The 72,089-nt window shown below is 39.0% G+C and overlaps 1 protein-coding gene across 1 annotated transcript; it reads right to left on the bottom strand.

Moving 5' to 3' along the window:
- Positions 1–31,525: 31,525 nt before the first annotated feature.
- Positions 31,526–61,703, bottom strand: MACC1 (MET transcriptional regulator MACC1). The gene is made up of 5 exons (XM_069860313.1): positions 61,427–61,703; positions 43,090–43,204; positions 39,655–41,684; positions 38,522–38,710; positions 31,526–33,118 (listed from the first exon to the last, which is right to left on the bottom strand). The coding sequence occupies exons 1-5, from the start codon at positions 61,427–61,429 to the stop codon at positions 32,903–32,905; spliced, it is 2,553 nt and encodes an 850-aa protein (XP_069716414.1). The 5' UTR covers positions 61,430–61,703; the 3' UTR covers positions 31,526–32,902.
- Between the last annotated feature and the right edge of the window lie 10,386 nt (positions 61,704–72,089).

Here is a 72,089-nt window from a genome sequence, read left to right as displayed (position 1 = left end):
AAGTATTTTATAATGTCTGCATCAGCTTAATTATTGATTAGCAGCATTTCAGAAATGTAGATTTTTTTTAACAAATTCAACAGTATTAATCCAAATGCAAATGCCCAATTCTATAAGCATAACCTGTAAGGGCTGATTAATAAAACCCATCTCAGTGAATCATCATCCTTTTGAAGTCATCTCTATTGCCTGCCGGCTATAAATTATATCAGGTTATACATTTAATAGAAGTCTGCCAGTATTTTTTGTGGCATTGTCACATTGTAAAATTAAATTCATCTTACCTACCTTGTTGACTGAGGACCTTATAATGAAATTTGTGAGAGATGGCCCTTCTCTCATGTTATAGCTCGCAAAGCAAATGGTCAGTTCCTGGCATTCTTAAATCCATGTACAAGCTACAGCAACAGATGGCTCCCCTCATCCTGTCTTTGTATTACTGAAGTTAAGCCATCATTTATGCCCTCTTTTCACTTCAACCTACTGACAAGGAACAAGGGTTACTTGCAATAAACATAATAATTTCATTGATCAATATTAACACTTGCTACTTTGCCTGAAGTTTATTTGTCTCTCACTTTCCATTATATAAATTTTGAATAATTTATATGGAGTCATAGTAAATTATTAAGTCTATAATCTTCTTGCAGAGATTTTGCCATTTAAGTTAGCTACGCTGGAAGTATATAAGGTGCTAAGACTTAGGTAGTAATTATCTTTTTCTAGTAGGGTCTGATCCAGCTTCCACTGAAGTAAACGAAGTATATTGTTTTTGAATATAAGTAGTATTATGTTAAGGGGATAATTAGATTTGCTAAAACATTATGGGTTTGGCAGTCAAATGTTAGAACCATTTTGTAATAAGAATTTTCATCATTGTTAGTCAAAGAAAAAAATTTTAGGTCAGAACACCAAACTGAGAGTTTTGTTCACTTAATTTTTGTTACACTTCGTAAGGCAGTGGGATTTATTCTGAAACAGAGCCGTATGCACCTGAAAACACTGCTATACAAACTTTTATAATTATGCTTTGTCATTAGATATTTCCGTTTAGTTATGTAGCACTGCCACCATGTTACGAAGCTATAAACAATGAATATAACATTCTAGTATCCATACTGCATAGATTTGCTGTAAGTATGGAGCATCCCTAAAGTAATAACAGGAAAACATTGTATTTCTTATTTTTCCCAATGCTGAATTCAACTGCTCTGCATCTACACAGCATTTGACAAATAAGAAGAAAAATCCTTATCGTGTTGAGGATGTCTTAGTTGTGATGTTCTCATTTTAGATCATCCAGAATGCGTGTGGCATATTTAGTCCTGAAATGTTTCTTTGAAGAACTGAAGTCCTGTTTCAATTACCTGATGCAAAATCCCACCCCTCCAAAAAAGCAAAATGAAGTGAACTTCTCAGATGCAAATAATGAGAATAAATCAATAACACCACTGTAAAATATACTGGCTTCAGGAGGCAGCTGCAAGAATAAATAGGTCTATTTGTTTTGAAATCCTTCCTGAACATCATGACTCATCTTCCAGATCTATTTTGGGCTCTGTCGCATGTGTGTGTGGCAGAGGTCGCACAAGCAAATTGTCCAAGCAGCAGAAGCAGTGTGAGTTGTCAAAAGGAATAGTTTATTACATGGATTTGCTGGATAGAAGATGTCTTTTCATGCTCTGCCTGTTCATAAAAGGATATAAGCAATAATCTGCCTCGACTGCAATAACTTAAAACTTCTTATTCAGAATCAGAGAGAGACTGAAATTCCTTCTCTAAATAATGTTAGACCTAATCCTTTACTTCCAGGGAAATTGCGTAAAACCTATTAAGATGGCTTTTTATTTTATCTGGAAAGAAAGTTTAGGAGAGGTCAGAGATGCAATACCACAGAAAGGGTCATTTGGCATGGGAACAGCCTGCCCAAGGAGGTGGTTGGGTCGCCTTTCCTGGAGGTGTTTAAGGGACAGGTGGATGAGGTGCTGAGGGACATGGCTTAGTGACTGATAGGAATGGTTGGACTCGATGATCCCGTGGGTCTCTTGCAACCTGGTGATTCTATGATATATTTAGAATATAAATATATTTTTAGTTCTACATAGTACCTTTTGCTCTAGTAATGCCCCCACAGGACTAAAAAGGTCACTAGCCTATTTCTACCCATTCATCTTCTAATTAGGGAAATTCAGTATGTATGCACTTGATAAGCGTGATCATAAGTGCTTTTTATAGCTTGGATGTCAATTCTGAGGGCAGTAAAGAGTGCAAAACACTAATGCTCACATGCTGGAACATCTGCATGGAGGTGTTGAGGGGAGCTGGGGCTCATTCAGGGCACACGATGACTCAGATCTGGCTGGCAGTGAGTGCTGCTCAGCTGGGTGAGGAAACCTCTCTGGTGGGAGCATTACCCGCTTGGAGGGAAGCAGATGTGCTGGGAAAGGAGAGGGAGGAGATGCCCATGATACATTCACAAAGAAAATGTCAATTTATGCAGTTTTGAAGCTTTTGATTCAGTACTTTTGAGAGCTGGGAATAGTGGTATATTTAATACAAGCATCTGGAAGAAATTATGGTAGCTCTTAGAGTCAGATAGTGAGAAGAATAAGAATCCACTAATTTCAATATAGTGCTGTTGCTGTGCCCTTATCACCTCAGAGCAATTCTTGCTTTTAGGTTTGATAGTTTTGGAATTCCAGGAACAGCATTTAGTTACAAATGAATGTGAAGAAAATAAAGCCTGTTATCTGCACTATTTAATACAAATTCTGGAGCACTTTATCATAGAATCATAGAACCACCAGGTTGGAAGAGACCTACCGGATCATCGAGTCCAACCATTCCTGTGTCTGACTTAGGCTCTCACTTTCAAAGAAAACTTGTTTTTTTATTGCTGTTGATTGCCTGTTTCATTTTGAGATTCTGTTTTTTTTCCCGAAGCTCCTAAGCCCTTCACAGTATGAACTACTAAACTTTCTAACCAAAGTAGTATGAGGATAGAAGTTTCTTGAAACTCTGAGGTTTTGGAATCCATATAGGGGACTTTGTTAGGCTCTGACCAAAAAAAATTTCCTCTAGATTTAATTTTTTCACTGTTTTCTAGGAATAATGTACAATGGGAAGCAAGTCACCTTATGGCCAGGATCAGCAGACCAAGTACTCCATCTGCTCTCCGACATGTTAAGCTTTATCACTGTTGATTACAGTGACATGTTAGGCTTCATCGCTGTTGGTTACAGGTCTTCCTATAATGGACATCCTGGTCCTATCACAGCAAAGTTTTGAAAAAACAGGGATGATTGACAGTCATCAGTAAAATAAAAAGGATAATCTGTATAAAAGCTTAAATATACAAGAGTTTAAGCGATGTATAACCAGTATAAGAGTCTTGATCACCTGGGCTTCTGGACACCTTGCAGCCAGCATTTAATGTAGACAAAACAGTAATCATCAAACAGTAAAATGAAGTCCCTTATATTTCTTATTCTATTACTGCATATCACCAATATGCTTTATGGCGGATGGCTTTAAAATCTTTCAAAACCTTTTCAGAATAACTGCTAAAGCAAGTGAAGAAACAGTGTTCATATTTTTCAAATCTGCTATCCAGAGAAGAGGTCCTTCCAGTTCATGATGGAAAACTGACATTTGCAAAAGATTTATGCTTTACAGAAGTTCCCATCTCTGCTACATGCAAGTGAATATATCATTGTTGTGTCTTCCAGTTTCTGAATTTGTCTCATAGGCTACTGTTACAAGAGACTGTAGTCTCTACAGTACTTCTGACAAGAAACTCAAGAAGTCTGAACTGACATCAAAACCTCATAAATCCTAATTAGAATAACATGTATTGTTGTCACAGTAGAGGCACTAAATCATACCTGTGTTCATTCATCTGGAGAAAAGGGACCTCTGCTGCATATCTGAATGCATTCTAACAAGTGAAATGTGCAAAGTATCCAAGTGGTTATTAATTAATCTCAGTTTTGTGGGAGTAGTACCAACGGTTGTATACTAAAGGAGCAAGAACATTTATTTAACAGTAAGCCAGCTGGGTAACACCTATCACAGGTGGAAGGGGTAACTTACCTTGCAGTTGCTATGATTCTCCAAGATGTAGTCTTCACAGCAAAATGACTGACTGGTATTGTTATATCTTGATTTAATAATTAATCTCATAATTATTTTTTAAAAATCAGGGAATATACTTTTTCTAATTACAAAAATATAAACATTACTGTGCCTAAATTTCATAATTGTGAGGCTCGAGATGTACAGACCAACCTGAAGAATCATCTTTGACGTCTATGGCACAGGTATGAAAAACTCTATTGTGGTAAGTCTGTAGGACTTTTTGATTTGGCACTTAGTGAGTTTTCAAATCCAGACCACAGTGCCTGCCTACCTCATGGCAAAGCTCTGGAATTTCAATTAGTGACAATCGTAGACAAATTGTAACAGAAGACAAGGTGCAATAGAAGCACAAACTCTTGTTATTTGTTATTGTGATCTCCTACAGAAATTTAGGAGCTTTAGTGCAAAGGAATTTGCTGAATGCTGTAGGAACACGAAAAAGTAGGGATTTTTGTAGGAGTATTGGCTGTCCATTAATAAGCTCATTTTCCTTCTCCAAAGATTTTTTTTAGTATTATTATTTCCTCACAGTGTGCATTGGTATAAATTGCATGCAAGGGGACTTGATTGGAATTTACAAAGAACTATAGCCTTTTATTCTGTTTTATGCATTTGTAAAAACTAGAATGGATTCTGTAACTGAAGTAATATAGCAGTCACTTTTCACACATTTTGATTTAGGGGACTCTAATGTCTGATGAGAACTTATTATGTGATTGAGCATTAATATTCTTTCCTACTCATAGTTATTCATTACGTGATCATTACTGCCCTCTTTCAACTCTTTGGATTTTCAGTCTCAGACAGTGTTTGGAGAGACCTTTAACAATGTTAAAGTTTTGCAAAAATCAAAATAATTGCTTCTTCAGCACTTCTGGGTACTAGTGAGACACCCTGTCCCTCGCACCATTATCCCACATAAGGGGTGGCAGTGATAACCTGCAGTGGAACAGCTGTAGCTATGTCTCATGCCACTACCCAAGACTGGTGGCAAGTGAAGTTTCTAAGTTTACCACAGACCTTTAAGGGTTCCTCTACACCACTCTTGTCCCTTTGACGCGTGACTTTTATCCAGACTTAAAGCTGTTTCTTGAAATGGATTTGTGCTAAAAATAAGGACCATTGAACCCAAAGGTACCTAAACTCTATCGGTTTGATTGGCAAGGAACATGCCTTTCTGCAGTGCCTACTTTGTGATTTTAAGCTGAAGTCTCCTGATACTTGCTGTTTAAGTAAATTACCTGTCTCTTGAAGACTGGTGATTGTCAGACTGCCTGCCTTCATTTAAGTGAAATCTTTAGGCCTGTAACTGCATAGGAAAGTTTGAAAACTTACTCTGAGTTCACTTTACATTTTCAGTAACAAAGACAGAAGCATTCCTATTAAAAAAAAAATAATTTAGGCTTTTCCTTTCCTTTCCTTTCCTTTCCTTTCCTTTCCTTTCCTTTCCTTCCTTTCCTTTCCTTTCCTTTCCTTTCCTTTCCTTTCCTTTCCTTTCCTTTCCTTTCCTTTCCTTTCCTTTCCTTTCCTTTCCTTTTCCTTTCCTTTTCCTTTCCTTTCCTTTCCTTTCCTTTCCTTTCCTTTCCTTTCCTTTCCTTTCCTTTCCTTTCCTTTCCTTTCCTTTCCTTTCCTTTCCTTTCCTTTCCTTTCCTTTCCTTTCCTTTCCTTTCCTTTCCTTTCCTTTCCTTTCCTTTCCTTTCCTTTCCTTTCCTTTCCTTTCCTTTCCTTTCCTTTCCTTTCCTTTTTCCTGTAATAATTTTCTACACCTTCGTTCTTACCAGTCGCTAAACTTTGAAATCCACAAGTAGCTGGCATCTTTTTCCTGGTGGGGGAAAGGGGAATATAGAGTCCTGGCTTGCTTTAAAGAAATCAGACAAGGAAGAGTCCAAGTTTACAATGAAACTCCTCTGTCACAGTTAGAAGTCAACGTGTAATTATTGTTAGAGAATGCTCATGTGTTTGACTCTGCAAGCTGACATTTAGTGTGCTTGATTGGTAGAGAAAAGACCTCATTTAAAATGTACGCTCACTGCAGATACATGGATGTATGGTGCCATCACTGAATTTAAAAAAATAAATAAATTACTTTTAAAAACACCAAAACAGATACAAGTTTCCCTTCTCATACGAGTTCCTTACTCCATCGACAACAAAGCTGCAATATTTCTTCTGTCATGTACTTCTAGCCTTCTAACCACTGAATTTCTAGAATACAGTTCAGATTTTCTTGGAACACAACCTTACATTTGAGTTGATAATGTTCCTTTTATTTAAAATCAAAGCTTCAGCTCCTCTGCAGAGCTGTCCCAGCCCCAATCATCAAGTCATGGCAAAGCTTACCTTGTATTGGCAAGTCCACACTGCTGAAGGGGAACAAGGGAACTATTTTGTTTCAACCACTGTTGTTCTAAGCTTCCTCCAAATTTCTGTGCCTTCGTGCAGGCACCAGGAACAGCAGGTTTCTCAGCCTCACCAGTAGCTGGCTGCCACTTTGCAATACCAAGAGGGTGTAAAACTATGTTCAGCAAGTACAAACAGCATCATTTGAGTATTCAGTTACGGGTAGCCAGTAGCTGGACTTTAGCCTAGCCATGGCAATGCAGAAAAGACAATGAGACTTAATGCTTCATAGTTCGCTTTTTCATCTTACTAGACTGTATTTGGGTTTTTTTCAAATAATCGTTAAGGAAGTATATGATGTAATACAATGTAATCTAAGAATTTCTTCCTCATAAAATTTCAGTCTTCACTGGCTGCGTGTTCACCGCTCTTTTAAACTCAGTAGCCTGTTTGTTGAAGGAGCAGAAGTACATGCAAAGTCATTTTGTAGCATAACTCTGACAATGTTTGTCGTGTAATAGAGAATCACTTAGAACAATCAGTTAGAAATGGGTTTTCCACATGCCTCCTGTCTTGGAGTACAAGAGGGTGTAGCATTCACACAGGATGTGTCAGCAGTCTTTGTAGATCAGATCTATGCTCTTATTCCATTAAACATTAAAAATCAAAACATATTGGAGGCTTTTCACCGTTCCATTTTCTACTTATTCATGCCTTAATGTTTTGTAACTTTTTTTTCTTGTATTTCCTGTGTGGTTTTCTCCTGCTCCTTGTCACCTTCCTCTTTTTCAGCCTCCTTTTTCTGTGTATTTCAACCTTTTATAATCTAATAAGACTTCTCCATAAAGTGGGGTTAAGCTGGGATTGTTTGCTCACAGCTGAGAAATAGAAACTGGCCAGGAAATAATTAAAATGGTAATAGATGTAATCCTGGAGACAGGAATTCCAGAGTGTTCTTGCAAGGGTGCTAAAAGATCACATCTAAGGAAATGCTAAGAAGATATTGAAATGTTAACTTTCAAGAAAGGTTGACCATGGAAAAAGAGAAATTTTGTGAATGGAATAGTAAATTGAAAGATTCTGTTGGCAGAAATATAAGGGGAGGAGTGAAGAGGAAGAATGACATCATGCTTCATGAAAAAAAACCTCAAGTGTTTCTTGGGATGGAAGTTGCAACTGTCAGTCTTGTACCCCTGCCAGTGCTCACAGGCAGGGCTGCTGGCTACACTTGGAGCATCTCACCAACAACCCTTCTTCATGCTCTGTCACCTGCTCTCTTTTTCCTTGCCCAGTGTAGATGATGATTAGTAGTGTATTCTGGATAAATAAAAAGTAAATTGTGCTCATCATGCCAGAAAAGCAGGTTGACCACAAATTCAAGGGAAAATTATGTGGGAGAAAAAGAAAGAAGGAGCTGGTGCTACAGAAGGAACTGAGATATGAAGGAGCATGGAGGACAGGGGTATTAACTTCCCTCATTGTCAATGAACAGTGAGCAATAGGCTGATTTTAGACATCTGTTTTTCTCTCTCAGGTTCATCAAAGTCACTTCTACAGCTAGAAATGGACTAATGCGTATGATTCTACATCTACCTTTAAAATATGTTGCTAATCCTGCAACACATACAACAAAGTCTTGTTTCACCTTTTGAATAAAAAAGCAGGTGGCTTTAGTGAGCAGAGAAAATGCTCCAAATTCAGTCTCAACTGATCCTTGTGCTCAACTGATCCCTGTGCTATAAACCAAATGGAATATTTTTAGTGTATTATAAATATGTATGGCTTATTTTCTCCTTTATTTTCAAAAGAAGTCTTAGTGTGCTCTGCACGAACAGATGTGAGGACTATAGGAAAATGAAGTGGTTTCCCAAAAGAAGTCATAAATACTAAAATTTGCAGCAAGCAGCCACTAGTCTTAATGTTTGCAAAAAAACATGGGTACCAAAAGGTGTTATTTTCTTTCGCAAGTTAGATGCATGTTATTTAAAGACTTGGTGCTGAATCTACATAAAACTTCATTGTGAGATACAGAGGAGCAAAGGTGGCTAAAATACGATGTGTTCATAGGGACTGGAAAAGAGAATAGCCTGCAGAAGACCCTGCAGCCATGGCAGTGTTGCCTTTGTAGATCATGAGAGAGACTGCCACTGGGGAGATCATTATGCAGTGGCTGGTATCCAAAAGCTTTGCATCACCTTATAAAGAAAGAGTAAAACACAGCTACGGCATGGACAAATCTCTAGGACCTCAGCATGACCTACGTTGCTTCAGAAATAGGTAATCTCTGTTTCCCAGCCCCTTAAGAAATTAATTATAGAATTCTTCTGAATATTAACATGCAAGGGAAATTTCAGTCTTGGCTGCTACCTCGTTTTGCATTTAAACTGAGTCTTCAGAAAGCCAAGCTTAGGGCAGAGGGAGGGCAGGGGAGGCTAACAGCCCACAGTTCACAGCACTCTAGCTTGGCATGAATAAAGCAGGTATCTTGCACAGAAATGCTTCAGAAGTTTTATGGTTACAGTGACTGTGGTTGTACTGGGTTTGAGAACATAATTTCAATTCCCTTGGTTTTAGGTAATCTAACTATGCTAACACAGAAACAATAACTGGAGGACAGCTTGACGTAGGTGGTCCCAGGGTGGCAATTGCTTTTATGTTGCTTTGCACCTCCCACCAAGGAGGTGGCTGGTCCTCCCCACTCCTCACAACCCACTGCTGCCCGGGGCCACCCTGGGATGGGCTAAACTGGTACCAGCCCAGAGATCCCCATAAAAAGGAACATTTTCACATGAATGAGTGCTCTAGGACAGGTTTCTAATTAGTGGAATTTGTTTCTAACAGATGTTGTCTAACACTCTGAATGGTCTGTAAAAACTCTGCTTAAGGCAGAGGCCATTGCACAAGAATGTGGGTCCAGTGCCAAGTCCTGTGGCATTTATACAGGAACCCTGTCACAGTTTTCTACTAGCCCAGGATGATATCATCAAGTAATACATTTGCTTATTTTTGACTTCTCATAAACAATACAAGAAGTCATTCTTCTGTAGGACTTTTGGGTTCCTCCTTCGACTTCCAGACTTTTTTCTTCCATGAGTTAGAGCTGGAGGACATTGGTTGTTTATTTAACAGTGAGGCAGCATCTTCTGTATCACTTGACTCGTGATTCTTTTCCTGCAGTCTGCTATACTATTAACATAATATGCAGTCTATCTGACTCTCTTTGAACTAATGTTTGTTGGTAATGTGTAGGAACAGCTCTTGTGCAGTGAAGCAGGGGTGAAGCAGGAAGGTTGTGGTATGAATACACAGCTTGTTATCCAAAACTTATCTCATTTTTGTAGTGATGCAGAATGGCCAGGCTTGCACTTCACTTATAGAAAAAAAAAAGTGTACCATTGCATGCTTGTGTTTTCAATTTTTTTAATAGAGAAGGTTAATGTTTACTTTGAGAGAAGAGGGCTAACAGTGTGAGTCACAAGTCTTGTGGCTCTGAAGCAGCTGGCTGATGTGATGGCAAAGCAAGGGCTTCCTTCCCAAGCTCCATGGTTGCCTGGGCCCCTGCTCATGCCCAGACACCTGAGAGTCTCACAGTAATTCTTCAGAACCAGGGAGTGAGATTAAATTGATTTCTGTAACTCTGAAATTCAAAACTGTAGCTACAGAAGTTAATCACAATAAATTACATAAAAGTTCACAGAAACTTCCTAGGTGAATTATTAACATATATGGAGATGTTGCATTAAAAAGCCAAGAACTGACTATTTAGACCTCCTTGATTGGTAAAACTTAACAAAACATTGTTTAGAAGGTGAGGTAACTAAAGCAAGTCAGAACACACAGAATACAGTGATGGTATATGAAAGGTTGACATCAGGTAGTGAGGCTGTTTCAGAAACATCTCAGCCAGAACAGTTTTATAGCCTCCTGTAAAATATGCCTTTACTTTGCTCAGCAGCAAAGTCTTCATATATCAATTGGTCCAGAAGGAAAATGCGAACGTTATTGTTTTGTCTAAAGAAAAAAGGCCTGTTCCAAAATATTTTGCAGCCAAAATGAATGGGATTAAAATAACTTGTCAAAATCAATATGTACTTAATAGCAATGTGATGTTCACTTGTTTTCCTTTGAGTCTATATGCTGGCAAACATTTATAGGATGTGGAGTCCTCGTGAATTTCCATGGTTTTGGAGCCCATTGATAAATTCAGTAAAATAAAAATACATGTGATTAATGACCAGTACTTGAAATAATACTTCAGAAGTATGGGTAAAGGTCAAATTCCTATATGACCCTGTTCCATCCTGTTTCCTATGGAAAATGTTATATGTTGCTGAAGTGCCAGTGTGGTGTATGTGGATCCACTTATGTCGTTACATATATCTTTCAAACTTTTCACTGTCTAAGTAAGTAGGTAACTGTGTTTTATGAGTAAGCTATACCAATTCCAACCAACAGATATTAAGTTCAATAGCCTCTTTCACATTACAGCTTATGCTGTAATTTATATTAATTTATTTCAATTTCAAATCTCAAGATTAATTAATTGTTTTAACAGCTGCAAAATGCCTAGCTATTTTCAGATATGCATTTGGGAGGGGAAAAACAAGTTTCTGAGCACAGTTTTCTCTAAGTCTCAAGGACTTGTATAAACAGAATTATTTATCTTTAATTTGAACTGTAAGAGCAGTGATACACACTTGCTGTTAATCATTTTGGGGTTTCATTATAGTATTTGGAATCACTATGAAGCACTGAGGAGGAGAAAGTTTAGTTTCTCTTCCTCATATGCCATTAACAAGCTGGTGGTGATGAAAATAAGTCATAAGGAGTGCTTTGGGGAGAATTTATTACGTCTTATTGCCATGATAAAATAATGAAATAGTGAGAGGAAAATGAAAGAGCAGCAAAAGAAAATGGAGATTCCATGTCGTTTATGTTCCATGCTAATAAAGGGCAGCTTGCTTTTGTGTTGATGATGAACTAAGGAGCACAATTGTGTGGATAAATACAGATTAATTCAAACAGAATGGCAGCTACATAGGGGCTGTCCCTTTAAAACATTTTTTAATGGGAATTATAAAATTGTAAGATTTTTTTTTCATGTACAATGGTGACTTTTTGAGATGCAGTGCAAGATAAGCTGTTGAATGTTAGTATGAGTGAACCACTTTTAACGTATCCAGTTTATGGCTAAACTGAACAAAGTTACTGTATTGTTCACTAGCTATAGGAAAAATGATATTAACATCAATACAAGCTGCATTTACATTTTTAGACATGTTTTTAGAAGTTATTGCTAATTGCTATATCAAACGTGTAATAACCCAACTCTGCCAAATTCTTACTGTAAGGCTTCATTGATAACTTTCCCTGAAGTCTTTCTAAAAAGGTTGCATGGATGGGCTTTTTGGTGAGATCTCTTATTAATTTTGGGTTTGTTTTTTTCCTTTAGATCTGTACCAAAATTATCAACTTAATTATGAAAGATAACAATCTTTTTCTCCAGGAATGCAATAGAGCCTTATATGTACTTAGACTTCTGAGAAGCGTTTGTTATCCTTTGAGTCATGTCCTGGTTATTGATAGAAGGACTCCATCCTACAGGGTCACCTTGTTGTTTATTGGGTTTCCTATGATTCCTGAAGAGCTGTATTTTTCCAGCTTTGCTGAAAAAAAAAGACAAGGAAACAAAATGAGAAAATAAAATGAGAAAATAAAATTACCTCTTTCTTCACCTAGCACACTTACAGCCACTTGAGATAAGTTTGCTGTCTTTTATCTTGTCAATGTATATTGCTGCTTACTCCACCACAGAAATTTGTTAGGATTTTTACACCCGAGTGGAAGAAATAATTATTATCTGTCTTTTCATATTACCGTCTTTTCTTTCAAGATGATTATGTGCTATTGTTCAAGCTTAAGTACCACATCATTGATTTTTAAGCCCAAAGAAGCTCCTGATTTCCCACGGATTCAATGATGTTAGGATGCCTGGGAGAACTGTAGTTGATTTTGATTTATTTTATTTTTCAGTGTTTAAGTGTTCAAATTTTGCTTAGTTAGCACTGTATTGATTTTAGCTGCTAAGTGACCTATGATTACAGGGTTATGTTCTAACATTTGAATGTAGATGGAAAAGGGGGAATGACTTTCTCTCTATCACGTTTCTTTTTTGCTCTAATGTCTAGAAAGCCATGAAAATTTGAGATAAGGTATGTCAGTGGGATTTCAAGGGACATAATATTGGCTCCAAAGCATTTGGCTTATTTCTGAGCAGGAGATGTAACATGGCAAATTGTACATCAAACGCTTGAAAGAAAAGATATAATTTAAAGTAAGTCTTTGTGGTTTACTCTGTTTATAAAATGATAAATAGAACAAAGTAGAGCATGAGCAGAGAACAACCTCTATATGCAGTTAAAGAGCTGTCATTAATGTGTTGCAGAATCCACTTAAATAATACATTGCTTTATGCAATATACTATGGAAAGATTTACGGAAATAAAATCTACTGTAGACAGCAAACCTGAAGGATGTAATGAATTTGGCATTTTGCAAAAGAAAATGCAGGAGAATTATTATTATTACTATAAGAAGAAGAAGATGTAATTTGCCTCAAGACATCAACTGGTTTGCAGCATGCTGCAAATGCTGCAGTTAGGCTTTTCTTTAAAAAATCTTATCCAAGCTCTTGAGTATCACACAACAGTGGGCAGGTACATCACTCAGATCTGAATCTTGTGCTATCGAGCTGCTCGTGTTCTCATCCCTGCTTTTACTCCTGTTACTGCTAAAATGCTATTTCTGCCTTATAGAATTACATGCCAGTTCTAAAAAATGTACTGATCAGCAACAGGATGAAATGAAAACCTCCTTAAGATTACTCTCCCACTTCTGAAATACTGGATTATGAGATCTAACCAGAGTTCCAATTGCTTTGGTTGTAAGGATACTCAGGTTACACGTGGGTCATGAAGGCATGGAATAACCAATACGATCCAGATTTTTTGGGCTGAGTAATGACATCTCTGGCTTTGAATCCAAGGATTCTTGCTTCTCACCTGAATGTCCAAACTGCAAGACAAATATCTTTCTGTGATAAATTGGTTGTTTTGACAAAAAAAGTTTTCTGCAACATGAGAAACCTTCCCTAACAAAAGTTGCACTGAGGTTATAGAATCATACAGTCATAGAATTGTTTGGTTGGAAAAGACCATTGAGATCATACAGTCCGACCATACCTCTTCATTAAAAAAACATATACCTGAGCACCTCGTATACTGTCTTTTAAATACCTCCAGGGATGATGACTCAACCACTTCCCTGGGCAGCCTGTTCCAGTGCCTGGGAACACTTTTGGTGAAGAAATTTTTGCTGATGTCTAATCTGAACCTTATTATTACCATCATTGAGCTCAAGGCAATCAACACACACACTAACATAGAGGGTTACCCCACCACCTCTCCTTCTTTGACTATCCCACCTGAAGAGTTTATAGCCAGCCATGGCAACACTCCAGTTACGCGAGTCATTCCACCACGTTTCCATGATGGCAATCATATCGTATTTTTCTTGCCGGGCAATGACTTCTAGTTCCTCCTGTTTGTTGCCTGTGCTGTTTGCATTGGTGTAGATGCACTTCAGCTGGTCTATTGATCCCGCCACTCTCGTGAGGGGAGTAGTCTTAATTCCTAAGAGACTACTCGCTATCATTTCTAACCTATCAATAACCTGTTCATCTTTGTTGCCGCTTGGAGAACTATCCCCCACTTCTGAGGTGGCAGTCCAAAAGACCTTGCTACCACACCATCCCTCAAACACTGGAATGCCATTTCCAGGCTTATTTCTAACAAGCCTAGTTTTGTCCCTCTCTCCCTACATATCTGGTTTAAAGCTGTTTTGATGAACCTAGTTAACTTCTTGGTAAGTATCCTTTTTCCCCTTGGAGACAGGCTTACCCCATCATTTGCCAGCAAGACTGGTGTTGTATAGGCCAACCCATGGTCAAAAACCCCAAAGTTTGGCTCCTCACACCAGGTTCAGAGCCAGATATTTATTTCCTGGGTCTTCCTATTCCTTCCTTCATCATTCACTGTAACCATCATGGAATCATCATAGAATGGTTTCAGTTGGAAGGAACCTTAAATATCATCTTATTCCAATCCCCTGCCATGGGCAGGGACACCTCCCACTAGATCAGGCTGCCCAAGGCCCCATCCAATCTGGCCTTGAACACCTCCAGGGATGGGGCAGCCACAGCTTCCCTGGGTAACCTGTTCCAGTGTCTCACCACCCTTATCGTGAAGAAATTCTTCCTTATCTCCAGTCTAAATCTGCCCCTCTACATTCCCCCTAGTCCTATCACTACATGCCTTTATAAAAAGTCCCTCTTCTTCAGGCACTGGAAGGTCGCTATAAGGTTTCATCGCAGCCTTCTCTTCTCCAGGCTGAACAACCCCAACTCTCTCAGCCTGTCCTCGTACGGGAGGTGCTCCAGCCCTCTGGTCAACTCTTCATCCCTCCTCTGGACCCATTCCAGCAGCTCCATATCCTTCTTATGTTGAGGATTCCAGAACTGGACACAGTACTCCTGATTACAAACCCACGTATTTTTCTCCTGCAAGTTCACCCAAGTGTTCTGACTACTCCTGCCACAGGAATATATGGCATTACAATAAAACAGAGCAGTTATCAGTAGCAGACACCTCAACTTTTCCATTACGTTCCTTTTTAACACAGTTGAGTATTTTGCTGGTAGGAACACTGATGCAAGTAGAAAGTGATGAGACTGACAGTACCCTTTAAATGAATGTGTTGTTTTGGTTTTTTTAATTGAGGTGTAACCGAAAAATAGATCAGGGAAAAAGAAAATCTAGTACTTAATGCTTTCTGCTGCTACTGTGATGCTTAGGATAATTGCAGTACTCACACTGCATTCTTTTTAAGTGATCAAGCAGAAGTAAAGTTTTCTAAAATAATTGTTATTTGTGGTAGTCACATCTTCCCTAAAACCAGTAGCTTCAATATCTACTTATCCAATTAGAATCACATCGAATCATACTACACAAAATCCCTTTTTTCCTATTTTTTGACAACCAGTCTACAAAATTTTATGTAGAGAGAAGGCTGAAAAGCCCAATGGAACATACTAGTTTGACAGCCAGTGATTTTTATCAGGAAAAATGTTTTCTATGGAAGGCCCAAATATTTTATTTGTGATTTTTTTTTAACCCAATATAAATGTACCAGCAAGAATCTTGTATACAAGTACATTTCAGTGTTACGAATTAATTTTATATTAAATAAAATATTTAGAAACATGAGAATTTAAGGTTGATGTACAGTACCACATAAAGACTTGATCACTGCAGTGAATATTACAGATATGATGGCAAAGGGTCAGTTTAGCAAAACATTTTAAGGATGAGCATAAAATATTTGGTTTCAGTGGAAATAAAGCTGAATTGCACTCTGAATCCTCTTAACACATTTTGCAGAGAGGAAAGTAAAAACTGCCATTTAGCCTACCTCATAGAATCTTGTCAAGAGCAAAGGTAAATAGTTTGCCTCCTGCATCTTTCTACCATTACTACTCGACTTCTCCAGAATAAAAGAAAGAGCTGCTGAAGGGGAAAAAAATCCACAACATCCTAACTGTCAAGCACTAGATAATTGGTCTGTATGTCTGGTAACTGCTGAAATAATGAAACAGACCATCTCCTTACAACACTATAATAGCAGAATAGGGAAACAAAGGCTACCCCAGGCTTCAGTCTGGCAAGGAAATGGGAGAGACAAGTTCAGTGCACTTCTCTGCTCCAGAGTCCCTATTTGGCCTCATGTAAATCAGTATTTCAGCTGTAAAATAAGGAAAATCTAAAGAATGAAAATATGTATTATGTATTAGATGCTCAAGAATGAGGATACTAGTGATCAAAGAGGTTTCAAAAAGACGGTCAATATGATACCTTCTAGAAACTTAATACTGGGTGATAAAATAACCTACCCCAAAAAATTCTCAAAACTCTCCATTGATTAGATGTGTAAGGGAAGGAATATTTTAAAACTGGAAAGAACAATAGTTAGATTTTCAGTGTAGCTTAACCCATCTAAAAGCAGTAAATAGCTTCATGTAACCATTATAATGTTATCAGGATGACCCAAACCACTGATATTCTGAAACACAGTACTTCACATTTGTCTCAAACTCATAATTCAAAATCACCTAGTTCAAGTCATTAGTTCATCTTGAAGATATATTTCAATTTAGAATGGATCATGGTATTTTGATGAATCCATTGCATTCAAATAAACTCTTTATAAACTCTTCAGAAGTGTGGGGAAGTGGTAGTTCGTGTAAGAAATTTCTACAGCATAAGCAGTGGGGATAGGTTTCAGCTTAGACAGTCATTCTGGTACAGTTAAAGATTGGAAAAATGAGTACAGAACACAAGGGCTCAGCATTAAGCTTGTGCAGTTAAATCAATACTGTAATACAGACCTTTGAGCTGAGACAGCATCACGCTTACTGATCACCTCTACTTAATGCAAACTTCAATGCATTGTGTAAATGTTTCCTTTACCATTCTAAGAAAGGATTTAAAAATAGAAATGATGTGCAATGCTTACCTTGGGGTTAGCTTTTGAAAAGGGAAAATGTTACAGACATTAGAGCAAAAGCTTATCTTTTCCTTTTAAAAGCATTAGGTGAGAGAGATCTTGCACTAGCTATGCATACTGTGTTCTGACACTGCACTAGTAAAATTCTCAGTTTTCCAATCTCCTAGCAAGTTTAAAAGCACAAAAGTAGGATCAGAACCTCATACATGATGCAGAATGCAATAGGCTGCCTTCTGGCTTTGGAATCCCAGAAATTTTTCCAATAGAATGACCAGGTAGACTCCAAATACACGCAATCTATATTCTTTTCACTTCTCCATTTAGTATTGGAGTGCAAATCCGTTCCTGCTTTCTCTGCCCTGTCATGCCAAGTCTTTCGGTTATACACTTGGGAAACCCAGCAGGTCTGATGGGGTTCCCCCCAGCATCCTACAAGACTTTGGTGGTGTCAGGCACGTCACGTACTGTACAGGGAGGTCATTTGTGTCCCTCTCCTCCTGTCTCTTCTTGGGACATATCTTCCACGCTCCCAGCGTCTATTTTCAGAGATGGCACCAAAGCTAATAGAGTAAGCACCGAAAGTCAGTGCACTGGTTAGCATGTTTGAGAGACCCTGTTAGCCTGAACATACTGGAGTAATGCATTCAGTTCTGCATCCTCAGTCCAGGAAGGACATGGATCTATTAAAATGAGTCCAAAGGAGGGCCTCAGAGATGATCAGAGAGTTGGAGCACCTCCCACGTGAGGAGAGACTGAGAGAGTTGGGCTTGTTCAGCCTAGAAAAGAGAAAGCTCGAGGGAGACCTTACAGCAGCAGTATGACAGGTAAAGGTTTTAAGCTGAAAGAGGGTAGATTTAGACTAGATGTTATGAAGACAGTTTTTACTGTGAGGGTGGTGAGGCACTGGCACAGGTTGCCCAGAGAAGTCATGGATGCCCCCTCCCCGGAGGCGTTCAAGGCCAGGTTAGATGAGGCTTTGAGCAACCTGAGTGGGAGATGTCCCTGCCCATGACAGGGGCTGGAAATAGATGGCCTTTCAGTTCCCTGACAACCCAAACCATTCTATGATTCTATGAAAAGAAAAAATTCGTATGAGATTTGTTCCTTACTCATTGAGAGTCAACGTAGTTTCTTTGAAATCAGAACAGCTGATCCATAGCTTGCAGCAGTATTACAACTACCTTAAACTCTGGTTTTTGCTAAACACTTGGTCTACGTGTGATGAAATATGTAGTTAAACAGTAATATGAAAAGGGACAAGTATTTGACCTGAACAGTCTGAAATAAAAAGCTTAAGATAGTTAACAGTAGTATTCTAAAGTTCTGTGGCTATTTTGAAGCTTCAAATAGTTTTTTGTTTCCCCTTTCTACACAAGTTCATGGTAGTTTTAGTCAGACTGATCTCCTTGTTTGTATGAAAGAAAGAAAAAAAAGGAAAACAAACTTGTCCATAAGGAGAAGTATGGCCCGCGGTTCTTTTTGAAAAAGTAAACATAACCCAGAACTGAGCAGTCTGAATTGTTTTGACTGAATGTGGATCTCCTACCACAATTCTGACTACTACTTATAGAATTACGTGGTATTTGTCTTCTTAATTATGCATTTCTCATCATGTGTGAAAATTCTAGTACTGCAAGAGAGGATTCCTGCTCTGTCCTCCACATAGAACAAAGCAGAATTCTTACTGGAAACAGAGGAGCTATGGGGACACATTTACCATGCAAACCTAAAGGGCTGAAGTGGGGCTGAGCTGCTACTGAGAACTCAGAAGGATATGGCTGGAAGGTTTAACCACAGGTGATGCAGGTGTGGTTTTAGGTGTCTCAAAACTTGTGCAGGTGTCTCTGACCTTACAATACAAACATTATGAACTTGTAGATTTTACATGCATTGTTCAATTAACACTGGTAAGTCAGCACTCTAAGAGGCAGAATCTGCCTCAGTCATTTGACTTGGGTTTCTTGTGGTTTTCATTAAAAGAAAGAAAAAGATACTTGCCCACAACAGTCAAATTCATTGCAGATATGAACAGTGAAAAACTCTAGTAAGGTCATTTGGCTTAGTTACAACATAAAATAACATATCTTCCAGTGCTTAGAAAATTTCTGATCTGTGTCTAAACAAGTTTACATCCCAATTTAAGATGGAGAATATACAAACAATATGTTCTCTCTCACTTTCCATTTTAATGAAGCTGGAAAGTCTTACCATGGCCATATGGTGCGTGCTGTTAGGCATCCCTCAGATGACTTGAGAACAAACAGCTGTTACTGCTATGATCTGTTATGGTGTAAAACTAAACTATCATTTAAAGACCATAAAGGGGTAGGTGATACGCCTTCTTAAAGCAGGATGTTAAAATTACACCAAACTGGACATCTCTGAGAATTCTGTTGTATTTCTTAAGGTTTTGATCTCTCTGCAAAAACACTTTGAAGAGAGAGAGAGAAGCTTTTCTTTCTTTTATTCAGTGCCTGGCGAATACCATCACAAAGAGTTAATTAGGCTGGACATTAGGAAAAACTTTTTCATGGAAAGGGTCATTGGGCACTGGCAGAGGCTGTCCAGGGAGGGGGTTGAGTCCCCTTCCCTGGAGGGGTTTAAGGCACGGGTGGATGAGGTGCTAAGGGACATGGGTTAGTGATTGATGGGAATGGTTGGACTCGATGATCTGGTGGGTCTCTTCCAACCTGGTTATTCTATGATTCTATGATTCTATGATAATTAAACATCTAAAGACAGTGACCATCCAAAGTATAACCCAGCTATGTGCAAAAGGCTCAGTCTGATGCCTCAATGTCAAGAGCACAATAAATAGTGCCAATATTTTCTGTTCACACTCCACACTGGACTCAGCTTTGTCCTTCATGAGAACAATACTCTATGCACTTCAGGCAGCTGAGTAAACACCAGAGCTTTTCACTACCATTTTAACATATTTTCAGCTAATTTTGCAATATAAAAGTAAGAGGAGTGAAAAAGATCACAGCACTTTAAGTTTATTATCAGTTAATATTTTGGCAAAAAGAAAGAGCTCATGGTTGAACATACAGAGTGTTACTGAAAAACAATTATTGTGCTTTGCCCTCAGGTGAATTACTTTAAAATCTTATTCACTTAACCCTGGTCTTGACATTCTGCTGCTGCTGTCAAATGGTCATTTTGTAGTTGGTTACTTCAGGCTGTCTCATAGATACATGCCTCCCAAAAGAAACTAAGCCTATGAAAGCAGCTTAGCAAAACCAGCAATCCATTTGTAATGTCTCTCCAAATTACTGCTAGCTTTTGCAATAAAAATTCCAAAGGCAGTCTCCATAGCTTCCAGAGTGCTGCAGAGTCTGATTCTGGTTTGGATGCCAGAGGGATTGGCCAGCTTTTTTCAGTCAGGGATGTAAAACTGAAGCACACTTGCAACAAGACTAAAAATGGATTGTAAAAGTGGGAGGGGCTTATGTGTATATTTGTATGTATTTATTACCACTTTAAAAACTTTGGATCCAAGCCTCATTTAGTGAATATTGAAATCAGTGATGTGGGGCTGATATACACAGATGCTGTGGATCTGGACAGTGGTCGCTAGTCATGCGAGTTTGATGAGCAAACTTTTATATCTAAGTCTAAGAAGCAGAAAATTTTGAAGGTACACTCTGGTATCGAATAAGTCAATTATAATGTTGTCCTACGAGGACTGTAGCTCCTTTCTAAACCTTCCCCATTCAGTATGTCCATTTTGTGTCCTGAGATGATGAGTTGCCCAGTGTAGCATCGCTTCTATTTAGTCCAGGGAGCTGCTGCTTCAAACCCTGCAACAGCAGCAAGGTGATCAGCTATATGCAGCCAAGACAAGGTTTTCCAGTTGAGTGCATATGATTACATGCCACAATACCTGTACTAACATGTTTTGTGCTGCCCATAAAAGAAAGACTTAATCATCCTAAACCTTCTTCTTTTTTGCTTTTTCCCTTGCCATTTTCTCTGAGAAAATGACACCGTGCTTATTTTAATTCAGAATGGCCAGATGTCTCCTGGCCAAGAAAGAGGTTCCAGGTGGGATATCACAAGACAGCTGAGCTGTGCTTTGACCCTGAAGGCAGCCAGTTTAACTCACTGAATCAGTAGAAAACTAATTTAGGAAAATGAAGGGCTGTTTTTCTTTCAGGCATTTATCGGAGAACAGCACAGAAGAGAGAAGGGCCATACACCTGTGAGCACTGACCCTTTAAGAAGCAGGAAATCTCCTTGATTTTTAAAGAGTAAATTTAAATATAACCAAATACAAAAGGCATTGAAGAGGAGACTGTTAAACATGCCCCACTGATCCAGGTGTGCTCTCTGATGAGATCTGTCTAGTGATCATCTTTCTAACAGTAGGAAGTTGGGACATACATCACCTTGGTAAGATATGACCGCAGACCAGTTTTATAAGGGATGTAGAAAGAGAGATATTTCTGATTTATTAAGTCTGTTCAGCACGGTGGGTATTTTTTTTCTAAAATTCTGAATGTCTTGTATAAACACGTGCAACTGCGTTACCTACTTTGGAGTTACAGAGACATTTGCTTTCATTTTAATCTTACCTCGACTTGCCTTGAATGAAGTGCGGCTTCATAGTTAAGTACATAGCAGGAGGATATTCCTTATATGCGTGACAAAAATGTGATGGAGCACCCTGGGTTAGCAGTGTACCCTGATCTGTAAAGCAAGAGCACTATTCCAGCTACATGGTCCAGTTAAAGATCTGGTACCACAGTTATCTGAAAGAAATTTCCTCCGACAGAAAGCAGCGACCAGAAAAACAATACAATTCATAGCAAGATAGTGAAAGGTATGTTTGGATTCCAAGTCTTCTCCAGAAGTAGCTCACAGCACTTAACGAAGCAGAGAGTTCCAGAAAGAGTTTGCAATTCGTTGTCCCTGATAAATTATACTGACATTTATGTGAGTTCTGACCAATGAGTAATGGGAGTAGACAAATAGTGCTCAAAAAAGGGTAGCTGGGTTAGTCTGGACTCTTAGTCAGACCTTTACTTCATGCCATTCACCTTGACTTGTCCTGTGCAGCGAACCGTGAATATTCATGTGTGTAAAATTCTTGTTTGAGGGAGAAATAGGTCCATGGTACTTTAACTGCTGTGGCAGAATCAGATGGCTAATGGTATTAAAATAATAATCATGATCTAAGGGCTATGACAGTTGTAAATTAGTGGACATCTGTGACCTTTCTGCATAGATGTGGAGCATCTCTGTGCCCTTTACAGCTGAATTTTCTAGCTGCTTCAAGAAGATATTGACAACTGCTTTTTGCTCTGACTTTATGCAGTGCCTCACACAACACAGAACTGATGCTGTCTGTTTCTCGATTAGTTACTACTAATAGCACAGTAATAAATCCCTTTAAATATATTGGCCTGAATTATCCCCTGACCCTCAGCTACATCCTCTCAGCATCAGACTACAAGTCTCCACAGTGTGTTTTTTTCACTATTTACATCAATATCCAAGATGTGCAAGGACGTGGAAGGATGCACAGTTGTAATAGAAGAGTAATAAAGGACAAAGACAGCGTTATAATTCTGTGTTGCCTTCAGAGTAATCTTAATGGGTCTTGACATTAATGTGACAGAGAAGGGGGAAACAGTAAACCAGTTTTAAATAACAGCCAACCAATGAAACAAAACCCACTCAAAACAAAAGAGAAAAAAAGACTAAAATCAACCCAGCAATTAGAATAGAAAAAAAAGGAGAGAATTTTGAAGACTTTGCCTTTTAATGTCTGTAGGTACTTCATAGGAACTTACGCCTTTTAAACTTTCCTGTGATCCCCTCCTTCATTAATTAAGCTAATCACAAATAGAAGCACAGGCAAGATTATGCAAGCTAAACTTTTATTACTGTATTGTGCTCAGAAATTACTGATTCTCTCTCTTGAGGAGTTTAATGGCCACAGAAGAATATTTTCCAGAATTGTATATAAACCAAAACAAAGCTAGCAAATGGAATCTGAGTTGTTTGATGGTTTTTTTTATTATTATTGCATTAATGCATGGAAACTGTGAGGCATCTTCCACTAAATGAAATACAGGAAAGAGAACTAACTCCAGAATTATGAAGATTCATTCTGGTTTTTATTAGTCTGCGACTTGAGAGAATAGCTGACATTAGTGTTTATTTCCTTTTAAGTCAAGTTGTTTTGCAACATTTTGGTGGGCCATAACTAATAACATCACAGAGAACTCTAAAGTTAACCTCAGCAATTATTTCTCTGCCTGTTCTTCTGTGCTATGCTGGCTTCCTCTTAGCGTTTGTTTAAGCACTTTTGTGTTCATTATAATCTTAGACATGTACTGCCAGTATTTCATTAAGTACCTCCCACAAAAATGTTCCTGTGTACTTTATACAAAATGCTGCATCCTTTTGGTGCACAGAAAAGGAAGGTGAATGGGAGGAAAAGAAATCTGGAATTTTAAGTTCTTTTTCTAAAAAATAGGAAAAAAATTACTATTGCTATTATAGGGCATTTAGTACAGGTAAGTATAGGGAAATAAGGTGGCTTTTCGGTGGGTATTTTGTCAGCATTTATAACAGTTTAGTCCTAAAAGTATAATACTGAGTGACAAAAAAACATGTGAATGTGGCTGTATCACAAAAATATTTTAATAAATACAGTGACAACTATTATTCTGGCACATAATAAAGGGCCAGAGCACCCTTAGCTCATACACTTCTTTTGATGAGTCCCTTCTGCCTTAATAAGAAAAAGAGAGAGCTAGCAGCATTATTGTAAGTTAATGGGTATCCTTGAGTTCAAAAATAGTTGGTCTTGATGGGAAAAAATATATGCAAAGCTAGTACCTTATTTGGAGGCCTGTAGGTGGCCCCAGATTCAAGATTTCTCATTTAGATTAACTAGCCTGGGATGCCCTTTTTCCTATACTCAGTGATATCAGTTTTAAAAGAACCTTCTTGCTACAGAAAGCTCATCTGAAAATACACAGTTGCAAGAAAGCTGTTCACTTTGGGAATGATCCAAGTATAGAGGGAAACATGAAATAATATTTCAGTTCATAAATAGTGGCCAAAATTCTCATTGATGCCCATTCTGAAGATGAACCTGAAATTACTTAGAAAAGACTCTTGGATTATTTAAATATTGGCTTTTCTCAAGACAATCTTGCTGGTTGGGTGTCACACAGTCTCAGGTCTTAACTTGCTGTTGAGTATTGCACAGAGAGACAGAGGGGCTCCTCTATCAGTGTCTTTGTCTGCTAAAGATATTTCCCAGCTTTTATTTTAATTGGCCATATGCACAACGCCAAGGCTGAAATAAAAGAACTACAGCAGTTAGGATTTCTGCAAAAGTGTCCTGTCTCAGAGATCCACTGGTAAGTGAATAAAACCATCTTTTATGGGCTAATCCTATAGCTGATCACACTTTAGAGCCTACAGCTGCAACCCAAGCTAGCTCTTCTCTCCTTAAGGACCATCCCACAACTGCTCATGGTGTGGTGGTGCACCAGTCAGGGGGAGTGTACTTTCTCCATCTGCAGTGATGTGCAGGGATAACACGTGGCAGAAGATGCCAGTGGTGAAGGATATGCACCTGGCTACATTACAGAAAAAAATGCTCTTTGTATAGTGCCTTCAAATACTTCTTGTGCAGAACTTCTCAACCTTGCTGCAGCCAAAAGACCAATATATCTTAAAATACTGCTTCATGATAAGCCAAATAACTATAAAGGCAGAGGAGCCCAATGGATAAAAGCTAAACTAGAGCCTGGAAAAATCCTGGAGTTACCTTGAAAAAAAGTTTTCTACCTACACTTTGTTTATGCTGCTTTTTCTCACTTTTCTTTATTGGAGATCACTGCATAGCAGATCTTCAGTGTCAGACAAGCCATTAAGCTGGTAGATATAGGTAAAAATAACAACCGTGCAAGTAATAACAAACTCTCTTTTTCCTCCCTCTCCTTTTTTGCCTTCCCCTCTTCTCCAGACATACTTTAGAGTAGACAAAAATAAACTGTGAAGAGGTCTTGTGATGTGTTGATTGGCTGCTAATATCTTGAGGTTGTTTTAATTACTGTACCTTCCACATCCTGTATTTTGTTATGTTTTCCTTCTCTGGTGAAGTAACATGACACAAATGTCAGCAGGAGTGCAATACTCTCTCACAAGCACCATCAACATTGTTCCTAGACTCTAACATGTCAAGTGCCTGTGTCAGCAGTGCTTAACTTTCTGCAACCCAGTCTCCAAAGTATAATCCTACTCATAAGAAGTCTTACTAAAAGACAAAAGCCATGTGAGGTTAAAGGTACTGTTAGAAAGCAGAAGACTTAGCTTAGTTTCTGTGCTGTTGTGAAACTTTTTGGCATAATTTATTGAAAAAATAACAAGAAACCAAAAAACTGTGAGGTTTCTTTTATCTAGGGTCAAAATCCTCCTTTGCTTTTATCTTCTATCTATTAACAGATAGGACTACTACATTTCTGTGTTTTGTTTTGATTGTTGGCTGGATATTTTCTTCTCTCCTGCATTCTAAGTGTTGCACGAGCAGGTTTTTTCCCACTGGGGTAGCCTGTGTCCAGGTTGTTTCAGCCTCATCAGAGACCATATCCTGGAATCTATTCATGAGCAAAGAACCAGATGAAGGGCTGGGCACAGGCACTGTGGCTACCCACGGGACTGGGGAGGGCTAACAGCAGGGCTTGTAAAAGCCCAACAAGGACCTACAATGCTGCAAGACGGTGAGCACGGGGCAGTCAAGAGCAGGAGAGACTATCTCAAGAGTTACTTTGCAGGGTGTAGACGCTGCATGGCTGCCAAACAGGCCAAAGGAGAGGACACCTCCCAGGAAAGGGGCAAGAGGTTTTAGCAGTAGGAATGGTTGGACTCGATGATGCGATGGGTCTTTTCCAACCTGGTGATTCTATGATTCTATGAGCAAACCGGGGAAGACTTTATGGAGCAATACAGGCCTTTTATAGGCGACTAAAAAAACAGGGAAAAGAACAAGATCGATTTAGTTTTTCTACAGTAGTTTGATATCCTGACATGCAAATGAACTTATCTTGCTGGCTGGAGGTCTCCAGGTAGAGAGACTTGTTTGCATGTATGAAAATGGGGGCTTCTGACCTAAAACCTTTAACAATGCTTGCAGGCATTTGGAGCCAATTCATATTTCTGTTTCTATGAGATAATCCCCTGGCACTAATGACTAAGGTCTGTAATTTATTCAGCAAAATGTCCCAACTCCCTCTTGCTTTCTGACATCTTCTTGCTGAGGCTTCAGGGCTTTGGGACTTTTTTTTTTTTCTCTTAGATTTGATAATCCTATTTAACCCTCCTGCAAATGGGACCCTAGGGAGAACTTTTCAGTTACACACAATTAGTTTTATAAGCAGCATTATTAAACCATCCATTAGCTGTTACTTTTTTTTTAAACTCCTTTATTAATAGCAATAGAGGCTTTTGAATGAAGAATAAATGGTGGTATTGTATGAAATGGTTTCAGAAGTAACATTTCCTTCTTGTGAGTAGAATTAAGAAATCAGATTTCTCGTGGGATTTCATTTAAAATCTGCCATTCCTTTTCCCTCTCATCCTTTCTCCCTTTGTGTTTTTCTCTCTGATACATGAACAAGGACTATGCTGGATCCTGAGAGAGAGAAAGGTCATGGGGCAGGGCCAAACCTGAGTGCTCTGCCTATGTTGCCATCTTGCTGCCTAAAGTTTAGGATTATTCTACCTGACAGCGACCGCGTCAGTCAGAATCATAGAATAACCAGGTTGGAAGAGACCCACCGGATCATCGAGTCCAACTAGTTGATCTTGGCACTTGAGGCCACGGGCCAGGTGAGGGGCCAAGGTTGTCATTGAATAAACTGGTGCAGCTAGAGGCAGAAAGCAGATGGGGAGCTAGGAAGGAGCCTTCCAGGATGTGCGAGGACTGTGCCAATCTTATGTTTATAGGAGCACTGGAAAGTCAGGGGAAGAGCAGGCACCTGCCCACTCCAGCTCCAACATCTCCAGGGGAGAGTGTGAGAAACAGAGCATGGAATAATATTTCTCCCTGTTGCATTTTCAGTACCCAGCTCTATGTTCTACTGAGCTAGTGGCTGTATACAAACGACCACATCCGCAAGCCAATTTTTTCCATCAATTTGACTAATTGATTTTGCACCCATTCATGGTTTTATTGTCGACAACATCCCATAACAACTCATTCTCCAATTCCTCACTGTGTGAAAAGGTACTTTCACTTATTTTTAAGCCCATTGTCTGATAGCTTCTTTGTTATGAGACATACTGAGCAGTCATTCCTTATTCATTTCCTCCCTGTCACTCTTGGTTCTCTTTGTTCTTAGGGCTTTGTGTTTGACAAGGCTGTATTTTAGGTCTTGTTCTGAATTTACCATAAATGTAATGTGTAAAGCTCTGAAGTCATGGAGCGGAGTTGAATGCACTTTGTCTGCTGTCTTGGAACTATTATACTGCCCTCCCTATTCCTGGCAGCCCAGTTCATTTACATTTTAAAACTTAGGACTCAGAATGGATATGTAAATGGACTTCCCAGTTGGTATAGTAATTGCTGCTCCTGAGTTTTAAATTAAAATCCTGCTTTTAAATTTAGGATTACACATACAGGCTGTAGTACTGGACAATTTGAGCTGAAAAGATCAGAAGTAAAATTTTTATTTGAGAAAACTGAAATAGTTGTTCAATTAAAACCAGTCAGCAGTATTATTTCTTTCTACTGAAGGTTCAGAAGCTTGTGTTAGTTTTGACTGACCTTTTCAAACAAAGATTCGCCTTTTCAAACTTACTTTCGTGATTGTGCAGTGAAAATTTGAGAGCATATTCTTGTGAAGAGGCCTGGCTTCCCCAGCAAGTGCCACAGACAGACCTCTTCTCAACAGTAAGTTCATCCTGTTTCAGAAAGAAATATAAGCAAATTACTTTTGCTCATGAACACACTAAAAGGAGTACACATTCCTTTTTTGTCCCACAGAATTTCTAAATAAAGAAAAATGCACAAAAGACATTGCTCATTTCCCTAGTATTAAGAGAACTATGGTCTTTTACCCCTTGGCTATCTTCTTTTTCTCTTTTTTGTCTTACAAAAGCAAAATGAAATCCATGCAAGATTCCAGCGCACAATATAGTTGTCCTTTGTTTATTTTGTTTAAAAATATATACTGTAAGTTAAAAAAAATAGATAAAATATATATACACACACATTGACAACAAATATAAAATGGCACTTTCTGCACTAGAATAATGACAGGTTATTTGAAGAACTAGTCCCCATTCTGTCTGTAGGCATTTATTGACAACAGAACTATCAAGAACAGTGGTTATCACTCACACTGGACTAACATTTTCTTTACATATCTACAGTTGTTCTAGGGCTTCTCCAGGGAACTGAATAGATCAGTTGGTCTTTCACACTAATGTGTAGAATGCCATTTGCTACATGCTCTTCCTGGGGGAGCTGGGGAACTACCCAATCCACTTACTCTTCATTGTATGGTCTTTTCACAGGCAATTTTCGTAACTATGACACAAACAGAACAAAACAGCAAAGCTTTACATTCATATTTTTGTTCATCTACCCCTGGATGAACAAGCTACTAACAGATGAAAAAGCAGGATCACTTAGTTTCACTGGGAACATGGGATTGTCATCTGCAGTTCTAAACAACTGCCTTTATCATTGTTGGCTTGATCACTTACTGAGTCAAGAAATACTTTCCAAATAACTCTTTGAAGTCAACTCAACACAACAGAAATATAGTTACTCCTTTGGAGACACTTAATGTTTGCTCTTCATACAGCTTAGGTTTAGATGAAGAATTTGTAAAAATCAGTCATTTTTACAAAAAAAAAAAATAGTTTAGAGACACTTGCCCACCTCTCCCCATTTTTCTGGCCTCAGTAGGAAGAAAGGTGGCCAATGCCTACTCTTCTTTTCTTCCCTGAACAATTCCATAAAGAACATCCCTGCCCAATCCTCAAGTTGCAGCTTGCTCTTAGCATCCAACCTTCTGCCTGGAGACTGCCTTGGGGAGTAGCCCTTTACTTATATTTTAAAAGAAACTTCATTTTCCTTCCCTAAGCCTCTGCTTTCCAAGAAAAAAAAAAAAGCAAGTAAAATATAAGGAACTGAATCCATCTCCCAACCCAGCTGGAGGACTAGAAAATATGTGGGAGTACAATTCACCTTTTCTCTCCTGTCTTGACTGTTATTAATCTAGAAATACGTCACGTTACTGTGCCAATTAGATGACATAGATCTCTGATGCCCCTGCACTGTAATAACAGGCATGGCTCCCGACTTAATTGAAAATACAACATTTTCAGTGTGAGTGATAGCTGGATTTTTCTTGTGGCTGCCACTGCGAAAGGTGTTGGTCCCATTCAGATGCAGCCACACCTGAGGGAAACATTTTTCCACTTTTCATGGGTAGGTGGAATCGTAAAGCAATCCGTGCGCTCACAACATTTTCATTTGCTTGTTTGCTTATGAAATATATCTATTCAGAGGTTAGAAGGATGGTGAAGGGGTTAGGGTTTGTTTTCTGCCTACACATACAAAAGGCAATGGAACTGGCTGACACAGCTCTTTTCCCCAGGCTGCACAAAGAAACCTGGAAACAGAGGGTCATTTCAGGCAATGACCAGGGGCTGGTATTTTTCTCTGTCTCCTCCCAAGGAGCTGTTAAACTCATCCCGCTTCGCAGAAACCCAAGAAGGTATGTGTGCAGGCTCATGGGAAAGCTGTTCTCTCTTGACAAGGTGGGAGGAAAGAAGAAAAGGTCAAGAACAGAGTGTGTTTACCAAAGCCATGTGCTCTTGTTGTGCGTTTGCTGTTCAGTGCAGCTGCTTTCACTCTCAGCTGGCATTTTGTGGTTTTGAATTCTAGAGCACTAATGAAATATGGAGATTTAATACCTTTTTTTTTTTAAATATATCCAGTGTGGGCTGCTAAAGTAAACAGAGTATTGCATGAGTGCATATTTCATTCATATGAGAGAAGATTAAAGCAAAAACAGGAATCACAATTAACGAACAAAGCCCACAGTCAAAGACCCTGGAATACAGCACAGTTACAGACAGATACAAATTCCCTTTTAAAAAACATACTTGGAGGAGTATTTGAATTATTCTGCAAACTATGGAGAACCCTGACTCACTAAGTCAATATTTGCAAAACCTAACGGGCCAAATTCAACTCTCATTCAAGACAGAAACAACTTTGTTGTTTTTCAAAGCAATGAAAGGGCCTGGTCATGACAATAACTGGCAGCAACCTCTGTTGCCTGAGCACTTCTCTTCCTGAGTTCCTGATCTCTGGCTGCCTTCTCAGGGCAGATTGTCCTTGAGCCTTGAAGGCTTTGGGCAGCTTGTCCTTCATCTTTGGTAGAATCACAGACCTAGAAATAGTGCTTCAGGTAGCTTTTCCTCCTTTTTTTGACTAGTAGTACAGTCCTGTACTTTCCTGTTCTTAGTAACAAGAAATTAATTTCATTTTCCATAGGCCATGTGGTAAACACACATTTACTAAAGAATTTAAGATGTGCAAAATAACGACAGAAGCAGAGACCTGCCTTCAGAAGCAACAATCAGCCAAGTTGCTTAGCTGTTGCACAAAGTTTAACAAAACAGGAAAAATAAAAATAAAAAAAAAAGAGAGGGAAGAACTCAAGCCAAAAGAAAGTGGCTAAACAGTATTTAGTAAGAGGGCACAGCCTGCCAGTATGCATGAAGATCAGCTGCTAAGAAAACATAGTGGAGCTGAAAGACTAACTCTGACCCGCTCTAATATTTCAAATCTTAGAGAGCAAAAAGTGTCTCCCTGCAGTTTCAAGCAGGGAGATGATGTCTGTGACCTGTTGCACCACTGAAAAATTCTGTTCAGGTTTCTCAGTCTGTGCTATGAGCAGGGGCTAAGATGACAGCAGCAGCAGGCTAGGAAACCTATAAAAATATACCTGGAAGTAGAAAGTGGTACATTGTAAGTATTACTTTAAAGAATTTATTTTAATTTAATGTCTCTTAATATTTATAATTTTTATATTTGAATTTATCACTTTAGTTTCAAAGAAGCTCATTTTAAAAGGAACCAGCATGTACCTTTTCCTTATCCAGCAGCACAAGAGAGAAAGACAACAGATACTTTCTTCTCTTTGGGGGACAAGCTGGTCTCTGCACAGACATACACATAACAAGAGAATGATATTTTATATTTTCTCCACATCTCTTTTTAAAACTGCACAGGGCAAGATATAAAACAGGTGCTGGCACCTGAAAAAACCGGGATCTCTGATGATCTGCCTCCTTTATCTCCACATTTCCTTGATAGGCATAAACAATTACTGTTCCGTGGGTCGAATTCCTCATTTTGTTGCAAATGAGGGGTAAGCCAGATGACTTGCACCCATACTAATTCAGTCATGCCATGATACTAAAGGATCTTCTGGTGAGTGAGCTTACCCAGTACTGGAGCAAGAGCTTCTCCCCCAGCCCCATTCTCAGCTAGGCATGCTTTGGGAAAGCTTAAGGAAAGCAGGAAAGAAAACAAGTTAGAGGAAAGGGGAGGGGAAGAAAGATGCTTAAGTGTTAAATCATAAGGCCTCCCTTCTTAGAAGAGATCAAATAAGACAATAGTGGAAGAACAGGTTCTGAGCTGAAATGCTACTGCTTTGCGGTACTACTGAAAGAATCTGGGTTTGTCTTATCAGCTGCAAGCAGTGGCAGAATGCCAGTTTTCTTTTCAGGTGGTTGTCACAAGTGTTTCCTGATGTTTCTGTATTTACTTTGATCAAAGGTGCTTAAAATTGCTTTAATGTTTTAGAGCTGCCTCTTAAATAAAAAAATTATTTAAGGTCTTATGTTAAAAAAATAAATAAAATAAAGACAGTTAGCCTGTAGCTGTTATTCAGCCTGTATTTTCTGTATTTATAATAAGCTACTCAGCAACTGAAAGATTTTTACTGATAGCATCTACGCAGGGTTCTTTTTAGAACATATGTCTAATGATAATTAATTGCTCCATAAATAAATGACTCTGAAAAGCACCCCAATATTAACATTTTTTTTGAGAAAATAAAAACTGTCACCGATACTCTTCATACAGTAAGGTAGAAAAAGTGTTATCAACAGGAGTATGAGCTCTCCACAGCACTTATACCTGCAAAGCCACTCTTCCCTATTTACCTCTCCAGAATCTATTTTGGAAGGACTGAGCAGCACAAACCTGTTTTTCTAGGTGCAAATAACTGTTGAATTTCTGTTCTGTGAGAAGGGGAGATTAATCTTGTTCCAACTGAGGACAAAAGAATTTTAAATGGTTTTTTTGTAGGCTGTCCTGCACCAGTTGACAGAGTTGAAAACTTTGAGCACCAATTAAAATAGTGTATTAAATACTTAGATTTAAATGCTCCACTGAAAACAATGTAAACCTAGGCCCCACGGGGTGAAATCATCTATGCATTGTTCTGTTTTTAAAACTTATCTCCACCTAGAAATCAGTGCAATCAGAAAGAGCTTCCTTTATAAACAACCCTATAGAATTCAAGTCATTTTGGTTGACCTCACAAGTTCAATTACCCACACTTTTTTTTATTTACTCAGTAGCCATTAGCAAGCTTTGGTGATCCGTATGTGAGAACCACGCGGCGAGACCCAACATAAATTCAGGTGAAAAAAAATGCATTCGGTCCTGTTCTGCAAGCATCACTGAAACACAAATATCAACCATACAATTTCCCAAGAGATTTTTCCAAAAACATGTCATGGTAGTCTATTCTTCTTCCTCCATTGCAGAGAAAGCACTTGCCCTTAGCACCTCCATGCAGTTGACAAGAATCAAGGTTCCTGTTAACTCTCGCCAATGTTTTGTTACTGGGCTTTTCATTTTATCCAAGGCTGATTGCAGATCTTGTAAGACATCCCTGTAACTGTCTCCATAATGGGCACTCCATGTGTAGAGAAAGTCATATGCAGGTTTCCACATCATCTGAGAACAAAGGGAGAAAAATAAAGGAGTTTAGTTGCAGAAATTGAATGACAAAGGAAAAAAAAAATAGCTAAATCTTTCCAATGGTAGAAAAGTCATTGGAAAGAAGAAAAGAAAAGACGTGTCTGATCCCCAACCATGCTGAGATGCTTTATCGTAAAAGACATGTTGATATAAAAACTCCAGTAACCTTATGCACTTCATTTCTATGAAACTCTCAGATTCTTAAAGGAGTATTTAATAAGAAGATAAATTCTTCATTCAGACTATTATCATGAAGCAGAAACATATCTCTGTCTGAAAGTATCATTCAAAGAACAGTGAGGGAAGGAAAAAACTTTTCCCCTTAGTCACTTTTGCAATTTATACATCAAACAGCACCTTTCCTATTTAGAGTCCATCTGTGCTTTTGATCATTAATTCTTCCCTTTGTCACATCTCACTGTCTCCCTACTTAGCCTGGAACATTTAAATGTGCTTCCTGTCTCTACAAAAATATTTTCTGGAAGATGATCTATTGACAAAATCCCAAACGCTCCAAAAGCAGGAGAGTCACAAGCTTTTATGATTTTTTTTTAATTTTTTTTTAAATCGGGACATGCAATTTGAAGAGTGTTCTGCAAGAAACAAAGTAAATGAAAGGACAGGTTATCAGTGCTTCTTGTTTTAAACTATGATATGTTTATTTTATGCCAAACAAATACAAAGCAGATCCTTAGCAGGTGTAATATGTCATTGGTCTAGTGACATTAAGTAAGCCACGACAGCATGATTCAGATACCAAGCTGGACTTGCATCTTTCAAAGTGCTGATGTCCAGAGTAAGTTTGCTCTGTTTACAAACAAAAAGATTGTTTTCCCAACTGCTGCTTTTCCAAAATTAACTTGGGCTCTCCACTTTCTGGTTTCCCATTCCTCACTGGCAACAAAGATTTTACAAAGAGCGATTGAGTTAGTAATTGATGATGATACACAAAGGCACAAATAAACTCAGCACTTTCCTAAAAGGTGCTAATATTTGTTGTTTTAACAGAAACACACTGATGCATAGTAATAAAAGGCTATGGACTGACGTGTGTGCATTTATAGATTTACAGAAGTGATTGGGAAGTCTCTGAATTCTAGAAGGCTTTTTTAATGTCTCTTTCCCTTTTAATGGCATTGCAGTTTTCATGGTTCTGAAGGATAATTCAGGAGGAAATTGGTTACTTCCTCAAGATAATCCTATGAATTTACAAATGACACACAACATAAAGCTTTACTTCCTTGATTTAAACTTTATTTACTTGATCCCTTGAGGAGCTAGGTAGGAGAAGAATTTCTTCGCTCATAGTTCTGAACTTTTCTCCATATTTGGGCTATGAACTCCTAATTTACCCTGAGTTTGACTCTACTGTAATTTCTGTTAACATCTCCTGCAACTTCTGCTGCCTTTCTCTTTTCAATCACACTCATATCCCCAGTAGCATATTTCATACTCTGATTAGTCTGGTTTCTGCCTTTAGTTTAATCTATAACAAAGTATCCTTCCCCACCAAAAATAAATGATGCCTACTTCTCATTTTAAGCAAGTCTACCTTAAGTTATAACCATAAGGTTGATAAATAAAGAAAAGTAATTTAACGGTAGGTGGGAAGGAGAGTGATGAATTCTTTTCTTTGATTAGTCAAGTTATATTGAAAAATATGTTTATAATATAGTACTGTAATTACTAGATATTACAACATATTTTAATAAAATAAAGCAGCTCACCACTGTCATATTTATGCTGAGAACAGAAAGTTTCCTCTATTCCTATTTCTAACTTGATAACCAAGGTAGCCAAAAAGAGAAGCTGGGATTTCCTGATATTCTGCTGCTGGCTATGCCTTTTCACTTTCTTCTGCTTCCTTTCCTTCTATTGCAACTGGACCTGGCTACTTGAAGGACTGGGGTACAGCCTTGAATCTTCACAACTGTATCAAAAGACAATGAGTATGAAAAGATGTTATGCTTTAACTTATGCTGAAGGTCAGTCTGGCACTGTGCAATCAGAGGATTGGCTGAAATACGCCTAAAATAAAACCCTGCTTCTCTCTACTTTGCCACAACTGATTCTTTTCCCCCTGGGACAAAGGAAAGAAAATAAAAAGGGGGTGGCAGGGTGGGAGAAAATCAAAAGCTTTATGAACTGGTCATCAGTGATGCATGATTAACTCAGCAGTAATCTACACGCCCATGACACTGAACTAAGACTGCAAATTAGACTTCTAAGGCAAGTTCTTCTCCACATCAACATATTTTAATGCAACGGCTGAACTGAACTACATTTGACATTCCTGAATTATATCAAAGTAGATTTTCAGACAAAATATTAAATCACTGCAGCATGCTGGGCAAGTCTCATCTCAGCTGCATGCATGAGTTTTCCCTCTGGTGCCACTGCCTCTGCTGAGTGGCTGATAATTATACCTACATCCTCTGTAAAGTTATTTGGAATTTACTGATGAAAAGCATTTCAAAATCTAGCACCAATTGTATGTACCTCAAGATGCCTTTGTGATCATCTGTAAGGAAATTTCTCCAACTAAGAAAAATATTAAGTTTAAAAGCAGAAACATCTTTCAACCATTCAATCCTCTTGATAGTAGAACAGTCCTTGATGGATAAAGAATTGGTTAATGTTTTCAGATACTCCTCAATAATTAGTCAGAGTTTATTACTCCCCCATCTTTGCTTGATTTCCCATTTTCACACCAACTGCTATTGATGAGTAAGCTTTTTGATTTGCACACCTCAGGCTGGGCTAAGATGGTTTTAATCAGGGTTCTTTTATATCTGCTAAGTAAATGTGATGATCAGCAGTCATTCTGAAATTAATCAGACTAGTGCTAACCTTGTATCTCTGCTGGATGCATCTCCACACAGGTATGAATATACACTGTATTAGTTTTGCAGCCCTGCTGAACAACGTACACAAAAATTTACAAATGGAATGTAGCTCCCTGTTTGTAGAGGTTCACTTCACCAGAGCGCTAAGAAGCTCAGAGGTCAGAAGAAAGCCCTGAAATTCAGTAGAAAGTTCTGAAATTTAAGTTTAAATTCACAGGGCCCATCCTAATCCTTGAGAAACAATATAAAAGCAGAGCAAAACTCTCATCATTCATTGGTGAATATTCTCTTAAAAATTAGAACATACTCTATTATTGGAATTTTTATGATTAATTTGACAGCACTCTCTTCTGGCAGTAGGCACTGTCACTGAATGGCAGAGAATGTTGTAGGTGCTTTATCATAAAAATAACTTTAAAAACTCTTTAAAATAAAAGAAGAGTATGTAAGAGGCAGAAAATGGGCTTCAGGGGAACAGACTCATTTAAAACAAAGTATATTTATATATAAATATACAAAAATACATATTGACTGTGCATAGGTATAAATATATTAAAAAGTATATAGAGAGTATATATAAATATATTGAAATAAATAGGTCTGGTGCTGGAAAAAAGAGTTTTAATATTGGTTTAGTTCTCTGTTAGCAAAGGAGAAAACATTTCCAAATACCATGGAGGCCAGTACAGTCACATGTTGTTCAGGTCTATAATTCCTTCTGTAGAAAAGTATTGTCAGAGAAATACATGAAACTCAGCAAGTAAAACAAAGATCTAGAAAATTAGATAAGGCACTATCTAACATTGAAAAAAAAAAAAATAACCCCAGAGTGGAAATGGAAAGCAGTCATATTCTGCTTTATTTTAGCATTTGAGAATAAGGTAATGCAAAACCAACCAATAAAAGGGTGATTTTTATCAATAAAAGAGAGTAGTATGCTAGGGAGAGGTAGGGGCTAAGAGTTTTATGAGAGAAAAAGAAAAAATGTAAGTAGGCAGGTGCATCCAGGTACAACTAATGTACCTTGAACAACTATATATACAAAATATACACAAAACCTAGCTCAAAGAGAAAAGCAAGATGAGAGGTAGTGTTTGCAAACAACAATAACAGAGAGAATTTTCCAGAAAAATGCAGAACCCTGCAAGTAAATGTGTGGAATTTTGGTCAAACATTGATTGGGTAGGAAGGGCAGCGCATTCAAAGGGAATGAGAGGCGGTAGCGGTTCATGATTAGAGCAGAAATCTCTTGAAAGCCATTACCAGGCAGATAAAACTGAGATGAAAGACTCACTGGATCAAGAAAGAGGGATACGTTTGGCAGAGAACAGAAAGAATCAGCTACAGGGAATGAAAAAAAGGAAGAAAAAATTATGTTGAGTAGTTGTGAACCTGTGAATGGGAAATAGTGATTCTTGGGGTACAGAGATGTGAGGGAGAAGGAATTCAGGCTGGATCACGTGCGTTACGTTCAACAATCAGGGCATGATCATACAGGTAGAGCGAGAGAGAATCCCAAGTGTAAAAGTTCATGGCAGGAAAGTCGGCTTAAGCATCATTCAGCAGCACTTATAAAAGATGTTCGAGGTAAAACCCAGTCTGGGACCTAGAATTCATTAGCATAACTCTGTAGGAAACAGTGGACCTACCCACATGCTTCAGTGTCAAAGAGGAGAGAAATGCAGAAAGCAACTTGACTACCCAGGCAAAGGCATGTCTGGAGCACAGACTGGTCATCACCTCAAAGACATGGACTAAGTCCCACCCTGATTGTTGTGACACGTCTGACATTTCATGGATGCCACGGGTACCTCTCAGCACCTCAAATGGCACTCAAGATACAATTACACACATAAGTTGCTCCTTAGATGGGCACACACTAAAATACATCTGAGAGGAGAACTTACTTGACTTCTACTGAAAAATCACACATCTGTATGTGCAAGAGTGCTTTGCAAAGAAGCATGACCTATCTGAAAATTATGAAATTAAAACATGGATTTGCTATGCTTATCTAGCAGGATAGAAGTGGAATTCATGTCAGAGCTTCCAACCTCTAGTCATGCTACTAATGCCACATGGTGACAAATACTACACAGACATAGAAAGAAAAATGGTTAACATTGGAGGCAAATTCCTTTCAGTGGAAAGTGCAAAAGCTGTACTGAAGGTGATTTGAAGGGGCTCCTGCAAGGACTGGATGGTTTTCCTCACTGTCTGAGATGACAGTAGAGGAGTAAAGTGGACAGGACAATAAGAAGGGACTGAAAGTGGTGCTTGGGGTGGGTGTAAAGAGATGAAGATCAAGATGGAGACCAGCACCTCCACAGCAAATTAATTTGGCACAATAACACCGAGAAGCCAGCCTCAAAGGAATATCTAGATTAATTGCAAGAAAAGTTACCTACAAATCAAATAAGGAGGCCAAGATGCAAAAAGGAAATACATGCACAAAGCAAGAAAAAAATAAAGATTCCTGGTTGTGTTTATGTGGAGGAGCAAGTGTGTACACATCATGACACCAGAGCCTTACCTCCAGGGCTACTGTGCCATTCCTCCCCTGGTGGGGTAGTTCATAAGCCTCGATTTGCTGTTTTGTGAGTCGGACTAGTTTCTCCGCCAGTTCCCGCCAGTATTTTCCAAGCTTGACAGCTGAAGTCAAAATGATGGTGTCCTGGGTAAGACGTGCCACTAACCCTTGGCAATCTATTTTCAAAAGTGCCTGGAACAATCATTTGCATTAGTGTTCCTTCACCAGTATTTATTAACAGAACATTATAATTTGCTTTTATACCACTATTCTGCATTTCAAAGCACACAGGAAAGCTTTCTCTCCTTTTTATGTTCTTACAAGCATCTAACAGTTTTTCTGACAAAAAGATGTTGCCAAAAGTTTAATAGGAAAACTGCCCACAAACTGAAGAAAAAATTAAGCTGGCATTGAGCTGCTTCAGCATTCCAGTGTCCTATGGATCCTGCCAAGCTTACAGATCCTAAAGAAAAAAACATACTTTTCCAACAAAAATATTTGGGACATCAAATATAGCTTCTTAAAAGTATGACATAAAACTTAAAAGTTAAGTTAGAGCACTAAGGTGTGATCCTTTGTCTACTGCTTTTCTGGAAAAAACTGTTTATTTTAGCCAAGAACTTTAGATTTACCCCTCCCACAGAACTGATAATTTGATGACAATTAAGCCATTCCATCATGCCAAGTGATCTTTTAATACCAAGCAAATTAAAATTATTCCAGGAGTGAAATCCTGAAATGCAGATATGTTCGATTCTCCTTTCTTTATTTGCTTGGTTATGAGCTAATGAGAAAAATAGGTGTCTTTTCTTGTCCTCCAATTAAAAGCAAAGTGTTCCACTGAAAGTGTTGATGTTTTCATTGGAAGATCAAGAACAAAATTTAGAAGTGTTCTTTGGGTTAAGATACTGATTTGTAATCAAATATCAAACATAACTGCAGAAATCAGACATATGCATGATTTAATTTTAAAACATTTTTCCTCATTGAAAAACTAAATCCTCATTGCAAACAATAGAAATCTTGGTACGAGAGTATGAGAGAAGTTTGTCTAATGTAACTAACCAGAAAATACTCAACATGGATCACAAACTCTCTCATAATAGTGCCCCTCTAGGAGTTCATTCAATACTTACAACAATGAGCTCATAAAGAAATAGTCTTTTTTTTCTGTTGGCATGGCAGTCTTCCTTCATCTTCTTCACAACATGTGCAACTCTCTCTGATTCTTTATCAATATGTGCCTCATTAAAGTCATTTAAAGACATATGTGAATATCCTAGCACCTCAGCCAAAGCTCTCCAGTCATAAACACTCTCTGATACTGCAGACAGAACTACTGAGTAGATGTAAGTCAGTTTTTTGAATGGCAATGCAATCTGTTCAACCAGATTCCTGGTTGTTATCTCACTATCAGCAGTGTCCATAGCTTGTTCTTTGGAAATCACTTTTACATTTTTGCAATGTACAAGACCAATCTTTCTTCTGAGAACTCCTACATACCATTCTTTTATTTTAGTTTGTCCAATGGCTTTTACTTTATCTTCACCAAGAAGTGCTATTGTGTCCCCTTTGAAATATTCTAGCAAGTAGTCAATCTTATTTTGACGTAACACAGTTTTCAAAGCCACTCCGTAAGTATTAACACTCAAAGTTCTATCTTGAAACTTCGGATATTTAACTGTCGGTATTAAAAGCAAAGGCGCAGACTTGATTTCTTTGCGATTTTGTAAGTGCTTTGGCCGATTGATTAATTTTGGAGCTGGGTCAGGAGTTGTAACATGGAACTGTGTTACTTGGCTACTTTTTAAAATTTTGATCTGAACAAGAAAAACAAAGAAATGCATCTCCCTACATCCAAGCAAGGAAAACAGGAATTGTCGGTGGACCATTTCACCACTTTTCAGCTCTTCCCCTTTAATATTTTTGCTTTGGTCTTCCATTTTTACTTCAAAATCTGGATCACAGGATACCAAAGAAATGTTTAGATCTTGTGGCTTTTCAAGCAGAAATGTATGTTTTCCCCACAGCTGAAACACAACAGGAGGCATGTTTTTCCCCTGCTTTTTAATATCACAAATTGTGAGTTTTCCTGGAATGTAGTTATGACCAAAAACTGTAAAAACTGCTGTAAAAGATGGGTGAATATATTTGGGACCATAAATTCCAACTGAGACAGTTTTATCAACATAGTCCCAGACATTAGTTGCTGGAGGCTGGATTTTGTTTGCTTGTGCGGCAATCACTAGATACATCACATGACTTAGATCCATCAGCTTCACTTGTACGGTATCTTGATAAGTGTAGCAATTCTCTAACTTCTTAAAAGGCCCTTCTTTATTGAGACTGCAAAAACACACAATATCACTCATAACTTGGCTGAGTGGATCGTTCTTCACTTTAGCTGCAACTTTCACCTCTAGGAAAATGGCTTCCCTTGTGTTGAGGTTGCTCAGCGTAAGTTCTATCAGAGGACTTACAGTGCTAGACAGCTCATTGTTAAACGATGATGGAGGGTTAAGGATAGCCTTTAAACCAACTTCTTGGAATTCCCCAGGTAATACATGACCCACAGGGACATGAATGTTGATATCTGAGTCAGGTAGCTGTACTGAACCCCCTTCATGATACAGTTTACAAACTACATGAATATCTGTAGCTTGAGTTTGAGCCCATCCAGGACTATGGCTCATGGCTTCTAAATCCAGGCAAGACCGGGTGAGTTGTCGGTGACTCAACCAAGCCATCTTGTAGGCTTCACGGTCATTTTGAAGCCATGTCATGTCTGAAGCTAGAGGTTTTTGAGGCGTTGTCTTACAAGGATTAAGTCTTTGGGTATCAACAATATCCAGGAAGTCAGAGACACTCTTGGATCGTCCAGATCTTCTTACTGAAGTCTTTCTTAGAAGACAATCAATATCTAGCTCATCACCTGAGGAAGCCAAAGAATCACTGTTGCTAGATACTTTAGAGAACAAATAGGGTTTTTCTTTTAAAATTGAAAGATATTTATTATTTTCATTTCTATTTGAAGCAGCTATGTCATTTACAAAAGGGTTGGACGCTGACAGTTCATTCCAGAAAGGGTTAGTCTTGGAAACAGTGTGGGTGTGTTTGAATACATTGGACCAGTCAATATCCATATCCGATTTCCTTTCATTGACATCTGTTCAAAAGAAAAAATAAGCATTTTCTAAAACATATAGACTCGAGACATTCCATTAATTTCCAACTCATAGCCTGTGAAGCTAAGAGGTGACAAAATTTATCCTCCTAAAATACAAATAGATCATTTATATATTTCTTTTTCAGGTTTTTAAAGAGTGTTAATATTGATTTCTAAGTAGCATTAAGAATCTTTATTATAGAAACATGGCCAAAAATTAGTGCTGAAGGATGTAAAGCATCTTCAACAAGGTGCTGATCATTATCAACTCCTATGACTCTTCACTGACGTTGAGTATGCTAAGGTCCCATAAAGTTTAAACTCTTACATTCTGTTAATATTTGGCCTCTTACAGAATACCATGGATTTATTTCCTTTGTATGTAACTCTCTCTGAAGATTAAACAACTACTGTTTCATTTTCCAAACATCATAGATAGTGCAGATAAATGCATTATTTAGGACTCCTTTTCATGGTAGCGCACTTGCATTTAATTGATAAGGGAACTCTTACAATTTTTCTCAGTGGGGTTGAGGAATTTGTAGCATTACCTTTACCAAAAAAAAAATCATTAGTATAATTAATGAGTTCTTGTGCAATTTAAAATTTGAAGAGAAATTTTTTTTTGCTGCTATTAATTTTTCTGAGATTGCACTTAAATAGACAAGTAAGAGTGTATGTGAAATATTTAAGTATGCCTTTTAATAAGAATATTCATTATTAGAAGTAATATCTATTTGCTCTGAAGACAAGATGCTATTATATTTTATATTTATAACTGTTCACAGAAGCCGGTTTATAGGTCGATTAAGACTCACACTTCCTGTAATCAATAGAATTCCTACCACTTTTATTTGCTAAGGGTTTCTATTACTCCAGTTTGCCCTCATTTTTATACCATCCTTCTTGTAAAGGATTTTTCAGAGGGAACATCTAGTGTTACTGTTATTTCAACATATCTATATCCTTCCTTATTGCACTTTCCGTAGTACCTTAGTTTGTTCTTCCTGGTTCTTAAAACCCTAAATTAGCGTAGATTAGCTAATAACTCCCTCTTCTCATCCTTATCTCACCTCCCAATAAACATACCCTAAATAGCATTTCTTCATCTAAATTTAATGCTTCTGGTGCTTCCTACCAACCTGCCTGACCCATGTTTGCTGTGGGGACAGAGGACTTATATGTCATAAAGTTTTTCCTAGGAGACCTCGTGAGAACACGTTGTGTCCTGATTTCAGGGATATCTATGATTTGCAAAATAAAAACAATTAAAAAAAAAAAAGAAAGAAAAAATTCGTTTACGGGGTCATATAGTGTAGCTATAGTTCTTGACTTTTTAGAGTTTTGCAGAAATGAAGACTTTAGGTGGTGAGCCTTAGTCTAGAAAATAGCAGAAGAGACATACTGTAGCCAACTGAAGGCGTCCGGTCATCCACGTCAATCAAAGTCCCCTCTGATCTGCTCCGTGGAAACTCTCCACTGGTTAGAGAAGCTGTTCCACTACTGGAAGTGCTTTCCTCCTAGGAAACAGTTAAACATAGAAAACATCAGGAGGTATACAATTTGAAAAAGGAGAAATTGTTGAAGACTAATAGAGCTTTGCTCTGGTAAAGTGTCACAGATGAAGAAGAAAAAAAAGTGAAGTTACACTTTCTGAGTAAATTTATGGGGTCTGCCCAAGAGCATTACAATCCTGAGTGAGCTTTTCTGCCTAATTTGCAGCAAAAATACTGAACGCTACAGTTGGAGTACAACATGGTACCCCAATCCATAGTGAAGGCAAATAACTCAAATAATTTTCTTGCAATTGGAACCGAGCCAATTGTACAATAACTTCCATTCAGAAAGTCTTGAATAAAGAAATATTTTTTAAAAAAATAAACATCCTAATTCCTGTTCTCAGACAAGATTGACTAGAAACATTAAAGGGGAAAAGCTAGATCTGTTTCTTCCTTTGCCAATTAGTATAACATATTTCCAGTGTTTTCTGCTTTATTATTCTTCCTGTGATCATCCCTGAGTGAACACCTGGTCATATTTTCATTTTTATTGTCGAAAGTTAGTTTCCAAGACCGATACATTGTGGCTTCTGCTATTAATGCCCCACTAGAATCAAACTAGAAACTAAAACACACCCTCAATCCCAACAATGTAGTTCAAAGATTTGACATCTCACACCTGTACAAAAATGACACTGTTCCTTCTAGCTCTAATAAGAGAGAGTATCTTTGATAACATGTACTGGTTCCTTCAAAGAAACAAGTTTTAACTTTCCTGCTGCATCTCAAAGAGTTGAAAACTGAGCACATTACAAATATCCAAGATTTTTTTGTCATTCTACTTCACTTCTACTTTTCTGCTTCAGGGAGTGGGGAGGTTTGATCCACTAAGGTATCCATAGTCTAAACTTCCAATAAATGTACAAAAAAGAAAGTCTACATTTATAGACTACCAGTCTATTTGTTGCCAGAACTAATCTCTGATTAGTTACTGATCAGTTAGCACATAGAAGCTACGAGCAGTTCATTAATTGGTTAAAAAAAGCCAAAATTATTTTGGTAGCTGTATGAAGTGGGAGGTAGTAAGTGATGATGAGGAAAGGGTACAAGAGTGCAAGTAGATGTGCAGGGGCTGAAATAGGAAACCTTGGGGAAACGGAGAGAGGGAGAGAAAGAAAAACAATCTCTTTACCCAGTGGGAGTATATTGACAGAGACATGACAACAAGATTGCATACAGAAGTTTTATAAATGCTAGGAATTTCTGCAAATAGAATAAACCATTTCCTAAAAGTTCCCTCTGGGAAATCCTTAAAACCTCCACCACTAGCCTGGCACAAAGACAGAAAAAGATGATACTGAAAAGGAAAACCACTTTCAAAAATAAGTTGTATAAAGCCATGTTGATCAGCACCAATGGAGAAAGGCATGAAGCCCTGAAAGAGGGAATTATGTATAGGGAGAATTCATTTGCTGTAGCTGCTGAGTAAGAAAGATGTATACTGACAAGTGCCTAATGGTGCAAAGAATAATTTGACTGATGGCATGTCAGCTCACAGCGTGAAGAGAACAGGGTATTAAGAAGTAAAGAAGTTGGAAAGACATCACCTGTGGAGGCAACCAAATGAGTTGAATCTAAGGGAGAACTGGGAGACGTAGCATTTTTCTGGATGAGGGCAAGAAAGGATTTGTGAGGTGCAATCTGCTGTTCAAGCCTGGAGTGCATTGCTTGACCCATAAGAGTATGGGAGTCAGGATGCCAAGTGCTGCTGGCAGGAGCAATGCAGCACTTCTGTTAAAGAGGAAGAAAATTGCCTTGGAAGAAAAACACATTAAAAGGAAAAGGAAGTTTCAGGTAGAAAGTGCATTTTCACAAAAGTCAGAAGACAGATTTGCTGCAAGTGGCATTTTTCCTGCGTGATGCCTCTAGAAATCTCTTCCAGGTCTTCTAAAATTCAAGTACACATTTCTTTTTTTTTTCTTTCCAGTCTTCCTACCAAAGAAAACATGCCCTGCTGTGCTTAAAATAGTGTTAAGGAAGAAAATTTAAAAAGCCCAAAAGCAAACATTTCCCCACTGCCTTTGCTCTCAAAAATGAGAAAGTACACATTCCTTTTAAAGTATCATCATCCCTGAGTAAAACACTAGCAATTTGCCTTTCATTCAACTTTAACCCATCTTCAAAAGCAGGTTGTGTTAAGAGCAGAGCTCCCCTGTGGCAGCGTCTCCTCATGGATCCCAACGTGCACCTTTAAACAGATAGTGCTACTCAGCCATGCAATCATTCACAATGATTCGTGACCCTTGTATTGAGAGGATGGAGCTTATGCATTTGCAGAGACAGGACGAGCAACAGAAGCTGGTGATGGAGATACGCCTCATTCCTCAGGCTCACTTTTAGCTGTCATGAGGAAAAATGACTTGCCAGTTATATAGGTTGGGTTGTCAGACTTACTTTAGAAGCTGAAGTTCAGAAGTGTCTGAGGAACAGTGTACTAGGAAGGACCTTTGGCCTGTCACCTCAGAGGAAGTGGGGGATAGCTCTTCAAGTGGCAGTAAAGATGTAAATATTATTGATGAGTTAGAAAATTCAGCGAGCAGTCACTTAGAAACTAAGACTACGTCCCTCAGAAGTGTAGTGGGATCGTTAGCCCAACTAAAGTCCACGTACATCAATGCACACAGCACGAGCAAAAACCAGGAAGAACTAGAAGTTATTGTAAGGCAAGAAAACTAAGATATAATTGCCATCATGGACACATGGTGGGATGACTCACATAACTGCAATAGTGCTACGGTTGGCTATAAACTCTTCAGGTGGTGTAGATGAGGAAGGAGAGGTGGTGGGGTAGCCTTCTGTGTTAGAGAGTGTTATGATAGCCTTGAGATTAGTAATAGTGATGATAGGGTTGAGTGTCTATGGGTAATCTCTGGAGCACCCAATAAGGCAGATATTGTGGTGAGAGTCTGCTATAGACCACCCAGCCAGGAAGAAGAGGCTGATGAGTTATTCTACAAACAATGGCAATAAGTCTCATGATTGCTAGCGGTTGGCCTTGTGGGAGACTTCAGCTTACCAGATGTCTGCTGGAAGTATAATACAGCAGAGAGGAAACATTCTAGAAGGTTCCTGAAGTGTGTGGAAAACAGCTTCCTGACACAAGTGGTGAGTGAGTCGACTAGGGAAGCTGCCCTTCTGGACCTGCTGTTTGTGAGCGGAGAAGGCCTTGTGGGAGATGTGATGGTTGGCGGATGACTGGGGCACAGCGATCATGAGATGCTAGAATACTCAGTTGTAAGAGAAGTAAGGAGGCAGGTCAGCAGAACAGCTACCTTGGACTTCTGGAGCGCAGACTTTGGACTGTTCAGAAGGCTGGTTGATAAAGTTCCATGGGAGGCAGTCCTAAAGGGCAAAGGAGCCCATGAGGGCTGGATGCTCTTTAAGAAGGAAATCCTGGTAGCACAAGAGCAGGCCGTCCCCATGTGCTGGTAAATGAGCTGGTGGGGAAGAAAACCAGCTTTGCTGAGCAGAGAGATCTGAGTGGATCTCAGGATAAAGAGGAAAGTATATGAGCATTGGAAGAAGGAGCAGACATCTTGGGAGGACTACAAGGATGAAATGAGAACATGCAGATAGAAAATCGGAAGGGCTAAAGCCCAACGAGATCTTAGTTTGGTCAATTCTGTGAAAGATAATAAAACGTTTCCACAAATATATCGACAAGAAAAGGAGGGCCAAGGAGAATCTCTATCCTTTACTGGATGCAGGGGGGACATAAGTGACAAAGGATGAGGATAAGGCTGAGGTACTTGATGCCTTCTTTGCCTCAGTCCTTGATAGTAAGGTAAGATGTTCTCTAGTTACTCAACCTCCTGAGGCAGAAGACAGGGAGGGGAGAGCAGAACAAAGCTCCCTTGATCTAAGAGGAAATGTTTAGAGACCTGCTTGACCAATTAGACATTCACAAGTCTGTGGGGCTGAATGGGATTCACCTGAGGGTATTAAAGGAGCTGGTGGAGATTCTCACCAAACCCTTTTTCATCATCTACCAGCAGTCCTGCCTGAGTAGAGAAGTTCCACTTGACTGGAGGTTGGCAAATGTTACTCCCATTTACAAGAAGGGTTGGAGGGAGGATCCAGGGAACTACAGGCTTGTCAGTCTAACCTCAGTGCCAGGGAAGGTCATAGAGCAGGTCGGCTTGAGTGCTATCACACAGCAAACACAAGACGATCCAGTGATCAAGCCCAGTCAACATGTGTTTATGAAAGGCAGGTCCTGCCAAACCAACCTGATCTCCTTCTATGACAAGGTGACATGCTTAATGGATGAGGGAAGGGCTGTGGGTATAGTGTACTTGAAGTTCAGTAAAGCCTTTGACACAGTTTCTCACAGCATGTTGCTCAAGAAACTGGCCACCACTGGCCTGGACAGGCTTAACCTCTTCTGGGTTAAAAACTGGCTGGATGGCTGGGCCCAAAGATTTGTGGTAAATGGAGTTAAATCTAATTGGAGTCCAGGCACAAGTGGTGTTCCCCAGGGCTCAGTGCTGGATCCAGTTCTGTTCCATATCTTTATCAACGATCTGGATGAAAGGATTGAATGTGCCCATAGTAAGTTCATGGATGACACTAAGCTGCAAGGAAGTGTTGATCTGCTGAAGGGCAGGGAGGCTCTACAGAGGGATCTGAACAGGCTGGATTGGTGGACGGAGACCAACAAGATGAGGTTTAACAAGGCCAAGTGCAGAGTCCTGCACTTGGGATAAAACAACCCCATGCAGTACTACAGGTTTGGGGAAGAGTGGAGTGGCTAGAAAGCTGCTTCTAGAGAGGTGGGTGTTGGACTCTTCTCCCAAGTGACAGGGTGAGAGGGAATGGCTTCAAGATGCACCAGGAGAGGTTCAGATTGGACATCAGGAAAATTTTCTTCACTGAAAGGGTTAGCAAGCATAGGAACAGGCTGCCCAGGGAAGTGATTGAGTCACCATGCCTGGAGGTATTTAAAGGACAGGTAGATGAAGTGCTTAGGAATATGATTTAGAAGTGGACAGGTACAATTGGGCTTGATGATCTCAAAGGTCTTTTCCAACTTAGTGGTTCTATGATTCTATGATTAATTCTGAAAAAGAAGCAAGGTATATTCACCAGAATGTTAAATACACTGTTCCTGATCTGACCAGATACTGAGTATACTGAATTATTTAAATTCTATTAAACAGAGAGAAGAAAAGGAATTTGGAAGAGAAAGTAATACACAGAAGAAAGATGATTTCAGAAGGCATTACATATGACCATCAAATCTAAAACACCATCCGTTCTCAGTAGATTAACATGTTTATAGTCAAGCATTAGTTATGGTAATATGTCATATTTTAACTGTCACTCAGTATTTGTAACCTGGAATGGCTTTACACTGCTCAGAATTTTGTGAGAGGTAGTTGGGTCAGAGTTTACTAATCTTTGATTACAGTGCTGAACTGTGGTATGTAGCTAATAGTAGTACAGGAGAGCAAATGAAACTTTAATTTGAAGCGATAAGGTCTTTGACTTATTCTCTTAGCCTGGTGTGTATGATGCAGTAAAGGAAACACAGCTGTATGGCACTTTGAACAGAGACAGAAATGGCTTTTAATATTCAACCTTGAAAGGTCTCAACCCTTACCTTACCAATAATTGGCAGCAACCTTAATGCTTTAGTATGACCCTGTGATTTGTCACTTTGCCTATAATGATAGAAAAACATTTTCAATTGATCTATTAGGTTCTTTTTGTTGTTGTTAATTAGTTACCAAGTTCGGTACCTACTCTTTCAATGACCTGAAAATGTATTACTTTGGAAAGTGCAGAGCCAGTCACAGTTATTCCTGAAATAGAGCTTAATCTTTCTGCAAACCTCACATGCATCTACACTGCTGCTTGTTATGGGCAAAATGCTGCTTGTAATACTTCATCTGAGCTAGCATTAAAAGGTAGAGCTAGTAGCCTCAGTAGAAAAAAAGAGGATTTGAAGTGGATCATTGTCTCAGTAGATTTCCACGAGTTCATGAGTGTGTTTCTACAGCCTCTGCTTAGCTCAGCATAACCCAGAACTGACTGCTTTACAGCCTGGTTTGGGGGACACTGTGCAAGCAAAAATGACTACACCATAGACAGACCCTCTTCAAGACAAGCATCCTTCCATCCATTCCACGTATCTATGCTTCTAAAATTGCTTGTTGTAAGCATACGGGCCAGAGCATTTATTTTCATTTATAAACATTACATCTGGGAATATTGCTTTCCAGAAGCCTCAAGAACATGTAGTTAAGTTTTGAAGTTATCTTTTGGGTTTCAGCTACCATTCTGAAATACTCTGTGGTTTCTCTTTGGCCTCAGGAAGAAACAAACTCCTTGCCTTCAACTTAGATTACTTAGTAACTTTTTAAAGAACAGGAAATGGAAATTAAAGATGTCATTAACAAGTGAATTAAAGGATCTAACTTTGTAATATTTGCAATATTTCTTCTTTTTACTAAAAAGAGAAATCTTTGCAAGTTTATTAGCCTAATTCTTCTATGAACTCATTTCCTTACCACCTCTCAAAAGCCCCTAAAATCAACATTTGTTAAAAATCACACTGGATTCTCACTTATAAATTTGGAAGCACAGCTTGTCTTTTGGAGGTCCTATGAAAACATTTCTGGCTCCTTGACAGAGACTGCAATACTACAAGTTATTACTGACCGTGATGCCAACAGAGTTATTCCTTCAAAACCGATATTGAAAGCACTCTGTAAGGAACACCTTTCATTTAGCAGTTTCATTAAATGGTAGAAGCTCCCATTTCTAGATGCTTCAAGTGTTTCAATGCCACCATAATGCATAAAATACTGTAAAGCTGAGGGAAAGCCTCTATGTACCACGTTCTGCATGTAAACCAGAGGCATGCTGCCCATCCTTGGGTACTTAATACTTGCTAGGATGAAACAAAAACCTCAAGCATGAACATTTTTTAATGACCTAGAGGAGTGGGAGTGACAGGGACTCTCAAAATCTCAAAATTTATGTCCCTAAGATCTATAGCTGTGATCCTGGGTTTCCAAGTACAGGATACTTCCAACGTAATCAAGAAGATATTTCGTTACCCTGATTTCTTCTTCTCTTTCTATTAAATTAGACATTAACTCACATTCAAGCTGCATGCAGAAGTTACATTGAGTCTTTAACTGAGAAGCTTACTCATCAGAGGCAAGTGGAAATAAAGTATTAGACTCCTACACACTAGCCTGGCTTAGAGCACCCCCAGCTCTGCCTAGTATTTATTATGCTTTTTCTTAGGAAAGGCTCATGTCTCTGCCTGTTGATGCCAAAAGTCAGCTTTGCGGACAGATAGGAGCTGTGGTCTTTGAGGTCAGGAAGCAGTGGTGCGAGACAGAAATAGCAGTAGAATTAACAGTACTGAATGATTTACAATCTCAGAGCTAATGTGGAGTCACTGGGGCATGACTAAAAGAAAAGGCTTCCTCTGTTCTGAAGACTTGATTTTGGCAACATCTTACTGTTCAACACTCTTCTAGTTATATACAGAAAATAGCACATTCACTATCCATCCAGAAAGTGAAGGATAGCAGTTTCCAGACGATCAAACCCAGGTCACGTAGTGAAGTAGTTCTTCATTAGGAACTGACAATCAGGCACTCAGGAGTTACATTTTTCATAGAAAAAATTACTTGTAAATTTAAGGGCCAAGCACAGGCAGGGGGGATATTTATCTTGACTTTCAACATTTAAATGTCTCATCTGGTTCAGTGATGCAATAACAGGAAACCTAAAAGAGTTTCACAGCACCATGGCAAGGCTGAACTCACCAGGGAACCTACTTGCAGGGAACAGCCAGTGTTTTACTTGCCCACAGCTCTGAAGTTCTTAACATTATATTTAATGACATTTCTATTGGCTGGTTATGTTGCAAACATGCAGGATGTTTTTTTTGCGATTCCATACTATAACCAATAAAACAAAGTGATGTGGTCTATACTATAACAGGTTGTAGTCTTGAACATTCAACAGTGGAACTGAATTGCCTGTCAATGATGCTTCCTGGATACTGACACTTTATTTTGGATAGATGCAGATCGATGATGGGTAGGCAAAACATGCAATGGGAACCTTGAAGTAAATTGAACACGATATCCGGACGTGTGCAAGGTGCCTCTGCTTTTCTGGTGTTTACACCAAATGGGGTGAGCACTTGGAGAAAGATCCCAGGAGACATAAAATACACACAGCCCTACCAAAAAATTAAGTTAACACGGCAATACACAGAGAGTTTGTTTTGCAGTGCTTAAACTATGTCAGGTGAGCTTTCAATAAGTATAAACTAGCCAAGAAGAAATCCCGGTTGTTTAGAGTATGAATGAGGTACAGGAGAGGGGGACAGAACAGGATTCAAGTCAATCACTTGTTCCATCTCTTCTGGGAAATATAAAGGGAAATTAATAGTGAGAGAGCAGAAATGATGGAAGATGGGTGATATGAGACCAGCTCAAGATGGAAAAAAAAATTAATAAAACAGGCAGCCACCAGTGCTGGGAAAATAATTCTATTAAATGCAGTAGAAAAAAGTAAATCCATTTGGGAAGGCCTTCTCTGGTTGTCATTAAAGGTTGGTTTAGAGAGTTAAGAATTGTAAGCAAAATCATTCTTCAGCGCATCCACAAATTACATTTTGCTCTGCTTGACTGACTGCATATTGGACACAGGGAATGTGTACAGCGCAAACAGTATGCTTGATAGATTGTGATAATATTTACAAGGAAATACTGATACCTATTTTTTTGTGTATTGATCTGTTTTGACAGAACTTGTTTAATAGTCCTTGGGAATTTAGGAACATAGTGAAGAAAGCATCAGAGAGGGAGTCTTAATCATAGGGACACTTTTAGAGGTACACTGCAGACAGTGCACTTCTTTGTGTTGCTTTTTATGGCAATTATATTCCCTAAAGTTTGGTGGGAGCTCTTCTTCAGCCCCAAGACATCATCATATTTAAAAAAATCTTTGCCTCTGTTGTTAATAATAGACTGAGCTGCCCATTTAGGAACACTTAAATATTTTAAAGTTATTTTTGATACAGTAATTTTGAAGGGAAGAAGGAGGTGAATTCATAAAAATGTATTTTGTTCTGTAAAAGCAACACCCAGGCTCTCCCTTTACATAGCAATTACACATGCCCTTGACAAGCAAAAAACATCCATCAAAAGAGATTCATGTTTAAATGGATAGTTTCTCTACTAATGAATTAGTTATTAATAATGTTGTTATCAGACTAATTTTACTGAAAGAATGTGACTGCCATATCAACTCTAAAATGGTCATGATCCAGCAACAAAACTGAAGTTGGGGAAAGACAAACCGCCATACAACATCAGATCCCACTTAATAATCCATCTCCGATCACAGAAGGCTGCATATTTTAGAGGAAAAAGTAAGAAATCCTATGTATGAAAACAATGACGATCTGCTTCTAGCATTGCTGTTGGGTTTATAACTGAAATAGGAGCAATTATATTTTTTTAAAAAAATAAAATCTACAATAACTCTGTGGATCCTCTTCAAAGGGAACAGTCAAGTTCAAGAAGATTTGAAGTAACAAGTTCCCAACAAACTGCATGCTCTTAGGTGTCTAAATTTAGTCTTTAAATCTAGCTGCCTTACCAGCTCATTGATTGAGACATCTACTCCTATCTACCGAGAAGAAAGCTATACTTTTGTTTCACAGAATCACAGAATAACCAGGTTGGAAGAGACCCACCGGATCACCAAGTCCAACCGTTCCTACCAAACACTAAACCATGTCCCTCAGCACCTCGTCCACCCGTGCCTTAAACACCTCCAGGGAAGGTGACTCAACCACCTCCCTGGGCAGCCTGTTCCAGTGCCCAATGACCCTTTCTGTAAAGAATTTTTTCCTAACGTCTAGCCTGAACCTCCCCTGGCGGAGCTTGAGGCCATTCCCTCTTGTCCTGTCCCCTGTCACTTGGGAGAAGAGGCCAGCACCCTCCTCTCTACAACGTCCTTTCAGGTAGTTGTAGAGAGCAATGAGGTCTCCCCTCAGCCTCCTCTTCTCCAGGCTAAACACCCCCAGCTCTCTCAGCCGTTCCTCATAAGGCCTGTTCTCCAGCCCCCTCACCAGCTTCGTTGCTCTTCTCTGGACTCGCTCCAGAGCCTCAACATCTTTCTTGTGGTGAGGGGCCCAGAACTGAACACAGGATTCGAGGAGCGGTCTCACCAGTGCCGAGTACAGAGGGAGGATAACCTCCCTGGACCTGCTGGCCACGCCATTTCTGATCCAAGCCAAGATGCCATGGTTTCCTACCATTTGGTACAATAAGAACAATAACATGTCCAATAACATATATTTTTATGCAGTAGTGACAAAGTCACTCATCAAATATTTTCTCTATTTGTTTTCAGAGGTGAAAGTAATAATCCAGTGAGACAGTTGTTCCAGGTCTCCTCCTCCTCTAGTCACTATATTCTTTATCCAACTTCATTCTCTTCATTACATCACAGTGTTCAGTTGTTTTTGCAGCAGGAGATGATACACACCACTAACATGGATGCAATACCTCAGCGTAAAGCTAATTTTCCCATCCAGGAAAACCACACTATTATATAGCAATGGATAGTATTATCCACTAGAAGCATTTTAAGGATATGTATTCCATTGCATTCCATTGCTGGATGGCTCAGAGGAAGAAAGTATTCCTGAGGTTCTCACTATCCAGTTGGCTGACCTCCATAACTGATTAATGAACTGTTTGTACAGCACATCAGAGATGTCCCCCATGTAAGTCTAGGCATTCTTATGCTGACTTTAAACTCCCAATGTCTCTATTCACCCCCAGAAGCAAAAGCGCAGCTCTAGCTTGCTGTTCCTAACATCTCTTCCCTTCCAGCTCTTCCTTCTGAGGCTACGCTGACTTTTGAGGGCAAAATTTGATGGGGCAGATGAGAGCTGCAATCGTTCAGGAACAGCATGAGCAGGCACTATACACGTATGGGTGTCTACTCATCCAAGAAAACTTCCCCACTCAGCTCTAGAAGATCTTTCCATGCCATTTGCTGTGAAGAAAACAACGTTATCTTGTCTTTGCATTTAATATGGCAGTGAGGAGACAAGAAAGAAGGCATAAAGCTGTGCCTGCCCTCTTTCTTGTTTCCTTCTCTAACACCATACAGATGCATTGGCTATGACATCACAGACCATCACTAAGAACATGTAAAAATATTTACCTAGTTTGGTGTAAGTTCTAATCTTCAGAACTTCAGGAGATTTCACTCAACTCAGTGCCAAGCAGAAATTACCACACACCCAGACAGTCTTGACAAACATAGCAAACTAGCTTGTTCTGTTGTGAAAGTTAATTCAGATAATTTTATTTAAAAGTGCGAATCCACCTGACATTGCTGATTTTAGCAAGATTTTACAATAGTAAGACAATATCTGTTGTTATCATTCAGTGTGCTGAATAACTTGCATCCACACAAGTAATTTTGTTTCAAAGTTCTTTAGAGCTTTGCATTAAAAAACCCATATATGCTTAACCTATAATTAATTCATCTGTAAATTTTTTGCCTGGAGGGACAGAGAGTGAGCTTTCAGTACACTTTCCCCACATTAGGAGAAGAACAATTTGCCACCTAAGAAATATTCTGATTTTTCAGTCTCCCACATCTATTCATCCCAAGAGGAACGGGGCACAAGACACACAGATTTTGGAACCACAGGCTCAAAACCTATCAGCTCCTATAGTTGCCAGACTGTTCCAGAAGCATTACGTTTGATTTATGCACAGATTTCAAAGGCAAAAGAAACAAAGCAATCACCTTTACTTTTCCTATGCAGAATCAAGGCCACGGACTTTTATCTAGCTTTTACTGTGTGGGGTGCTTTTTATTGAACTGAAACTCTTAAAAAATCCAATTTTGGACCCCAGAGCTGATGTTTATATTCTGTTGGGACTCAAACCAGTGTTTTGTTTTACTTTTTCTCATATCTCCTGGTAGAACTAGCTAGAATAGCATCCCTTTGCTAAACTTTGTACAAATACATAACAAGCACAGCCTGCTCACAAGGAACTGATTGTTTAATATATGAGACAAGGAAGGGTAGGTATGGGGGAAAAAAATGGAAACAGACAAGTTTACAGATGGAAAGACTAAACCCCAAAGAGACCGATAGCAACATTCCAGTGTCTCCCACCCGTACTGTTAGAACTGCATAAATATAAAAACAAGTCGTCCCAGAGTACTCAAAAAAACAGGGACAGAGCAGAGGATGTGCAAGTGCCACGTGAAGAAAACTGCCACCAAGACCAGAGCTTTGAAAGTAATTGCATAAATACCACAAGAGCCCTTCTCTGCCATGAAGTGTTCACACCCTGAAAAGTCAACTAACTGGAAAGCAAGGCAGCTCCTGGCAGCCTTGGGCATTGCTAGGTTTGGCCTCCCTTTGCAGCTACAAGCTGAAATCACACATCAAAATCAGCTACAAGCAAACAGTAGCTACACATAGCAGGTAGCAGAAAATTACTGACATATGCACACACCTCACATGCAGTTTTCTCTCTCCTGTGTTTTCGTTTATCTGGTAAAACAAGTGACCTGTAGCCAAATTTGGAAGTCTGAGATAATTTATTACTTTTATAAAATAAATAAATATTATTTTAAAAAAGATACAGTGATGGTGAATGCAGCTTCCATTAAGTTCAGACTTCAAGCAAATTGCTCTTCTGTTTCTGCTACCATATACAACATGAGATGTGGAAAAGTCTAAGGAAATTCGTTTCTGGGGAGGACATCACGTGAAAAAAATTTTTCACGGAAAGGGTCATTGGGCACTGGCAGAGGCTGCCCAGGGAGGTGGTTGAGTCACCTTCCCTGGAGGGGTTTAAGGCACGGGTGGACGAGGTGCTGAGGGACATGGTTTAGTGTTTGATAGGAATGGTTGGACTCGATGATCTGGTGGGTCTCTTCCAACCTGGTTATTCTATGAAAAGGTAACTCCGAGAGCCACTAAATGCACCTCTTGCTCTCCACTGATGAGATAAAGAAATTAACTCATTTACGTTAGGATGATGCATGCAGCAAATACTTATTGCTATTTTCACAGACATACCTCAGAGCCCAAACATTTCTGAGTGCTCCAAAACCAAAGCAGTTGTCTCACTAAAGAAACCATGCTTGCTTTTCCACACTGTCCTTGAAACTATATGGATTTTACCCTGGAACCTTTTAAGATTGGTTCATCTAGTGTAACCAATGGCCTGTGTACCATCTAGCAGCAGGACTAACAACTTTGCTCCTTGTCTGTTTGTCCTGTACTTGGAAATCGAGGGGACAGGTTTGAGTTTGCCTTTCCTTGCCTCACACCTTAAGAAAGGTGTTACGAACACCTCAATCAGAAGATGCTTCTGCTGAGAGCTGTTAGATGTTTCCTTGGAAAACTGATGAGATTTTACAAATGGATTTATGATGTTATTAATTTCACTTGATCTTTGCATACAACTTAATGGAAGCACATTAACAGTCTCCATCCAGAGCTGAACTGGCATATACACTAGAGAACAGACAAAATTTCAAATGGGAAGAAGAATGAAAAAAAAAAAAGTAAACAAAGGAAAAAAAAGATCACTGAGCAGAAGAACAAACTGGCATTATTCATGTTCATAGCACTATAATTTCACACAGAGCAACAGGTGACAATTTGTGCTGCAGGAATTAGGGCAGTACTATGAATAAATTGAGAATACTTTTCTTTCTGCTGCATCACAACCCTCCCACGTTAAAGAGATCCTGTTAAATTAAGGCTAATGGATTAGAGGGAGCGAACTCGTGAAAAGGTTATCACATCATAGGCTTTTCTTCAGGGCTCAGAGTTGTTATTGCAAGAGATCATGTACAAATGAAAACAAACCACTTAAAATTCTTGCCGCCACCTGCTCCACTCCCCCCAGTTATTTCAGACGAAGTAATTTCCTTTTAATTACACAGCTTAGTACATGTAGAGATAGAGCTTATTCTCCATGTAAATAAATATCCAAAGTTTGGACCCAATTAGATCATAGGACAAAACTCAGGCTGTGGGCTTTGCCACTGGTGGGTCACAAGCTTTGAGCCTGCTGGTGAAACTTTTGGATTTTTTATGGACATAGGTTCAAGCGGGAACTTGAACAACTCCACATCAAGTTGTGGCATGAGCATTTTGCGATAAAGCTTGCTGCAACCTGTGGAAAAGGAGCTGCTTGCTTTGAAATGACTTCAAGATGCCTGGCACAATGTACAAGCAAATCTGATAGCAGTTCTTACTGGTAAATAAAGACATAACCTGAATTAATTCCATTATATCTAACTAGAGGTCAGTGTAGATTAAAGTATAAACCAATACATTTTAGAATCAATTTAAAGACTTGTGAACTCCCATTTAATGCAGGGAAGTATTATACACCTCCATGGAGAGAGGGACAGAGATTAAAGAAAGAGCAAGCCTGGGACAGAAACAGGGTCAATTGTCCCAATTTTTTTTAAGGGAATAGATGAGAGACGAGATTATCTGGCATTGAGCTGGAGGCTAAGCCTGCTCTTAGAGATGCCATCTGACTGGGTAGATGGCTGGGTAGATGCTCCAGAAAACACCAGTCCTGCTTCTCCTTTGCATCAACACTGGTGCTTATCTGGTCTCCCAGGGCCCAGGCACGATGAGTCAGTGCTCACCTATGCCAGCCTGCGAGAAGTAATGGCAAGGTATGAGATATGGGACTACTCCACTCAGCCATTACAGCAGCTTAAATGTAGAGCAAGAACTTACCCAAAGTAAAATGGCAGCTCCCCATCTCACAAGTGTCTTGCAAAGAGGAACACAAGGATTATTACGGACTCTTGAGTTCCAAGCGAAGGCAGACTTTCTCTAAGGATCAAAGGATCAAAAAGATCCTTTCCCCATTGAGAAAGATGAAGCAAAAGGCAAAGTGATTCCACTATCTACTTTTTGGATTCAGATAACTTTTATCCAAATTCTTTTGTAAATACATATCCCAAGCAGAAGACCTAGAAGACTATCTTCTGGACTGCCATGATACTCCCAGGGTCTCCAGAGCACTTCAGCCTGCAGAGTTACCCACACTGCAAGGGGGAGGCAGCACCTGGGGGTATATAATGCAGCTTTCAGCTCAAATATCGCCAACTTCTTCCTCAGCAGGCTAGCTTACAAGGTAAGGTTCAGCTACACAAGGAAAGGAGTCCTACTGTTCCAGAAATTAAGCAGTATATGCCTCCTATAAAATCCCTTGAAAAGGATGGCTGGATACATCCAAACATAAAAGCTTTTCCTCTCCACCACCAGGACACCAAACCAGAACCCAAAACATCATTTGCTGCAAGCTATAAAGCTTTATTTCAGTTTTCTGAAGTTTTCAGTGGTTCAAAGCCCTGATTCAACTTCACTGCTGTCCCTTGGCAGAGAAGTGTTCCAGTGCCTCCACTTAGTGAGTTATACAATAGGTGCTTTGAGTAAAGTCTGGAGGGTGGGAAGGGAAGGTCAGCGGAAAGAGATATGACAACGTTTGCTCACAAATCAAAATTTCCGAGGTTATTAACACTAGAGCAGGCTATAAAGAGCTACAGGAAATCCTAATAATTTGGACAGTATAACATTCAGTTTGTTGTAGATAAGAACATCAAGAAGTGCTTTCAGAGAAGCAGTTTGAAAGTCCTCATATACGTTGATTTCTAAAGTAGTTGTAGAGACAGAAACCTTTTTTCTTAGAAAAAGTTTAAGGAGAAGTTTCAGCAGTTTAAGAAAGATGTTTCCTCAATGCGCAGAAATGAAAATAAGCTCCTAGTCTGCACTGAGAAGCAGGTGAAAATCTGATAAAATATTACAGGTCCAATACATATATGCTTTCCACGAGTATATGACATCATCGCCCAGAATTCTGTTTTTGAAAAACATTCCTATGTATTCCTGAAAATGCAGAGTTGAAGAAGATGAATTCAAGAAAGAGGGTAAGAGATGAGACGGAAAGACTCTCATAGAAGAAACCATTAAAAAGATAGAAGGTCAAATTAAACTAAAGATTTTGTGGTAGCGACAGAGATGGGGCTGTCAGGAAAAGGATGCTATTGATGTTATTGAACCTCTCCAATCTCATTCCATTTCTGATTGTGGCATCTGTGAGGAAACTTCAGATCCTATGCAGTATTTTGTAGGATAAGACATGAGAGAGCCTATAGTTCCAGACTGAGCTATGATTTTTTTTTTTTTTTTTTACACATTTTTTTGCAAGCACGCACCACAACTTGCGGTGCAGAATTTTGATGCACTTCAGCTGCCACTACCCTAGAGGTCAACTTTTGAGACAGGAGGACTCCTGTTAGAAACCATCGGTTTAGGTTGACTATCTGACTGTTCTGTCCAAATGCCAGACTCTTCACTTTTACAACAACATGATTTCTCTTTCTGCATTGTATGTGCTTTTTGTGTTTCTTCCATCTATTTTATATTCATGTCTTGAAGGTGGACTTCCATGAAAAAGTTTACCATAGCATTAAGATGCAGGAGCTTGAGTTTATCTGTTGTGGAAAATAGAGGGGAAAGGCATCCAGCCTCAGAGGTAGTGAATTTTGAAGTTTTTTTTCTTCCCTTATATAACCTTCACAGAAATCTCTCAGAGACAGTCCATCAAACACAAATATTCCTGCTCCACAGGCTGAAAATAAAGAGCTAAAAGGAAGTTGACTAAAAAGAAGCCTGCAATTGAACCCAACTAGCCATTCTCACAATACAGGGAGAAAGAGGAGGAAGAGAGACAGCTTGTTTTAAAGCAAACGTTTAAATGCTCAATAAGCCTTTTATTGCAACATATAATTAGCCCATTGAACGCATTCCCACAGGATATTTTTGTGCTATATAGTTTACTGAATACGACTCTAGGTATGCCTTGTTTTTAATGTATCCCAGGTAAACACCATTCTATGGCTTCTAGCATAACAAAAACCATCTTGTGTTGTAAATGCCATTGTACATCTCCCATCCACACAGACACTGCATCTGGTTTCAGAGTGTAAGTTCTGCATTGGAGCATATCATGTTAACAGCTGTCAAATACATGGGTTTGGGCTAGGGAAAGTGTGGCAATTTGTGCCTCCCAAGATCTTTTCAGTACAAATTCTCCCCTCCTTCCCTCCCTCTCTTACTTACTCAGGAGGGTGCCTATTGCTATTTCATAGTAAAGTCAGTTAAAATTTTTTCCCAAGCTGTTAAGATTTTGAGCAGTCTCCTCTACATTAAAGAAGAGGTGTTATTAGCCAAGTTGTACTAGCAAGTGGAAAGAGAACAAGAAGTTTTTCTTTCTTGTCTTTCATTTAAATGTTTCTGGTTTTAAACAGACCAGTTAGCTCTGCTTCTCACTTTTTAGCAGTAAAAGGAGTTGGTTTGAAGTCTGTCAGTAGGATAGTTCTTGCCTCCATGGAGGTCTTGCCTCCATTTAGCCTGGAGATATTATCTTTCAAAGGTTCCTTTAATACAGTATAAATATTTTAAAATTCAGACGTATACATGCTCTTTAAACTCTATTTTCTGGATTTCTAATAGCTGCTCTGTTGCCACGTTTAGCATCCTGTTGCACAGCCCACATCCCCAGCTCACAGAGCCAGAGGCCAGTCTAGCTGCTGCACGCATGAAGATGAGCATTTTGATTCATACAGTGCTTCAATAAAACCGAAAAAAACCAAATAAAACCATAAACCCCACACATGCACACGTGCACACACACTCTTAACTACAGCACCTTACTTCACAAAAGCAAAAAGACAGAGAAGTCCAGCTTAATATTGGTTGATTTACAATTGTAAGAGGTTCACCATTATTTATATAGATATTTATATATATATTTATATATATATTTATATATATATTTATATATATATTTATATACTCTCAGGAAAGGCCCTCACCAGCACTTAGCAAGTGCCGTGCCTTTCTCCATGCATCCCAAACCACCCTAGGGTAAAATATCATGGAATTCAAAATGCACACACATTCTACACTTAATCCAGCAGCATCCGGCACTAACTATGGACAAAAAGAGAGTATCAGACTGCGGCATTAGCACTACGTAAAATACGATGATATTTCAGCCCTTCGGAAGTCTTTTAAACAAAACAAAAAAAAGACACTAGAAAGAAAAAAAGCAAACTCACCATTCTGGAAATTAAGAGCTTCCTCCTAGATCCAATTTATGTCATTGCTCAAGATACCAGGAGAGTTGAAGAAGCTCTCATTCTTGCTCCAGCTTTAAAAAACACTGGCGTGCTCAAGGTTCAGGTAGGTGCTGGGAGCACACCTGGTGCGCCTCTCTCTTCAGGGTGCTGAGCAAAGCCTGATGGAACGTAGAGTCTAGCAGGTACTTGGCAGCACCTGCTCAAACAGACAGGAGGGAGGGATAGAACTACACTACCCATAATTGCCTTCAGCTGGTTTATGACTACACCTGAAACCAAGAGAGGTGGTGTGGGAGTTTTGCCTAGGGAGGAGAGATAAGTATACACAGAAAAGGAAAAAGAAGCATGTGCTCCACTGTGTGCCAGTGGAAGATAGGGATTTCTTCTTTCACATGCTGTGTTGCAGGTGTATTGAGCTTCCTGAAGTGGGACAAAGGATGGCTTTTTGATAAATGTTAAAGCTAGAAATAATTAGATTTACAGGCAACGAATGCAGTGACCAAAATCTCACTAACCTGTAAGACCGGTTTGGGCATCTCTGTGCATGTGAGAGAATCAGACAACCAGGTATGAGGAAGCAAGGGAAGGAGGGGTGGCAATGGCCTGAGAAGACACCTACAAAGGAAGGAAAGCAGAGACATTCAGGAGGGTGCCAAGGAAAAGCTCCCTTTTGGCTCTGTGAGTGTGAGGAAACAGCAAGTTTTCCAAGGCATTATATTGCAGGTGTTTTTCTCAGTGATTTCACCTTATTGCAGGATAAAGTTGAAAAAGATTAGAGGGACAAAGATTATAGCCACAGCGAGATAAGATTAATGGTCTTTGCTCCAGGAATGTCACAGTGAGTTAGAGAAGAGATGATTTGCCTGTACTGTTGTTATTTGCTACCTGTGTTTTTGTCGCACTTAAGACTCAAGCTGAAACTCCCCTTTGATGAAAAGAGGCTTTGCAGGGACTGTAAGCCTGCCTCCAGAAAACTGAAGTATAAATCAAACAGGTTAAAAACTGAAGAAAGGCAGAATCCAGGATGTTTGTGGAGCAGATTGTGTCAATACTAGCGGGCCAATTTCCATAAAGTTAGCTACTTGCCAAAATAAGTAGTTGTGTTTGATCAGGGCGTGTAGGAAACTGAGGTGAAACTCAGCAAATAGTTTCATCTGGAAAAAAATTAAGTTCAAATGGTGTCAACTCCATTTCAACTAAATGATCAATCTGTTGCAGCACCATTCACTTCTTTCAGAGACTGAATACTCCACCCCCTGGCCCCATGATCCAGAAAATGTTTCCCTCCTGATCGTATAGGATTTTTGGGGTGGGAATCTTCTATTCTGCATAATAACATAAGGTATTGCCTATGACAAAGATGAAAATAAAGATGCCCCATCTCCAAATGCTCTAGCTAGATAGATATATTATTGAGAGAGCTCTGCCCTGCTGGGAGAAGCAGAAGGTTATAGTAACACAGCGGAGTTATTCACTTTGTAATAAAACTACGTATTACAGAAAGATTAAGTAATTTCTATTTCCTCTACCTCACTAAAGGTATCGTTTAGAAATTCAAGATCTGGAAATAGAATATGTAGGGCAGATAAAGCCCTATCAGACACCAGGAGGAGAAGGAAACCATTGCCAGAGGCACTTAATTGCTTACTCAGAGTGATTAAGAAAGCAAGCATTTATTTTTTGTTATACATTTCATTTTCTACCAAAATTCATTAAACCTTGTATGCTTCTCATCTGTTTCTCAGCTATAAGATCACTATAGAGGACATTTGCACTCATAGCTTTGTGAGACCTTGCATATAGGATCCTGCTGACCCATAAAAAGCCTCTGTAGGGTTTCAGTTCACCTCTGGGCCTCAGAAAGGGGCTCAATATTAAAATAGTCCACCATCACTTCTAATGTGCCCCCCTTCCTTCTTTTAATTGATTTAGATGCTGAGCATGACATCATATGGTATGGAATATCCCTTTGGTCAGTTGGGATCAGCTGTCCCGGCTGTGTTGTCCCCTTCCAACTTCTTGTGTACCCCCAGCCTACCCGCTGATGGGATATTGTGAGAAGCAAAAAAGGCCTTGACTTTGTATAAGAGCCCCTCAACAGTAACTAAAATATCCCTGTATTATCAACAATGTTTTCAGTAAAAATAAAAAAACCTAGCTGCTATGAAGAAAATTAACTCTATTCCAGCCAAAGCCAGCACACCAATCAGCTTCTGTTTCAAGGCTTCACTGGAACCCATAGAATGCAACAAACTTTCTTTGAATATTATTTGACGAGACACTGTGGTTTTCTGCAGTCTGACACATTTTCAAGGCAGAGCCTTCGAGAAAGCAGGTTTAGACTGTCAGATCTTAGGATTGTAAGCATTACATAAAGAGTTAATAAAAATTTTCAAGTGTTTAATTAACTTCACTTTTTGTGAATGGGGAAACCCACTTGCTCTACATACTGACAAAAGTAAGAGCAGATGCTTGTAGGCTCATTTGGAAAAATATTTTTCTTTTTTTTTTTAGTAAGTTCAATCCACTTCTCAGTTATATTTCTGTCATTAAAATCGATGGAATTTGGGGAAGAATATTTGGGGACAGATGAGGGACCTATGAGGTTAATTTTGAGATGGAAAGTTTGGAAGCTGACAACACAGGTATGTAGGAACCCATGGATGAAATCTGGATGTCTACACACACGCAGTGACTAGAATAGGGAGAGTAGAAAAGCTGGTCACAGAAATTAGGGCTGCCAACTTCAGGAGACAAGCAGCATCACAGAATTCTTACTTCATGATGAAGTGGATAAACTCTGCCAAGCCACTGTTTGTTTAAATAATTACATATTTTGATGGCTAAACCCAACAAGGATAGCAGGGTTACAATGGTCATTTCTTTCCTGTCTGTAAACATATTTTATTTGTCTGCAACGGATTTAGTAGCTGAGACTGAAAGAAGTATATCTTGTTGGACTTGATCTCAGTTTTGCTGCTGTTCTTATCAGAAGAGGGATAAACACCAAAGCTTCAGTGTACATTACACATTGTTCTCATCTGGTTTGTCTGGGTTGTTCCTAAAGCCCATGAGAAAATATGAACCTCCTACCCATCAAGCCAATAGAAGAGTGGCACCATAAACCCTGAGCTTCATAATAGTTATCTGTACAATTACTTTCAGTGAAAATCAGTTGTGGCGTCTACACCGTGATTTATGTATGTATGTGTGAGAGGAAACAAAGACACAATGCAAGGCCATTCTGGATATAAAGAAGCCATTTAGACATGGTCAAATATATATATTTTTTTATATATATACATATCTCCCACCACCCTATGACCAGTGAAAACAAAACTTCTACAACAGAGAATATTCTGGCCAAAGGTGTTTACACATGAGGTAGCAGCTTGAGTATAGCTCCCCATGAAATAACAGATTTGCCTATATTAATAACTCAAGAAAAATCGTTTATTTCCTCTTGTATTTATCCTAGCAAAGGAATAAGTATATCGTGCCAGGTAGTTGGCAAATTTGACTGAAGAATTTGAGAGCAGGAACTTTCCTGAATGTTAGCATATGGTTGTCAAAAGGGCCTTGGAGAAAGGGCTCTGAAAGTGGTAGTGAAAGATCTCTTTCTCTCTTGAAATAGGAAGTGGGTTGGAACATGTGCCCTATGGATGAACTCGCATGATGTCTTTAATACCATGAAAACATTTGTAGTTCCTCTCTTTAACTAATGATGTTTAGATTTTTTAGTTGCTAGATTGCTTCATACAAAATGTGCTCATGAAACAACTTCTTTTTTTGCTTACACTTTTTTCACTCTGTTGCTAATAAACCTCTCCCTCCCAGAGCCAAATCTGCAGAACTTTGCAAGGAAGGTTCACTCACTCTATTCCCACGGAGAAAAGACAACATCAAAAGATTACTAGAGATGAAACAAATAAGATAGTTTTGTTGGTTTTAGCCTGATTTCCTCAGGTAACAAGTTCTATACAATCATGCTGTGTCTGTCTAAGACTCTGGTTAGTCCTCCTCACCACTGCTTTGTGAATGCATTAGTCAGTTCAGCTCAATTCAGCTCAGTGCAGGGATAAACATTTCAGATTTGGTAGAATGCTTCAAGTTTCTTGAATAAAACTCATGCAGGTAAGAGAAAAGCCAAGGATCTCTGTGGATGAAAGATTACTATATTATTAGACCTCAGAGAAACACACAGAAAACAACAAAAGAAAGTGAGACTGTTATGAAACACAACATCCAGTGAAGGTTTCAGGGTTTGTCCTTCTTTGACAGTGAAATATCCAGTTCAAAACACAAATTGATGAGAAATTTAGCTCCAGAAACTTCTCTTAGTCATAGGAATATTTTTTTATTTTTCTCTTCACTATTCAATGTCCATCTAGGAAAAAAATAAGATATTTATGTGCATTTATAAAACATAAAGAATTAGAATATGAAATCATTGTATATCCCAAACAGCTCTGCTGAATTAAGTAGTAGGTGGCTAGGTTTGACCATATAGATTGTCTCTATGGACCAGTTTTTCAGCAATGAGATGTTAAGAGCTTGGAAACCCGGCCACTTCCTGGGAGTCAGGAGATACCAGGTGCTTTTGAAAGTCATATGTAACCATATGGAAAGCAAGCTCTACGGAAAATCAGATTTGAACTACCAGGCTGGTAGTTTCCACTGGGAAATATACTCTAGCACCATTACAAACTTAGAACTGATTGTTTCCATTTTAGATAGCAGTTGAACACTGGTGTAAATAAGCAGAGTTTCATGTTCTTCACGCCATTTAAAACTCAAACTAGGTATTTACTAGAAGAGGCTTCTTGCCTTTGCTTCAGATGATTGATAAAAATTCAATTTTGGAACGGCTCAAACACTTTAAAGCCTTTTGTTATACCTTCTTACAACTTGAATGATTATTTGCTAAACATCTCTCAGTTATAGCATAATTACAACTATTTATCTACAAATGAAATATGCATCTCATTTATCACAGATTATATCTCCACTAATACAGAAGCCAATAAATGCTGAAAACTCAGGGCCACAAATTCAGTGCTTTCTCCACTGTAAAGCGAGGGCTATATTTCCTCCAGTCAAGAACATTTTCTCAGGGTAGTAGAAAGTATTTCTCGTGTTTTAAGTTTAATACTGGTTTAGTCTGTATTTAATGACAAAACCAAATGTAACTGATTTGTTGAACTGTGATCTAAAAAGCAACTTAATAGCAAGTCATCGAGGAAGCTGTGAATGAAGCTAAAGGCTGACTTCTAGTCCCTTCTCGAAATCACCTGGCATCCTTAATCACAGCATGTTTTTGCTTATTTCAATGTTTCCTTGCAATCTGGTCTATTACAGTAAGGCAGATGACTGCATATTTCTGCAATAACTGAAGCAATAGTCTAGGTCTACTACATTTTTGAATACCTGGTACTTCATGTCTAATCCCTTAAGTACTCATTAGTCATCCATAAGTATTCATTAAGTCATTTATCAGTCTTGCTGTGTTGGTATATCTGATAAAGTAGTGTAAATAATTCCTTTCAAATGTTGCATACGACTAGAAGAAGGAATCAGGGTTTGGTTAGTGGCTGTAGCACGAAAAACAGTTTGAGCCAAACTATTGCAGAATTGTATAAAAAACTCAGACAGATTGGATTTTATTTATCAATTACTTCTCCTTTTTTGTAGATTAGAAATATGCAAGTTTACTTTAGTGTTTTTTTCTGAGCTGGAATCTGAGCTCTGGAGTACATATCTCAGCTCCACAAGCAACTGATACTAACCTGACACTTTCACCATCCTGATAATATTGCCTCACCTTTTAATAACTGAAATGTAAATATGCAAAAGTCCTACCAACTCCCACCCGATCTGTAAAACACTATCTCTGGAACGGAAATATTTTTCTATAATAACAAATATCTGGTGCCCTATGAACGCATCACACCTCCTCCTAATGCTGACCAAGCCCACACCTCTCAGGAAAAGCCTGGGAATACCATCTCTGCAAAAGAAACACAGGACCTGGCACTAATTTCCAAATGACCTTACATGGCCAACTTGGTGGACGAGGCGCTGAGGGACATGGGTTAGTGATTGATGGGAATGGTTGGACTCGACAATCCAGTGGGTCTCTTCCAACCTGGTGATTCTATGATTCTATGAAGTGCACAAAACAACCCTGAGACCTTCCTAGATGGTCTTTAACATTGCATACCAAAAGAGAAGATAATTTTTGGCCACTTAGGGAGCAGTGGGGCTGAAACCCAAGAGCATTTCAGCTGAAAAGCCACTCCTAGACGTGGCCAGCTCTGGGAACGATTGCTGTCAGTTCTGGGTCTATGGCAGTTAAAAGAGATCATCGAAATACTGCCAATTGCCTCTGATTACCATAATGACTGTAATTAATGTCTCCGCTACCGTAGCACTGCATGCTTGTGCAGCAGCCCTCCGCCCACTGCCGGCACCCCCAGCCGTTCTCTGGGGTGTACGAGTCAGTGGCAACTGTGCACTCCCTGCCAGTTTTGCCAGCTTAGAGAGAGCCTGCAAGGTGTAATAAATAGTATCACTTAAGTACAGCGTGTGCTGAGAATGCAGTTCTAAAAAAGAAATAACGCCAAATCTTCAGCTGCTATTAATCAGAACAACTCTGCTAAGGGAACGGAGTAATTCCAGTTTACATCTTCTGTAGGTCTGATTCCTATATTTACCACCAAACCTGTTAAATACAGAGCTTTGATCCAGCACACTAGGTCCCTGTTAACTGAAAGCAGTGGAAATAGGAGCTGGACATTAGGAAAAAATTCTTCACAGAAAGGGTCATTGGTCCCTGGCAGAGGCTGCCCAGGGAGGGGGTTGAGTCCCCTTCCCTGGAGGGGTTTAAGGCACGGGTGGACGAGGTGCTGAGGGACATGGGTTAGTGTTTGATAGGAACGGTTGGACTTGATTATCCGGTGGGTCTCTTCCAACCTGGATATTCTATGATTCTATGATTCTATGAGGCTTCTGTGGGGCTTGTTCTGGAATGCAGGTTCCTGCAATGCACCAAATATTTTCAGTGCTGACTAGCTCAAGGGAGTGCTCACTCAGAAATCTTGCAAGGTTCGTTCCTGTTACCTTCATTTATCTTTGTTGACACCTACCAGAGCAAAGTATCTTTAAACCTCCATAAACGAGATGGGTGGTTTCAGGAAACACTCGCCAGCGAAAAAATGCAACCTGGTATCTCCCCGTATTGTACACAATTCTTTTTGGCTTTTAAAATAAATGCAGTGAGGAAGTTGTGGTTTTTCAATGGTGATGAAATTGCAGTTCTGCATCAAAGCTGATTGCAGTATTAACAGCTGGGACTTCTCTGACTTCCAACAACTTTGAGTTTAGACCAGCAGTGACACTTCCCTGTAGGTGGAAGTTCAAGTAGGGAGAGCAAATAGAAAGGGCTGTAATGACATCTTAAAATGTAACAAAAAAATCAGATGCTCTTCAGTAAACAGACACAAAATTTAATTGTTCTGCGACGTAAGGTGGTTTTGAATAGCAGCTTGGATCACAGAGGATCCATGGTGATTCCTTTTGCCTGCATTTCTTACTGAAGGCCTAATTCAAAAACATAAATAAATTGGACAGGGATGTTGGCATGCTTCAGTAAAACTTTTAAACTATAGTAATGCAAATGTAAAACCATGTAAGAAGTGCTCAGAAATACCTGACCGTACAAAACTGTACATTTTTGCTTTCATCTTATTGGCTAATCTTTTCACTGGCTTAGCCTACTGGTATTTTGGACTATATTTCTACATAAAGAAATATTTTTTGCAATAGGGCTCCTTATCTAACTTTATTAATAGTGGATAAATTTAGTCATAGTAAAATACTAACCATTAAAACACTAATATTTTAAATATAAGGGAGAAGAACAAGTTACAGATCTGAAAGAAGTCCAGAGTGATCTTGAAATGAATTCTTCAGCAGCGTCTGCAAGCTGTAAGTCATCATTTTTTCCCCTCATAAACATGTTAAATCCTGCAAGTTCAGTCATGATTGTGGATCAAAGCCACAGTTATAATGAAGAGAATACGTAAATACATGCTTGAGCAGCATTCATTATCAGAGCCACCAGGCCCATTACTGCCTTCACTGCTGTTGAAAACAGATTATATTGGTGTTTGGTTGAACAAATAGACATATTTCCAATCAGACTTTAACAATTTTGTTGTGAGCTGACTCTGTCTTGCAACAGATGTGACCTGTTAGGTCTCACGCTGAACCTCACACGAGGTTCATGCTTGTGACTCCTGCTTCTCTGTAGCTGTAACCACATCTTATGCACTGACTTCACTCTCTTTCCTTTACAGCTGCCTATTTGCTGACCTGCTGCACCTGGAACATTTACTTACAGAGTAGGGGATTGTGCTAGGTTGCCCCATGCAGAAAGACTTCTTCCAGGACTCATTTCTCTGGTTAAAACAGTGCTACTTCCATGCCCTTTCGGCTCAGGTCCCCACCTCCCATCCCCATTTCTACTATCCAGAACCTCCCTCATGCATCAAAGCAGACAGATCTTTAAAGGAAACATACTAATCATAGAATCATAGAATGTTTAAGGTTGGAAGAGATATTTCATGTCATCTAGTAGACCCTCCTGCAGTAAGCAAGGACCTTTTCAACTAGATTAGGTTGCTCAGAGCCCCATCCAACCTGATCCAGAACATTTGCAGGGGTAAAGAATCTATGACCTTTCTGGGCAATATCTTCCAGCGTTTCACCATCCTCGTTGTAAAAAACATCTTCCTTACACCTAGTCTAAATCTAGGTTCTTTTAGTTTAAAGCCATTACACCTTGTCCTATTGCAACAGGTCCTCCTAAAAAGTTTATCCCCATCATTGGTGTACACCCCCTTAAAGTACTGAAAGGCCACAACAAGGTATCCTCAGAGCCTTCTTTTCTCCAGGCTGAACAACCCCAACTCTCTCAGCTTTTCTCCATAGGAATCACCTCCCTGTCCTCCATGTGCTTCAGCATAGCTTCTAGGAGGATCTGTTCCATGATCTTCCCAGGCTAATAGGTCAGTAGTTCCCCAGGTTATCCTTTCTACCCTTTTTAAAGATGGGCACAACGTTTCCCTTCTTCCAGTCATCAGGGACTTCACCTGACTGCCATGACTTTTTAAATATCACAGAGAGTGGCTTGGTAACTATATCAGCCAATTCCCTTAGGACTCTGGGATGTATCTCATCTGGTCCCAATTCCTGAGCTAATGAAAAAATCATAAAATACTAAGATGAAATTGGGTATCTAGATTTATTTGTCAGCCATGCCTTCTTCAGAACTTTCCTCTTCCTTGGAATCTCAGGTTCCTCCAAGAATTTCTACCTTCACATCTTTTTGATGGGTTTGTCCTAGAATATAACCCTTGGCAAATCATTCCTGCCAAGATGTCTGTGGCAGTTCAGAATTTACACCCTTCACAGATTTTTATCCTTGCTTCTCTGCCAAGGAATCTGTAGCTAGAGTTCTTCTAGCATAATATATCAGGTGAGTGCTCCTCATTGCATACATAATCTGGAACTGTACCATGAAAAACCTCCTACTGCAGCCCCATTCTGTCATTTGAATTACAAGATGCTAATCTTTCCTTGATATCTTATCTCTATAGTTCAGCAATGTGCTGAAAAAAATAAGAATTAAGAATTGCCGCCTTCTGCTGCAACTTCCATTGGAAAGAAGGTCTACCCTCCTTGGAATTTTTCCACATAACTAGTATGCAAGGAGGTGATTTTAAAACTCACAATACTTGCAAACAGTTCAAACAATCATTTAAGATTCTTTCTTTGCGCGTCTCCCAGTTTTCCTAGTACAACATGTTCTAGTCAGTTCAGAAATTAAAACCAGTGCTCCTCCACATATATGCTATCATTGTGGTCAAATTCTTTACGATGTCATCATGGCTTTTCTTAATTTGGCTCGAAAAGTAGCATCTCATTTGTTTCATTCAAATTAAATTTGATAGTTTGATAAAAAAACTACAGGTATATCACACGCAATAGTAATATTTTTACAGTCTGAAGTCATGCCGAATTCCAAGCATGGGCATTGTAATGAGCAAATGGAGCCCTTGCCAACTCCATCTCGCTACATATGGTACTAAGCTTTCCATAGCATTGGAATGCTTGCAGAAGTTTCCATGAGTGTTGTTGAACCTCGAGACTGGATAAAATAACATAACTTTACCATTATAGCTACTTCTCTACATCGAGTAATGGTGTGGACTCTAAACCTTCTGTCATTATACAAGGATGCTTGAATAACATCAGTTGCTTTTACTTGACAAAGTTCACCGTTTCAGCCATAACTGGGTACTGTTTAGAAGAAACCATTGCAAAAATAGCCCTCACCGACCTAAGATCCGTGATTTCTGTTATCGCATTTTTAGTAACTGGAATAGTGCATTTGTTTTGACTTTTTTTCTAGTTGTTGCCGTGTACCAGGAACACATCTGCTTGCAAAACCCAGTTGAATCAAGTTGCACTCAGCTTCTGAGAAGCAGGAATCTCTTCAGCTTATTCAGTACAGTGATTTGTGGGGCAAATCTTTATCTTGCAAGATGGTGAATACAACCTAGAATTTTGTTATAATTTG

Source organism: Phaenicophaeus curvirostris, chromosome 6 (assembly GCF_032191515.1).
Source record: "Phaenicophaeus curvirostris isolate KB17595 chromosome 6, BPBGC_Pcur_1.0, whole genome shotgun sequence".
NCBI classification, from domain to species: domain Eukaryota; kingdom Metazoa; phylum Chordata; class Aves; order Cuculiformes; family Cuculidae; genus Phaenicophaeus; species Phaenicophaeus curvirostris.
Note: the sequence above shows the minus strand (reverse complement) of the source record. Positions and strands in the feature narration are given on the sequence as shown.

Coding starts and splice junctions, on each gene's coding strand:
- MACC1 (XM_069860313.1), bottom strand. Junction 41,685..43,089: donor GACGCCTTCAGTTGGCTACA/GTATGTCTCTTC, acceptor TCTTTTGAACAG/ATGTCAATGAAAGGAAATCG. Junction 38,711..39,654: donor TTCTTTATGAGCTCATTGTT/GTAAGTATTGAA, acceptor TGATTGTTCCAG/GCACTTTTGAAAATAGATTG.